At 42.0% G+C, this 69,058-nt stretch overlaps 8 protein-coding genes across 14 annotated transcripts in view; 3 read left to right on the top strand and 5 right to left on the bottom strand.

Annotated features, from left to right (window-relative positions):
* scarb2a (scavenger receptor class B, member 2a) overlaps nt 1-4,190 on the bottom strand; it is a 36,243-nt gene extending 32,053 nt beyond the window's left edge. The window contains exon 1 of the mRNA XM_078789529.1: nt 4,035-4,190. The gene's annotated coding sequence lies outside the window, so the exon portion shown is untranslated. The remainder of the gene's footprint in view (nt 1-4,034) is intronic.
* Nucleotides 2,774-13,569, bottom strand: LOC131128046 (coiled-coil domain-containing protein 158-like). The gene is given in 19 exon segments (XM_078789261.1): nt 2,774-2,818; nt 4,035-4,072; nt 4,363-4,412; nt 4,490-4,549; nt 5,910-6,016; nt 6,170-6,283; nt 7,307-7,399; nt 8,037-8,195; nt 8,294-8,406; nt 8,599-8,736; nt 9,949-10,360; nt 10,460-10,558; nt 10,607-10,646; nt 10,726-10,836; nt 10,961-11,004; nt 11,959-12,202; nt 12,281-12,445; nt 12,533-12,587; nt 12,680-13,569. Coding segments are annotated over 19 exon segments (2,121 nt in total). The 5' UTR covers nt 12,714-13,569.
* On the top strand, nt 12,873-18,314 carry LOC131128049 (cyclin-G2-like). 3 transcript variants are annotated; one of them, XM_058070558.2, is made up of 8 exons: nt 12,873-13,084; nt 13,785-13,902; nt 13,975-14,112; nt 15,399-15,652; nt 15,718-15,796; nt 15,885-15,983; nt 16,113-16,315; nt 17,823-18,314. In XM_058070558.2, exons 2-8 carry the CDS (start codon nt 13,786-13,788, stop codon nt 17,944-17,946), a joined length of 1,014 nt encoding a protein of 337 aa, XP_057926541.2. In that variant the 5' UTR covers nt 12,873-13,084; nt 13,785; the 3' UTR covers nt 17,947-18,314. The 3 variants fall into 3 exon arrangements, with proteins under 3 accessions (XP_057926541.2, XP_057926542.2, XP_078645653.1); XM_058070559.2 differs by lacking the exon at nt 12,873-13,084 and adding an exon at nt 13,269-13,433 and having other exon boundaries at nt 17,823-18,313; XM_078789527.1 differs by lacking the exon at nt 12,873-13,084 and having other exon boundaries at nt 13,771-13,902.
* Nucleotides 18,315-19,265: 951 nt separating this feature from the next.
* Nucleotides 19,266-29,295, top strand: LOC131127732 (alpha-N-acetylneuraminate alpha-2,8-sialyltransferase ST8SIA3-like). 2 transcript variants are annotated; one of them, XM_058069910.2, is made up of 4 exons: nt 19,266-19,740; nt 22,440-22,562; nt 23,971-24,528; nt 26,127-29,295. In XM_058069910.2, the coding sequence occupies exons 1-4, from the start codon at nt 19,586-19,588 to the stop codon at nt 26,407-26,409; spliced, it is 1,119 nt and encodes a 372-aa protein (XP_057925893.1). In that variant the 5' UTR covers nt 19,266-19,585; the 3' UTR covers nt 26,410-29,295. The 2 variants fall into 2 exon arrangements, with proteins under 2 accessions (XP_057925893.1, XP_078645652.1); XM_078789526.1 differs by lacking the exon at nt 19,266-19,740 and having other exon boundaries at nt 20,356-22,562.
* A 3,582-nt stretch (nt 29,296-32,877) lies between these two features.
* On the bottom strand, nt 32,878-40,677 carry LOC131127733 (ras-related protein Rab-27B-like). The gene is made up of 6 exons (XM_058069911.2): nt 40,546-40,677; nt 38,766-38,932; nt 38,612-38,697; nt 37,486-37,589; nt 37,121-37,244; nt 32,878-35,365 (listed from the first exon to the last, which is right to left on the bottom strand). The coding sequence occupies exons 2-6, from the start codon at nt 38,916-38,918 to the stop codon at nt 35,179-35,181; spliced, it is 654 nt and encodes a 217-aa protein (XP_057925894.2). The 5' UTR covers nt 38,919-38,932; nt 40,546-40,677; the 3' UTR covers nt 32,878-35,178.
* A 1,307-nt stretch (nt 40,678-41,984) lies between these two features.
* Nucleotides 41,985-50,953, bottom strand: poli (polymerase (DNA directed) iota). Of its 4 annotated transcripts, none has more exons than XM_058069906.2 (11): nt 50,532-50,596; nt 50,056-50,178; nt 49,597-49,761; nt 49,263-49,406; nt 48,938-49,180; nt 46,361-46,539; nt 46,209-46,300; nt 46,004-46,137; nt 43,863-44,056; nt 43,261-43,293; nt 41,985-43,136 (listed from the first exon to the last, which is right to left on the bottom strand). In XM_058069906.2, exons 1-11 carry the CDS (start codon nt 50,536-50,538, stop codon nt 42,432-42,434), a joined length of 2,019 nt encoding a protein of 672 aa, XP_057925889.2. In that variant the 5' UTR covers nt 50,539-50,596; the 3' UTR covers nt 41,985-42,431. The 4 variants fall into 4 exon arrangements, with proteins under 4 accessions (XP_057925889.2, XP_078645650.1, XP_078645651.1 ...); XM_058069905.2 differs by lacking the exon at nt 50,532-50,596 and adding an exon at nt 50,711-50,952 and having other exon boundaries at nt 41,986-43,136; XM_078789524.1 differs by lacking the exons at nt 43,261-43,293; nt 50,532-50,596 and adding an exon at nt 50,711-50,953.
* A 155-nt stretch (nt 50,954-51,108) lies between these two features.
* On the top strand, nt 51,109-60,741 carry LOC131127728 (uncharacterized). The gene is made up of 16 exons (XM_078789528.1): nt 51,109-51,472; nt 52,200-53,329; nt 53,391-53,489; nt 54,617-54,854; nt 55,091-55,425; nt 55,493-55,630; nt 55,693-55,825; nt 55,895-55,948; nt 56,468-56,605; nt 56,754-56,867; nt 56,932-57,005; nt 57,084-57,188; nt 58,090-58,205; nt 58,674-58,812; nt 59,868-59,988; nt 60,133-60,741. Exons 1-16 carry the CDS (start codon nt 51,328-51,330, stop codon nt 60,216-60,218), a joined length of 3,165 nt encoding a protein of 1,054 aa, XP_078645654.1. The 5' UTR covers nt 51,109-51,327; the 3' UTR covers nt 60,219-60,741.
* A 141-nt stretch (nt 60,742-60,882) lies between these two features.
* On the bottom strand, nt 60,883-66,634 carry LOC131127731 (UDP-glucuronosyltransferase 2A1-like). Its single transcript, XM_058069908.2, has 6 exons — nt 65,872-66,634; nt 65,662-65,810; nt 63,123-63,254; nt 62,923-63,010; nt 62,633-62,852; nt 60,883-62,042 (listed from the first exon to the last, which is right to left on the bottom strand). Exons 1-6 carry the CDS (start codon nt 66,596-66,598, stop codon nt 61,754-61,756), a joined length of 1,605 nt encoding a protein of 534 aa, XP_057925891.2. The 5' UTR covers nt 66,599-66,634; the 3' UTR covers nt 60,883-61,753.
* Nucleotides 66,635-69,058: the final 2,424 nt, after the last annotated feature.

Below are 69,058 nucleotides of genomic sequence, written 5' to 3'. Positions count from 1 at the left end.
GAAACACTTGAAGTCAATTTGTTACTATAAATTGTGTCAAGCAGAGGTTAAAGAGAAACCTCAGTGTCCCAACAGCGTTGCCCCCCCGGGGCTTACCAACGGTCCCGACCCAAAAGGGACCCACACCTGATTATAGAAGTAGAATCATTAATGTAGTCCAACTGTGACAGCAGTCAGGAAGAAGAAGTGAACATCAGTTTGGTGAATTTGGGAGCAATAAGTAAACAAGCTGAACGACATGACTGTTTGGCTGAGGTCAATAAATTATTTGAGGTGCTTTCACCCCAGTGGCGTACAAACAGACAATGTATTACCAGCATGCAGCATTTTTTTATGGGCGTCTCAATTATTCGTGGGTGGTCTCAGACCGTATTACTTTGTATGAAGAGATATATCCCTTTTTTCTACTTGATTATTTACAGCCGACGACTCCAAGGTGCCTCTCACAGGAAGACCGCTGGGTTAGGCTCCAGCATACCTACGACCATATTGAGGACATGCGCTATAGAAAACGGATGGATGGATTATTTACAGACATCAGCTACATGAGACTTAATACAAGAGGTTTACCTTCTATGAAAATAATGCAAAAAATGCAATTTAAAAAACATAATCCCCAGTTTGGATGGACACTGACGCATTTCTGGTAATTTAACACTACAGCAGAACCTTGGTTGGCATTATCAATTCATTCCACAGATCCCCAAATCATTTTTTTCCCATAAGAACTAATGTATATCCAATTCATCTGTTCCACAAAACATGATTTTATAGCTTGACATACGGTAAACATTTCAAATTGCATATGAGGTGAGAAACGCTATTGAATTCAAAATTCAAATAACTCATAGCAAAACAGGAAGGTGGTGCCCGTGTGGCATCTCGCTGCCACATTGTGTTTTGGAAAGTACCATCCAGATGCATTAAAAAAGCATATAAATGAAGAATGAAAGGGATAATTGAACATTTAAAGTTACTGTTACCTTCACTGAAAATGTGATTCTTGATTGAGACGCCACCTTCCTGTTTTTTTGCCATGAGTTATTGTATGAGTTCATTAGCGTTTCTCACCTCAATAACTCAAAACAAACATAGACAGTGTCATAGACAGTTTCAAGGAGCAGCATTTTTATAAAGAAGGGGAGAAACTCTATTGAATTCAGCAGATAACTCATGGCAAAACAGGAAGGTGGTGGTTGATCTTGCTGCCACATTGTGTCAGTAACAGTCATGTCTTCATTGAAGGTAAATGTAACTCGAAATGTTCATTTATCGTGTTCATTCCTCATTCATATGCTCTTTTTATGCATCTGGATGGGACTTTCCAAAACACAATGTGGCAGCGAGATGCCACACGAACGCCACCTTTCTGTTTTGCCATGAGTTATTTATTGAATTCAATAGCGTTTCTCACCTCTATAACTCAAAATAGACGTAGACAGAGTCATGGACAGTTTCAAGGAGCAGCATTTTGATTGTTTGTTTGAGAAACTCTATTGAATTCAGCAGATAACTCATGGCAAAACAGGAAGGTGGTGGTTGATCTTGCTGCCACATTGTGTCTTTGAGAACGTCATGTCTTCATTGAAGGTAAATGTAACTCTAAATGCATCTGAATTGGACTTGCCAAAACATAATGTGGCAGCGAGATGCCACACGGACACCACCTTCCTGTTTTGCCATGAGTTATTTCTTGAATTCAATAGCATTTCTCACCTCAATAACCCAAAATGAATCCATAGACCGTTTCAATTAGCTGGAATTAGCACTTATTTCACAACAAATTATTCGGAGGGGCTCCCAGTGCAGCTGAGCTGGAGTTGTTGCAAAATAAGGAGACTCCCAGGTCCTCTCGTGCTACCGTTAAGCACCACATGGTCAAACTGTAGCTCTTCTTTATGACTTCAATAGTTTTAATTAAATGTTCTTTACTTCAGGGAGCCGTTCTAAAATACTGTTGGTGGCAGTAAAAAAAACAAAACAAAAAACACTGCAGCACATCTTTACGGAGGCCGGTGGCTATAAATGGACCTCAGCCTAAGCGCATACTATACTATGTACTTAAAGCATTTATACAACATATACACTTGACTGAATGTGAAAGTGACATTGTTGTAGGTCTGAAAAAATTACTGAGAATAAAAAGAATTTGAAACAGAGAACACTTGCAGTTAACATTCACACAGGAGCTGCTGTCGGCCACTCTCTACACTGCTAACCTGCTGCTAGCACTCAGCTGACGTCACACACATCCCTTCCAAAGCCCCACTTCGCTTCTTAAAGGCACAGACAAGTCATAGATACCGCATTACACTTCATAGCATGTCTTTTCAATGCCGTATACGCCAACTAATTAACTTGATATTGAATTGAAACTAGAGGTGCTTGGGAGTCAATTGTTTGACATTTGAGGCTCCACTTGAATGTATTTTTATCAGAGACTAATAATCGACCCAGGCTCCAACGTCCAACTGGAAAAACATACAGATAAAAGCATCTATACAGTAGACAAAACATCTACAAGGCAGCCACTTCCTCTGCAAGGATGAAACAGAAATGCTCTTCCTGTTCCGAAAGGGCGACACGCTCAAATACGCCAACTCTTGAGCCACCCTCCAGCGGTTATACAAAATATGGTGGTCACATCCTATTCATGTAATTTCCTCCAGTTTTGTTCCTCAATAAACACATTAACACGGCGCTCCCTCTTTGTCACCATACTGTTTAAATATTTGCTCTTTCTGTCTGTATCTTATCATACGTGCTTCGCGTGTCAGGGCAGACAGAGAACTTCATGGGACTTGGCCTTGTGAGCAGCCTGCGGCGCCAAAGCAAACACTGAATTTAACATGAAATGAATATAGACTGACTAGACTAGAATGAATATAAATCTTTCCTTAAGACAGTACATGATATGTAGGAGGTGCTTGCTACAAACTGCAGTAATACCGTCAAGCTTTGTATCGTGGAAGATCATGGCCTCCAATGGGATTTCTTACACTCATCGACTCGCGCTAAGACAACAAAGACACCGCGTACAGTAGTAGCAGACGGTCAAAGCAATGCTGCAAGCAGAGATGATGTTGTTTTAATTCCCCAGTTGTGTGATGAGACTCTGGCTGTCGCAGATCCAGACATGTGCACAAACATGTCCATCCAAAATCCCTTGTGGAGGAGGACCACCCAGGGCCGAGGAATGGAAAAGGATACGGACGCGACCAAAACACAAAACATCTGCTGAAAGACGCCGGAGTTTACCAGCAATTTCACAAATGTCGTGAAACAGTTGTAATCCTGAATAAATACCTTTGACGTTACTGATATACGTATGTTCTGGTCCTTTATTTACTTTACGGATTGCTGGAAAAAAGTAAAGTGGTCCTTGGATAAACGCTTGACCACATTATCAGCCTGGTTTCGGTGGCACAAAAAATACAAATACATAGACAAATAAATAGTCAGTACTCAATACATCCAGTTAAAGAGGGCAGCGGTTCTCAACTGGTGGGTCGGGACCCAAAAGGGACCACAGACAGCAGGTGAAGAATGACATGAAAAAATGTCTTTAAAAATTATAATAAAAATATCTGATCAACCTCCATGTGCAATACTAGGGGCTCTAAATGCAATATACTAAGTCCTATTTGAAGTATTTCCATAATGCCTCATATTAACTCTCTAACAAGATCTCAGTGTATAGACTGGTCATATATCTCATCTCGTTTCATATTATCTACATACTGTATTGTATATAACTCTGGGAAAAACTGTTGATTTTGTTAATACTTGGGTTGTTTATATTGTTTATTTTTCTATATTGTGTATTTTGCACTGCTTAACTGACTCTGTACTCTTGCTGCTGTGCAATACAAATTTCCCCACTGAGGGATGAATAAAGGCATATCTTAATCTTAAAAAATAAAAATGGCTTAAATAAAATTGTATAAAATAATACAAATAAATAAATGAATAAAGGTGATTTGCATTGGAATGACCATTGCAAAAAAAATATTTTGTGCACTTTATTCACTTACTGTGCCATCTTCAGGACCGCTGCTGTTGTGTCTGCCAGCTGTGTGCAGGGTCAGAGGTCAGAAGAGCGTGCACAGGTGACCTGCGGCCCGATAAGAGTCGTCGCGTGGGGAAAAAAGCATTCTTTGCTGTCCTTGCCAAAGGTGACCGTACATGACCTCAGGAAGCCAGAAGGTGCAAATTAAATGGCTACATTTCCCCCCCTCCGGTTGTTGCATAACAGTAGGAATTATCCTTTTATTCAGGCTTGTTATTAATCAACATGTAGCTTTTTAGGAAACTGTTGTTGCCGTGACAAATGAATATGAAAATTACAGAATGAGTACTCACTGTCTCTTGCCGCGTCCAGCTCGGCCAACTTCTTAGGGAAATGAGGCTCGCTGCTCGCAAACACAGTCGTGTTAAACATGGCAGCCGGTTTAAAGGTGAGAAAATGACATGGGCGACGGGTTCTTACCTGCCGCACGTTTTCCATCTGCGAGCTGCTTTGACGGCTTCCACCTGCTCAATGCTGTTGCTGGAAAATAATAAAGCACGGCGGGTGAGAACAACAAATGTACACTGTACATTGTACACACAATACCACTGTCTCTACAGCTTGGGGCCCCGAGCCTAGGCGGCCCACAAATATTGCCATCATCAGACTTTAACTACAGCCATGGGCCCCAAATCCAGCTTGGGGCCCCCAGTGTCCAGCACCACTACTGCTCATGTGTCATCAGGCCTGAACAGATTAACTCGGTATGTGTTTTGCTTTTTCTTTGGCCTTTTTGTGGCACACAGGGTAAAATGTAACATGCGCTTTTGGAGGAATTTTGACAATCATCCCCAATCCTTACATGAGCCACGTCTTCCTCTTTTCTGTGCATTCTAGAAAAAACAACAGCCATTTCCATAATGTGACCTGCATATTAACTAAGCTACAACGACATGGTTGTTGTCATTGTTAGTAACACCTCGCCAAAATACACCAGTTAGCTACTTGCCAGCTCGCGACAAGCTTCACAACACACTCACAATGCCTCGGGCCACTATCAAAAGGTAACGCTACATATTTGAGTTTCGGAGTTTGGAAAAGTTAACGTGGGCGGGAAACCTAAGGAAACGCTGCAGGAAGAGGTGCAGAGTCTGCAAGATCTAGAAAGCTTTCTGTGCAGGTTATTGTGTGTAGCTGCTCTATAGGACTCCACAACCAAAAATGAGCATAATAGGTCCCTTTAAATGCAATTTTCTGTCCAGTACAGAACCAGATGACAAGAGAAGTAGTTTAAGGATTCCCCTCATGTAAACGGTCTCTATACATTGTTCATTTAGGAAACGTACTGAATAGACTTATCCTATTTACATGGCAGCATGTCATCTCTGTCTCTACATGTCGTGACCCCAAATGTGGATATCTTCACCCCCCCAAAAAAAATCTGTACACCAAGGGAAAACAAATCATTTTCAAAATTATTCAGATAGTTATTAACTTCTTTTTACGCTTTCCCGACAACAAAGAACGTAATCATGCAAACCTCCTTCACGTGACATTTCTAAGCTTTAACATTAACAGGGGTTAACTTTTGACACTGCTGGATAAGAATGAATTGCCGGTAATAAAGGTTTCATGAAGGCTACAGTTTGACCCCGGAACTGATTATTTCTATTTTCATAGTTTCCTATGGGAGAAGTTATCGGACCAGCTACTGTATTAAGTTAAATCTTAATAAATAAATAAATTGCAGCCATACACTGACATACCCCCCCCCACCACTGCTTTTCATACAATGACTTCCTCTTTCTTCTCTAGCGTCACATGTTTTTTTTTCTTCCTTTGCTAGCCTGAGAACAAAGCTAATCCTCCTAGTGTATGGGGGAGTGGAGGCCAAACGTACAATGCGGGCCTGTTCGCTCTGGCCGGTGCGGACCTCCTCCTGGGGGTGGCGGCGTTGTCGCTGGGTGGTCCTCCTTGCCGGCCCCGGGCGGGGCTCTCCTGCCGCTCCTTGTCGGAGGAGAAAGGAGAGACAAAGTCAAACAAAGTCAACGTATTGCAGAGGTCGTTTCGGCGTCTTTCAGGAATGTACAGTGAAGTAAAGGCCGGGCAGATGTGCTGAGTCAGCCAAAACAAACACTGATATATAAGAGAGATATGTACTGTTGCCTTCATCTGGCGGTTGCAGGCGTCCTGCATGGAGGGCTGAAGATCGCTGAGTGCAGGCAAGGTCAGGGAGTCCAGTCCAGGTGGAGTTACGTTTTGACCTTGGAACTCCTGAGGAAAACACCAATATTCCTAAATATGTCCATAGAGGAGAGGATTTATTTACCTATAGTGCTTATTTTACAGTACCCTGTGAGGGCGAGGTGGGTAATTCCATGAAATAAGAGCAGAAAGTACCTAAATGTATCAGAACTGGGTGTGACAACCAGTTGTTCTCCATGTCAACCTGCAGGTTGTCTGCAGATTGCCTTTGTGTGCCTTTCCTTGGGGCGTATTTATGATTCTGACTGTGACTTTCGGAGGATTCCAACTAGACTGCTAACAAATTAGATGCAATGGCGGTACAGCGGTCGAGTGGTTAGCACGGAGACCTCACAGCTAGGAGACTAGGGTTCAATTGCACCCTCGGCCATCTCTATGTGGAGTTTGCATTCGTGGGTTTTCTCCGGGTACTCCGGTTTCCTCCCTCATTCCAAAAACATGCTAGGTTAATTGGCCACTCCAAATTGTCCATAGGTATGAATGTGAGTGTGAATGGTTGTTTGTCTATATGTGCCCTGTGATTGGCTGGCCACCAGTCCTGGGTGTACCCCGCCTCTCGCCCCAAGACAGCTGGGATAGGCTCCAGGACCCCCCGCGAGGAAATAGCGGTAGAAAATGAATGAATGAATAATACACTACTATGCTAATGAAGAACATTCATTCATTCATTTTCTACATTCATTTTCACCCTGGACTGGTGGCCAGCCAATCACAGGGCACAAATAGACAAACAACCATTCACACTCACATTCATACCTATGGACAATTTGGAGTGGCCAATTAACCTAGCATGTTTTTGGAATGTGGAAATGAAGAATGAGGAAACCGGAGAACCCGGAGAAAACCCATGCATGCACGGGGAGAACATGCAAACTCCACACAGAGATGGCCGAGGGTGGGAATGAAGAACATATTAAATGTATTGTTTATCGCACAATCTAATCCAATTAAGGAGCTTCATCTAAAACCTAATGTACCTAATGTTGTGGCCAGTGCACGTTGGGCTTGTGTAGCTATGATGTGTATTTTTACCTTCAAGTCCAGGAGATGCTCGAGTTTCAGGCGGAAGAACTCCTGCTCCTTCAGCTGCATGAAGTCTTGACAGTTGGCAAAGCTCTCAGTCATCTTTGGTAAGAAAGACAAAGAATGTATAGATGAGGAAAAGCAAAAAATAAGCTTCCCCTCTCTACTATACACTGTATTCAACCAGCAGTGTTTTATTTGGTTCCTGTAAGAGAGGCAGATAACGGCGTATATCAGGGGTCTCAAACTCAATTTACCTGGGGGCCACTGGAGCTAGGGTCTGGGTGAGGCTGGGCCGCATCAGGTAAAAAAAAGAAATAAATAAATATATATATATAATAAAATTATTAATAAATATTAATTATATTAAATATTAGTAAATATATATAATGTAATAGTCTTCAATGCTTCTGCTATACCCTCCACTTTTCAGTGCTTTGGTTCTGCTAAAGCTCTGATAAAACATTAAATTATAATAAATTATTATAAATTAATTTATATATTTCTTATTAAATTATTAAATAAATGTTTAATGTTAATTTTTATTTTTCGACACAAAATAAGATGGAAAAATAAATAAGCAAATCAAAAAACAAATAAAACAAATTAAACTTTCATATCAAGGCGGGGGCCTCAAAGCGGGCCGTGAGTTTGAGACCCTTGGCGTATATAAAGTAACTTTATTTGGCGTCAAGCTGATCAGTAAATAAAATGCAGCGTGAACATGAACGAGTGCCACCTTGTGAAGGATGGCCTCCAGCTCGCAGATTCTCTCCCGTAAAAGTTTGTCTTTTGAGCGAATGGTGTCCAGCTCGTGGGCAAGTTGCCTCTTCTCCTCCTTGACGAATGCCAGCTCCCGGACCTGACGCTGGTTCCCCACATTTTGGTAGGATCTCTCCTAGGAATGGAGCCAGCGAGAGAAGCGTACATGTTGTTGCAGGACTCAAAATGAGAAATTATTGAATTATTGAGTGTCAGTCTGGGCGCATCTTTCACCTGGTCCAGTTTCTTCACCGTCTCCTCTCGATGTTGGACTCTGGCCGTCAGAGTGTCTGTCTGCGGTCTCCTGGCTGTGAAGCTCTTCTGCATGTCCATGGCTGCTCCATTGCCTGAGCGTGGTGAGAAAAGACAGACAACATAAAAACGCAGACATTCACAACATCAATTAACTTCTTTCTCTGCACTCTTTTAATGTACGCTTGACTTCAACACAAAAGACGCAAACTGGACAGATGTGTCTTTGTATATGAGACGATTTCACTACTAAACTAAAATTTGGATGTAACCACGGCCATCAGCACCTTCCAGGGTCCTCTGGGTGCTCCTGACCCGGTCCAGCTCAGTCTGGGCGCTCTTCAGCCGGCCCTGGAGCCTCAGCACGACTCCCCTGTGCTCCTCGTTGGTGCAGCTGTGGAGCTGTTGTAGCGCTCTGTGCTCCTCTGATGAGGCGCCCACAAAAACACACATAAATTATGTCCACAGGGTTCACACACAGAGTAAGAAAAAAAGGGGGCGGCTTTGTAAATCACAAGGTAAATAATATTTCTGAGTTTAATAAACACAGCAGGGACAGATTTGACGTTTTCTAGCAACATCATGATGGGGAACTGTAGTATTACAGACGTTAAAGCACACTTTGGACAAAAGTCACAGGAAGTACTTCCATTATACTTCCTGTTAGTGTTGTTACTTCCTGTTGGAGGAAAGTGTTGTTACTTCTTGTTAGAGGAAGGTGTTACTTTCATTTAGCGTAAAGTTCTACATCCTGTTAGAGGAAGGCGTTACTTCCTGTTAGTATTGTTACTTCCTGTTCGAGGAAGGCATTGCTTCCTGTTTGAGGAAAGTGTTGTTACTTCCTGTTAGAGGAAGGTGCTACTTCCTGTTAGTGTTGTTACTTCCTGTTAGAGTAATGTGTTACTTCCTGTTATAGTAAGGTTTTACATCCTGTTAGAGGAAGGCGTTACTTCCTGTTAGTGTTGTTACTTCTTGTTCGAGTAACGTGTTGTTACTTCCTGTTAGAGAAAGGTGTTACTTTCTGTTAGTGTTGTTACTTCCTGTTCGAGGAAAGTGTTGTTACTTCCTGTTAGTGTTGTTACTTCCTGTTCGAGGGACGTGTTGTTACTTCCTGTTAGAGGAAGGTGTTACTTTCTGTTAGTGTTGTTACTTCCTGTTCAAAGAAAGTGTTGTTACTTCCTGTTAGAGTTGTTACTTCCTGTTCGAGGAAAGTGTTGTTACTTCCTGTTAGAGGAAGATGTTACTTTCTGTTAGTGTTGTTACTTCCTGTTCGAGGAAAGTGTTGTTACTTCCTGTTAGAGGAAGGTGTTCTGTTAGTGTTTCTACTTCCTGTTAGAGCAGTGCCCCTCGGGGAGTAGGAACTGTCAGGGCGCGGGGGGGGGGGCAAGACCTACCAACGTGTACAAATGTATAGTAATCCACATGCAATTTGACTCCTGAATATGCTTGTATGCTCTCCATTTTGTTGCATTGTCCAGGTTTCATTTTAAGTTCCGCCTGCACAGTACAGATGAATGAATAAGTATTATCATTTTCTCTAGTATTTCACACCGATGTCAATCCAGGGAGTGAAAGTGAAGAAATGAATGTTGCTAACCACTGCTCCACAAAAACATTATAGGTGGTGAGAAACCTACCAGCCACGGCGATCAAACGCCTGTGCTGCACGTCCAGCTGGGTGATGAGCTGCTGCTTCTCCAGGTTCTCCGTCTCAACCTGCTGAGACTGTGCAGCAGTCAGGTGGGTCTAATGACAGTTTAGTGCGACAGTGGAGACAGTGACGATGATGAGCTTTGCTGGGTAGTGTGTTGTAGTGTGGAGGTCCCTGTATACCTTGAGCTGCTGCATCTCTTGCTTGTGCTGCTTCAGCTGTTCGCTCAGGAGGATGTTCTCCTGGTGGAGGCCCGCCATGGTGCAACTGTGCTGGGCGATGGTCTGGTTGCTGCGGTCCAGTTGAGACCTGAGAAGCTCCACCAGTTTCTCTATGTCGACTAGTTTTAGCCTTAGGGTCTCGTTTTCAACAAGGATGCTCCCACACTGTCTCTGATGCTGTATAATTCAAGTGGCAAAACAATAGGTACACCTACAACATACAATGGGCTGCCTCAACAAAGATAATAATGCCCTCTTTTGATTGACACTGTATACCTGCTTGGCTTCAGGAGACTTCTCCTGTTTTTTCTCCTCCTTGGTCACATCCTGCTCTCCTCCTGGGGTCTGCACCTCCTCCAGTGGCCCAAGTAGGACCTCAACCGATTGAAAAGATGATTGATTCTACTGTTTTAGTCACCTTACTTTGTCCACTTCACTGACCTCATGCTGCCGCAGCGATCTCCTGCATATAAAAGTGTAAAATGCAGACTTATACTAAACAACACAGATAATTATCATATGTACATTTGTTTTTACAGTACCTTAAAAGCTCCAGTTTGGTGCTGATGCGAGCGCCGCTGTCTTTGGAGGAGCTCAGTTTATGGTTCAACATCGCCGCCTCCTGGTAAACGCTGGCAATTAACTGCGCCATTCTCAAACAGCAAATGACAACAAATGGTTTGCCAACCTGATAATTCCGTTACAGCAAAAATAAAATAAAATATTTTTTTTTTTAAAAATGCATATTCGTCACTGCGTCGAATATGCAAACATTACCTTCTCTCAGTCTGCCTGCACTCGCTCTTTACATGTTCCACAGGCTGCTGCAACACAGACATATATATGATGGAGAGGAACCTCTGAAGTTGAACACCCCCTGAAGTTGTACAATTGGGAATTGGATCAACATTTTTTTCTGGAAAAATACAGATCGCACCAAACATCATGTCATTCATTCATGTTCTACCGCTTTTTCCTCACGAGGGTCGCGGGGGTGATGGAGCCTATCCCAGCTGTCTTCGGGCGAGAGGCGGGGTACACCCTGGACTGGTCGCCAGCCAATCACAGGGCACATATAGACAAACAACCATTCACACTCACATTCATATCTATGGACAATTTGGAGTGGCCAATTAACCTAGCATGTTTTTGGAATGTGGGAGGAAACCGGAGTACCCGGAGAAAACCCATGCATGCACGGGGAGAACATGCAAACTCCACACAGAGATGGCCATGGGTGGAATTGAACCCTGGTCTCCTAGCTGTGAGGTCTGCGCGCTAACCACTCAACCGCCGTGCCGCCCCAAACATCATGTGCTACTCGTAAAACAACAACATATATACCGTGAAACCTCAGGTGTGGGTATGGCAGTATAAAATATTAAAATCCAGTAAGACGACTCTATGTACCCAGTGGAATGCTGCCACGTGTTTGCCAACACCACAGCTAGAGGTGATAGCAAAGAGGAAAAGTGTGATGATAACCATAGCACCAAAAAACAAGCACGTGTTAGAGCAGTTACTCTAATACCAAGTATTTGTACTAATCCATTTTAAGTCAATGCTGACGTAAACATACACTTACCTCTCTAAAACACCGCTCCCAACTTATTTTTACGCTTGTATGACATTTAAGAATTTTTAGGCAACAGTTGATGGCAACAGTTTGACCTTGGAACAGATGATTTCCATTTTCATTATTCTAAAATCAACAAAGGTCCATTACACAGCTTAAGTAATATCGATGCCGCTCAATTGATCTGAGTCATACTCACCAAACCGTCATTAAGATAATCGTCAGTCACAGTTGGGACAGCCTCTTTGGGACCAGTAGCAATTATATTGCAGGATAAGAACTCCTGGCAGAACTCCTTTATGTTCACCTCCAGTGCCTCCACTTTCTTGTTCAGCTGCCCTTCCTGCAGCTTCTGGTCACCTGACCTTTTGATGACTTGGACCTCCTCCAGCAGGTGCAGCAGCTTTTCCATCTGATCGACGTACCTCCTCGAGTCAGTCACTCTGCAGACAATGAAATACATGGGGATTTTTTCTGTCTATGAACATTTTCAGCTGATTTGAGGGGAAATGGTCGATCACCTGAGGTTAGACATGACATCCCTGGTGGAGGTGGCATCTCTCTGCTGAGCAGTGATACAAGTGTGTCCTCCTGTGCTGCCAAACTTCTCCAAGGTAAATTTGGTTGCATTTTCCACTTCTTCCAGAAGAAGCTGGGTTTCCTTGGTGCGCCTCTCGAGCTCCTCACTGATACAGAAACAAAACATATACTAGTAGTCACTGTTTGTAGCAACACAATGTGACTAACAAAACACTTTACACAAGTAAACCTACCTCAATTCATCCAGTGTCAGGCTGTTGAATCTCAGGCCAGAAGTGTCCTGAGTGGCTAATCAATAAATACAATACAAATGACTACACAACATCCCAGGAAAGCAACATATTTAATGGACTAAAAAACAAACTAAGCTAACAACTTACAAGTTCGTGTCGTCGTTCGATGTTTTAAGTCCATGACGTTATGCTGTAGGTCGGCGTTTTCAAAAGCTCCAAAAGCATTCAATATTGTTGAATGGTAGGTTACAATTTGCCGCTTCTAAAACCTCTCTAAACAGGAAGCTATGGAGGCTAACATCGACAAAAGCTGCTGCCAAGTGCATTACCATGGGAACCACAATCATGGCGTCTTCTTCGCGCGCGCGTGTTTGAGTTTGTGCATGAATCAGGTTTAAGTGCCAACGCGAATATGAATAAGAAACAGGGCAATAAATAGTTGGTGCGGACTTTTTGAATAGTCTTCTTTGCGGGTTATGGATTATGTCGTCAGGATTCATTCACGGATTTACACCGCCATCATTGACAAAATGGAACTACATCGACCGCCAGGTCAGGTTGTTCAAGTAAATTCACAAGAAAATTATATTTCATATACCATCTTCTGGTAAATAAATAAAGAACAAACTATTTGTACTAATATGCGTTTTAATGAGTCGAATTTAAATATTAAATATTATATATTATGTCTCGAAAAATACAGTTCTCGATTTTTTTTCCACTTCCTGTTGTTGTACCGCTGTGCGTGCTGGGTATTGTAGTCGACTTGCGTGTGTGGTTGTTTTTCTCGTCTTTGGCACCCGGAAAGTAATGTCGACATGTCATTGATTGTTATTTAAGTTAAAAAAAAAGAATGCATCGTTTGCATGAATGTTCGTGCGTGTTGGAAGCCTTGACTGAGGTAAATAACATTTTAGGAGATGACCTAGATTATTTCTGTTGTAGAGTAACAGTAGCTTCTTACCTGAAACTTAGCAAACACATTACTTTCTGTTACCACTAACTGCAACTACAAACGAGTATTGTGTTTGCTTTAATTCAGTGATGAGCAGTGTGTTATACTATAATGTCAAATATGTGTTTTGATTGTGTTCGGGGGTGTGTCCAGTGATACGTGACACCCAGCAAGCAGGTGTGGCTTAGCTAGCAGACATCTAGGAGCTGCTCCACCGTTCCTACACATTTAAGTGTTTTGCATTGACTTCAGTGTAGGAATCCTAAAGAATGACATGTTAAAGATGTTTTTCTCCAGGATGAGGGACCATGGAGGACTGGAAAGGTCACTTGTGAGGGAGCTGAAGTGTTGCTGCGCCCTGGAGGACAACTTTCTCCCCAGGAAGTCTGGTCTGAATATGATGGAGTCCACTGAGGTAACACATTGACCCACTTTTTTTGTTGCACACTATTTTGATTTTGTCTGCTGATCCCTGAAAAATATTCAGAACGTGAGCGGCGTGTCGGCCAAATGCAGAGACGCCCGAGTGGAGGAGGTGTGGGGTCTGACCAGCTTTTTTGGCTACAGTAACCACACTTTTGTACAAGCCGTCAATCTGCTGGATCGATTTTTGACCATTGTGAAGGTAAGATGCTCACTCCGTCTAATATACAGCATCAAGGGCACCGGTCAAATAGAAATAATCCCTTCTGGGGTCAATCTGTTGCCACCTTGACACATTTGCCCATTTTTGCCCTATTTACACGAGAGACGTGTTGCTAAATGAGTAATTTTACAGTGATACTCAAAATAAAGTAATGGATGAGGTGTTCCTAATGAAAGGTCTGCTGAAAGTATACTTTAACGACATGGGACATTGTCAATTATTAAGTAAATGTGGATTTTTAATGACCTTCTGAAATTATGTGTTAGGGACACATATAATGCCTGTTTATGAGCATCATATATATATTTGAACGATTCCTTGTTTCGAACTGATTCCTTTTTAATTTTTAATTTTTAATTTTTAATTTTTAATTTTTAATTTTTAATTTTTAATTTTTAATTTTTAATTTTTAATTTTTAATTTTTAATTTTTAATTTTTAATTTTTAATTTTTTACAGCACCCCCCGCAACCCTCGTGAGGAAAAAGCGGTAGAAAATGAATGAATGAATGAATGTTTATTTATTTTTTATTTTTTATTTTTTATTTTTTATTTTTTATTTTTTATTTTTTATTTTTTATTTTTTATTTTTTATTCGAACTGATTCCTAACGATTCTCGATTCCACTGCTTCTAAAGCATCGTTCAAGTTTGCATGGTTTAAATGAGGGCGCGAACCAGAGTTGTCTGAACTGTTGCTAAACTTGCCTGGTCGTCACTCCCGTCCTTCATTTCAATCCGACTTCCACATTAGCTTGCTGAAACTCTCGATTACATCGGCGTAAGACAGACGTCGTTTATTGCTGGATGAGGAAGTCCGATGTAGCGCATCAAAGATGAGGTACTATGTTATTTCAACACCATGAATGCGTGAACATGAATCATGTTAATCATGCGTCCTCCTCTGCATGGTATGATTGTGTTGCGAATGTTGGTGCTCGCCGACTTCTTCTTCGTTGGTGTTGGCGGCCATTTCTTTCGATCGGCAAAGTGGGCATGGAAACTAGGAATTGGAATAAAAACATTTTGAACGATCCCAGGAGAATCGGAATGTTCGTCCTGGTTCCCATTGATGCTCGAGATGATGGCCAACCCAAACAACCACCACTTGTAAAAAAATACAAATAAAAACAGGCTTCACTGCACATCTTAAAATAACAATACACTGTTCCAAATCTGTCTCTTCGGCCGTTTGATGACATGAAAATGTCCTACTGACCTGGTTAAGCTTTCAGTCACGAGACGATGACTCACTTGTTGCTGTCAGGCTCAGCCCAAACACGTGCCCTGCATCGCCGTCTGCTGCCTCCACTTGGCGGCCACCGTGATGGAGGAGGAGAGCAATGTGGCACCTAGCCGCGAGCTCATTCGCATCAGCCAGAGCAAGTTCACCGTGTCAGACCTACACCGCATGGAGAAGATCATCTCGGAGAAGCTGAGCGGGGAGCCTGGCACGGCCGTGACGGCCTTCACCTTCCTGCACCTCTACCACTCGGCCTTGGCCTGCGTGTACGCTGAGGGGTAAGCGCTCGCTCCACTGGTTTGTGTGGGTGGATCACAGTGGGATTCCCTTTTTCTATTCCAAGAGTGGAGATCCCAAGCATCGGGAGGCTGGAAGCTCAGCTGAAAGCCTGCTTGTGTCGGCTTGTTTTCTCCAAAGCGAAAGTAAGGCGGCAGGTGGCAGCTTCATAATAGAGCGGCAATGACGTCACACGCTCTCGCCAACGTATGTATCGCCTCTTCTCCTCCGCAGTCATCTGTGCTGGCGCTCGCCCTCATTGCTCACGCGTTCGACACCCTGGAATCCTTCCACGCCACCAAGATTGTGCAGCAACTGCAAAGACACACAAAGGTGTTTTTTTCGATTTGGACTCTCTCATGTACAATGCAGTGCTGTTCTGCATTGTGGTAGACGACCACAAAGTAGCCCACTGGATAACCTTTCATACGTTACCCTATCCTGTACGCGTCTCCTTCACAGATCAGCGACAGCGAGCTGCTCTACTGGCAGCAGCTCGTGTCCAAGTGCGTGAACGAGTACAGCTCCAGTCGGTGCCTCAAGCCTGACAACAAAAAGCTGGTGTGGATTGTGTCCAGGAGGACGGCGCAGGGTCTCCACGCCAGTCATTCCAGCGTCCCCAGCCTGCCGACTATACTGGAGGGCAGCTGGGACGAGAGCGAAAGGTTAATATTACTTTTTACTTCTTGTCGGATGATATGGTAATGGTAATGGTAATGGTTTTATTTCATTTGAACATGCGATTGAGTGCATCACATAATCAGTTCACAGTTCCACATGTCCAAAAGGAGTAGGAAGAAGCAAAGCTTATTAAATCCTACCCCTCCATCTGGTACTTTTACAATCAGTAACATCAGTTACATTTGTTCACTTCCTGCTTTCCATAATACAATTTTATTTTATTCTATTTTCATTCATTCATTTTCTACCGCTTTTTCCTCACAAGGGTTGCGGAGGTGCTGGAGCCTATCCCAGTTGTCTTGGGGCGAGAGGCGGGGTACACCCTGGACTGGTCGCCAGCCAATCACAGGGCACATATAGACAAACAACCATTCACACTCACATTCATACCTATGGACAATTTGGAGTGGCCAATTAACCTAGCATGTTTTTGGAATGTGGGAGGAAACCGGAGTATCCGGAGAAAACCCACGCGTGCACGGGGAAAACATGCAAACTCCACACAGAGATGGCCGAGGGTGGAATTGAACCCTGGTCTCCTAGCTGTGAGGTCTGCGCGCTAACCACTCGACCGCCGTGCTGCCCTTTTTATTTTATTTTATTTTATTTTATTTTATTTTATTTTATTTTATTTTATTTTATTTTATTTTATTTTATTTTTTTATTTTATTTTATTTTATTTTATTTTAAATAATGCACCTCGTACCGAAGTACGAGGTGATATGAGCATCCAATGACATAATGTGTACCATAGTAACATAGCACATCATGACTGGTTCAAGACTCTTCATCCTTGTATTTAGCAAACATCAACTGCTTGTATTGTTTCTTGAATTGGCTCATCGTTGTGCATTGTTTGAGGGTCCTACTCAATCCATTCCATAGTTTGATTCCACATACTGAAATGCTATGGCTTTTTAACGTAGTCCTAGCACATAAGTGTTTCAAATGTAGTTCTTCCCTGAGATCATATTTCTCCTCTCTTGTAGAGAAGTATTGGATGACATTTTTAGCTAATTGGTTATTTTTAGCCTTATGCATTATTTTAGCTGTTTGAAGATGAACTATATCAGCAAGTTGAAGTATTTGTGATTTTAGAAATAAGGAGTTAGTATGTTCTCTGTAGACGGCATTATGAATTATCCTTACTGACCTTTTTTGCAGTACTTTTTGCGAGTTAAGATTGCTTTTATAGTTATTAGCCCATATTTCCACACAATAAGTAAGATATGGTAGAACCAGAGAGCAATAAAGAGTGTGGAGTGATTTCTGATTGAGAGCTAATTTTGCTTTGTTCAATACTGAAATATTTCTGGCCCCCTTATGTTGTATATTTGTAATATGAGGTTTCCAGCTCATATTTTCATCTATTGTGAGACGCAAATAGACAACATGGGGAGCATTTTTGCCTCATAGGAAATAATAAAAGTAGAAATAATCTGTTCTCCGGTCAAACTAGTTTTGTCGCTAATATGTTGGCGTTCATTGCAGTGAGGATTCCTGCGAGGACATGAACTGCGGAGAAGACAGCCCGTGCGGCTCGCTGGGAAGCAACGGGGAAGGATCCTTCTACCCGGTTTTGTTTCACCCGTCGCCGCACAAAGCGACTGGCTAAACCAGACGCGTCAACCTGGACTTGCGGTGAATTATGTAGCAAAGTCAGCCTGCGGGATGTGTGTGTGGTTACCTTACTTATAGGATATCATTGCTATGCAGCATGACGTTTTGGCAGCTCATGGGTCCACACACTCCAGCAGAAACAACAAAATCCTTGCTAACTCCTGCCATTGAAAAAGTCTGTATAATGGATGCCGAGTATTTACAGTATTATGCAAGCGTGCAGTATATGTACGTGTGTTATTCTAATGTGAAAATGAACCGGTGCAGTAATGTGATGTGTTGTTTTGTGTATGTTTGGATGTGGCTGTCACTCAAAGTCAATGTCACTCAAATATAGAAGAATATTTAAAAAATAAAAAAAACTTTTCATACAAATTTGTGGTTGGTTTTGAAGTTTCCAGCACGCGCTCAGCCATTTGGATGCATTTGACTCATTTTAACCCGGGAAAAAAAGACACAAAGAGGCTGTATTTGGACCGAGGTGAGTCATGTCCATGCATCAAAATATTCCGATATGATGTTGGTTTGTCGTTTTACCAGTCACGTGGTCACCGTGGTCACCCTTTCCGTAAAACAGCGCTTCGGTCGTCCATATACAGAAATGACAACTACTGTAACAGGCGTTTCCGTGTGGATAACAGACTGAAGCCATAAAATATACATCACCGTGTATTAAAACGGTAATATGTATTTTATTTTGAAGAAAATAAATCGATAATCAGTTTTCATGAGATGTTTGGGGGCCCCTGGAAATCACAGGCCCCCTGGCGATTGCCTGTGTTTGCCTAATGGTACATCTGCCCCTGGCAGATGGGTCAATTCAACATGTCTATTACTGATAAGTCCGGCTCTTATTAGTTATTAGTTATTGTATAAGTAGCAACATTTCAGCTGTGTATTTGTGCTCGATTGTCTCCCATTTTGTTTTTTTGATTTTACTTGTATTAACATGCAGACGGTCAATAAAAAAAGCCCACCTCCCTGCATGGCGTATTAAAGAAAAGGATAATACATATGAAGGGTAATATAATAAAAAATATTTTAAAAAAAATGTACAGCTTGTGCAGTTTTTTACCTCACAATATTTGCCCAATATATTTATTTTTTATGACATTTTGTGTCGTATTTATTGTGAAAAATAATCAATGTGGACAATTTATGTTGGAAGGGATGATTTACAGTGAGAGTGATTTGCAGACTCTTGTCTCCTTCCATTACAATATTGGATTCGATGTGTGTGTGTGTGTGTGTGTGTACGCGTGCGTGTGCGTGTGAGTGTGAGTGTGAGGGAGGGAGGGCTGGATGTATTGACGCGCACTCAGGCTCCATCTCCTTGATGAAGCCCGGAGGAGGCGGAGGAGAGCGCAGAGAGGAGCAACAGAAGCTTGCGGGAATGAGAGGCGTTCGAGCTCCATCACTATCACCACCACCACCACCACCATCATCATCATCGTACCCATCATGCCTCAGACCGCCAACACCACCACCGGGCGTCCACTTCACTCCGCGACCGCTCCCATGAATGAATGAGCCGATGAGCGGAAGAAGAGGCCGGAGACCAGCGCAGCCTCGGCCGGCGATGACAACGTTGAGGCGGACGACGACCACCGAGTGAAGCCGCTCCCCCCTGCAAGATGGTCCGCGTGGCCCGGGCCCTGGGTCTCATCATCCTGTGCGTGGCGGTGCTCATCCTGTCCCTCATCAGCTATGTGTCCCTGCGCAAGGACAGCCTCTTCGGCTCGTCCAAGTACATGGGAGGCCCCAGGATCATGTTCCACGCAGGCTTCCGGTGAGTAATGGTCTCGCTGCGGAGGAGAGCCTTCTTGTTTGGGGGGGGGGGCGGGGGTGTCATGGAGGGATGCTGAGCCAACACCAACAGAGGAGGAGGAGGGTGGGATGCTCCAGATTGTCTGGTGGTGATGCTGCACATATATCAGTGGGTAATAACATAGAGTATAAGACGTTTCCTACTCCAATGTGTATTTCAATACAAGTCAAACCAAACTGTAGCTGGGAATACTGCCCCCCCAACCCCAACTGGAAAGCTACCCTGCAGCATCACCGACCACAACATTAGCTACCACAGCATGAAGACTGATACTGACATTGATGAAGTTAGTAGTAAAACAATAATAGACATTTGAAATATATATGCATTCATATGTTATAATCATAAAAATAACAAATGTCTAAGTAACACAATATTTTTAGCATGTATTGTTATTACTATTTAATATAAACAAAACAGGGCTGCATAGTGGTTAGCACGCAGACCTCACAGCTTGGAGCCAGGGTTCAAATCCCACCCTCGGCCATCTCTGTGTGGAGTTTGCATGTTCTCCCCGTGCATGCGTGGGTTTTCTCCGGGTACTCCGGTTTCCTCCCACATTCCAAAAACATGCTAGGTTAATTGGCCACTCCAAATTGTCCATAAGTATGAATGCGAGTGTGAATGGTTGTTTGTCTATATGTGCCCTGTGATTGGCTGACGACCAGTCCAGGGTGTACCCCCGCCTCTCGCCTGAAGACAGCTGGGATAGGCTCCAGCACCCCGGCGACCCTTGTGAGGAAAAAGTGGTAGAAAATGAATGTTAATGTTAATATAAACAAAACATGCATAAAACATGAAGTTGTATTGTTTTTTTAAATATAGACTACATACACCCCTGATCAAAATGTTAAAAGCAGTTGGAAATAATGCAAGAATTTATATTTTGCATTGTTGGATCTTGAGGAGGATCTAGGTAGAGTTTGATTAAATGAGATAAAAGATGAAATGGCACACCAAAAATATTTTGGGTAAGCAAAAGAAGCAGGAGAGCACCAATCATGGGACATTGAAGAATAGAAGGAAGTTTTATTCTCCCTTGACGGTCCTGATGGGGGCGCTATCGTGATCCTTCAACGGAACAATGGAGCTTCCGGTTGTGCAGGGGCGTCAAACGGCAGCCGGCTATGTGGAGATGTTGCAGGGCATCCCACATGGCTGAAGGCCCTCGTCTGTGTGGTAATGACTGCTTTTTCAACACCACACTACATAAAGGACCTCTTCTAGAGGAATAAGATGATTCCTTTGGACCTTTCTGTATCTCCCCCTGATCTAAATCCAGTGGAGAATATTTTGGGATGGATGGCAAGGGAAGTTCACAACAATGGACATCAGTTCCAGACAGTGGATGCCCTCTGTGAAGCCATCTGCACCACTTGGAGCAACATTCCCACTAGCCTCAAAGCAATTTTTCAGCTGACTAATAAGACTGGCACAGCGACTTATTACTTCTTTGAAGATTAGTTTTATTTCAGGGGGCTTTCTATGTTTTTGTTGTTGGCTGTGGTCTTAAAGCTTTGATCAGCTGATGAACAGCCGATTTCACTTTAACGCTTCACTCAAAAATGCCTTTGTCTCACTCCCGTTTCTTCTTTTGACATTTTCAAGCTCTTATTAGAACCTCCTTAAAAAGCAACAGTAAAAATGTACATTCTCACAATGTTTTCAACTAGTCTTAGTATTTGTGCGTTTATCCTAAACCTCAAGTCAAATCCTTGATATTTAGTTGGATTTTTTTTCACATTTTATTTTGTGTTTTGTTGGTTTTGTGTGCTCCCCGCCCCAACAAAACTAGGTAAAAGTGATGTTAAATGTTCAGTCGTCCATTCATTTGTCAGTTGTAATTATCTTTGTATCATTTTCTGCATGTAAAACTACAATTATTGTCTATAAAACGTGTTTTATGTTAACATTTTTGGGTGTCTGGAACGGATTAATTAGATTTACATGACTGCCTACGGGAAAATTTGCTTTGGTTAGAGTCCGTTTTGCTTTGAGTCGGATCTTCTGGAAGGTATTAATGACGTTAACCAAGGCACCACTGTAAACATAACAGAACAATTTGTAATATAGACAATCAATCTATGGAAAGTGTATATATTGATACAGCTCTTATTAGCTAAACATAGACATAGACTTTCTTTGTCATTGCACAATAACACAGCAGTGAAATTGCCAACGAAATGTTGTTGCCTGGCTCCTGTGTAATAATAAATAATAAATAATAAATAATAAATAATAAATAATAAATAATAAATAATAAATAATAAATAATAAATAATAAATAATAAATAATAAATAATAAATAATAAATAATAAATAATAAATAATAAATAATAAATAATATTTATATAATGTGGAGAATAAATAGATTACATTAAATATGAACAATGTACAGCGTAAACTGTAATTTGTACAAAACACTAGCAAAACATGAGTATGATGTACTGTAAAAGACAACCCCAGTAGTAAACATATAGCTGAATTCTGAGGAATATGATCCTGGTGCAGGCAGTGTTTATGCTACAGATGGTGTACAGTCTGAGATGGTCATTTGAGTGCTTGGGAGCAGACAAGGACAGAACTAACACAATTCCAGACACACAAGCACAAGGAACACGACGGGCATTCATCCTGTTAATGACATTGCTCTCTGTCAGATCTCAGTTCGCCATGAATTTTCTGGACCCCTCGTTCATCCCGCTCACTACGGCCCTCAACGAGGAGCTCCAGGGAAAGCCGTCCAAATGGAAATTCAACAAGACTGCCTTTTTCCAGCAGAGGTAAGATAAAGATATGAAAGCTTAATGCTGAGGATTGAGGCGGCGTTGTTTGCTGAGGCGAAAGGAAATGAAAAAGAAAAGTCCCAGATAGCAAGCCTGGCAAGAGGGGGGGCATTCAAGCTGTATTCTTTCAGTGGGGGGAATTATTTTGATCCCCTGTTGATATTGTAATTTTACCCCCTTACAAAGACATGAACAGTCCTGAATATTTATTGCAGTTTCATTGTGAGGCCAGGCCACTCCAGTATGTTAATGTGCTTCATTCTGGGCTATTCCTTTCTTGTTTTGCCTTCCTGTATGTTTTGGAAGCATCATCCGTCATCCATATTTGCTGTTCTAGCAGAGGCTACAGAAGATTTCTCCAGCCCCAATGTAGAATGGTAATGCCAAAGAGCTCAATTTTGGTCTGATCTCACCAAATCGCATTCACCCAAGCTTCATTCATTCAATTCAGGCCTTGACAGCCACCCTTCAGACAGGTCAGTACCAAGGTTGTGAATGATAAACCGATGCCACCGACGATCCGATTTGACGAGCGCGATCCAAGGTGGCGGTGTAAACAAACCCTATGGCATTTTGGATGCTAAACAAGCGGGCTAATGTCTGCATGTAAAACTAGAATTATTGTCTATAAAATGTGTTTTATGTTAACATTTTTGGGTGTCTGGAATGGATTAATTAGATTTACATGACTGCCTACGGGAAAATTTGCTTTGGTTAGAGTCCGTTTTGCTTTGAGTCGGATGTTCTGGAAGGGATTAATGACGTTAACCAAGGCACCACTGTAAACATAACGGAACAATTTGTAATATAGACAATCAATCTATGGAAAGTGTATATATTGATACAGTTCTTATTAGCTAAACATAGACTTTCTTTATTGTCATTGCACAATAACACAGCAGTGAAATTGCCAACGAAATGTCGTTGCCTGGCTCCCGACGATCCAATTTGACGAGCGCGATCCAACGTGGCAGTGTAAACAAACCGCATGGCATTTTGGATGCTAAACAAGCGGGTTAATGCAAGCCAAAGCGAACTTTTAGCAAAAATTTTGGATGTTAACTGAAAAATGTGCTAACCAGGGCGGACGTTAACCGAGGTACCGTTGTATAATTTTTTAATTGCATCATAACCAGTGTATCTCGATGCTTATGGAGTCACAAAAAGACTTCTTGAGCAAGGGGACCTTGTAGGAACTATCGGATCTGTGCTCTCAACTCCCTTGATATCATTAAACAGCTCCTATACCTTATCATTCTGGGCTGGTTCCTTCACCTTTCCCACAATAACCTTTACCCCACCAGGCCCCAAAGTGAGAATGACGGACAATGATTGCGCCAAAAGTAGACAAGCCCATTCCGGTATTGTACAGAGTACAGCGTATTAATAAAGTCCCGTCTTCCAGGAAAGATATCTTCAACTTCATTGACATTCCCAAGAACTTCTCGCTGACCAAGAGCAGCGTGCGGGTGGGCCAGCTGATGCACTTTGACTACTCCAGCCACAAGTACGTCTTCTCCATCAGCAACAACTTCAAGTCCCTGCTGCCCGACGCCTCGCCTATCCTCAACAAGCACTATGGCACATGCGCCGTGGTTGGCAACAGCGGCATCCTGACGGGCAGCCACTGCGGCTCCGAGATCGACCAGGCTGACTTTGTGTTCCGCTGCAACTTCGCCCCCACCGAGGTCTACGCCAAGGACGTGGGCAGGAAGACGAACCTGACCACCTTCAACCCCAGCATCCTGGAGCGGTACTACAATAACCTGCTGACCATCCAGGACAGGAACAACTTCTTCCTGCACCTGAAGAAGCTGGAGGGGGCCATCCTGTGGATCCCGGCCTTCTTCCTGCATACCTCGGCCACGGTGACCCGGACGCTGGTGGACTTTTTCGTAGAGCACAAGGGTCAGCTGAAGGTGGAGCTGGCCTGGCCCGGAAACATCATGCATGATGTGAACAAGTAAGACAACACAACAAACTTAGCAATGCCAGAGAGCTGGAGTAGTTGCTATCTGAGGAGTCTGGGGCTGCATGAGTGCTGCTGGTTCATCGAGGGGAAACACAAATTCCAACTGTGACATTCTGAAGTGGTTTCATTTCAGTGTATCTTCTCATGGACAATACTATAAAAAGCAATACAATGCAGTACAGTCATCCCTCACCAAATTTGTCAGCTTCAGTCTATCACGTTGATTCGAAATATATTGATGAAGCAACCATTGCTGTTTCATGGATGACTGGTCAAAAATAGGCATTTTTAAGCAAATTGTTTGTATTTTTGGCCTAAATTCAGCATTTTAAAGCATAAAAATGATTAAATGAACTAAGACAAAAATATAAGACAAACAACACATTGATTTGTAGTATTCTACACTCGTCACTGGGTGTCAGTAATGTTCCAATAGCCACTGCAAGTCCCAGAAGTAAAGTAAAGAAAAAACGAGTTTTTTTCATAGTTATATCTATGCGGCATGCTAGTGGTTAGCGCGCAGACCTCACAGCTAGGAGACCAGGGTTCAATTCCACCCTCGGCCATCTCTGGGTGGAGTTTGCATGTTCTCCCCGTGCATGTTGTATGCATGTATGTGCCCTGTGATTGACTGGCGACCAGTCCAGGGTGTACCCCGCCTCACGCCCGAAGACAGCTGGGATAAGCTCCAGCACCCCCCGTGACCCTCGTGAGGAAAAAGCGGTAGAAAATGAATGAATGAGTTATATCTATGTTATGTCTACTATATTGGACAGCATGAATGCAAAGAGGCTGTAGGGGTGTTATATTATGTCTACGGGTATCTAATGGTGTAACCCATTACTAAAAAGTTTTCCATGCTCTAACTGCAAAAATAATACATTTCTAAATAATGAATTAACACGGTCGGGTCTGGAATAGTGTTGTGACGTTCACGAACGAACCAGTTCTTTTGAACGGCTCATTAACATGAACGATGGGAACCGAGTCGCAGCTGGGAACCGTTCTCTCCCTCCCCAGTTCCATGGGGAGGAGCACAGCCCAGCGGTGCGGTACTTATTAGATTTGCAAATAGCATCATGCCAAATGAGCCAGTTTTTTGAACGGCTCTTTGAAAGGAACGGCTCACCAAGATCCAGCTCCCCTCAAAGAGCCAAAAATCCCATCTCTCGTCTGGAACCAATTAACAGTGATAAACAAGGGGTCACTGAATAGATTTGCTATGTGGAAATATCTGGCAACACAAGTGAGTACGCCTCGCAGTGTCGGTATTTCCCTCAATGAACCACAGCTCCCCTTATGACGGTAGCACTTGTGCAGCCGCCAGACTGTTGCCACCTTGCTTGACTGCAGGCAAAACTCAGCTATTTAGCTATTTAGGCAACCATGGCTCCGTGTTGACTCATTCTCAGTGGATAGTAAACCTATACTGCTATACAAGATGTACACTGACTTCGGTAAAGTATAGCCATAAAGTACATCAAGTTTATCTTCAATTGTACTGTTGACAAACTATAACAAAATGATTCAAAGTAAATATATTAGGTCAGGCCTAATTTTGGACTGATGTGCTTTTCCCTGGCTGGCAGGTACTGGAAGACAAAGAACCTTTCTCCCAAACGTCTGAGCACGGGCATCCTCATGTACACGCTGGCGTCAGCCATGTGCGACGAGATCCACCTGTACGGCTTCTGGCCCTTCGGCTGGGACCCCAACACGGGCAAGGACCTGCCCTACCACTACTACGACAAGAAAGGGACCAAGTTCACCACAAAGTGGCAGGAGACCCACCAGCTTCCCAGCGAGTTCAAGCTGCTCTACAGGCTGCACCGCGACGGCGTCACCAAACTCAGCCTGACGCACTGCACGTAGACGTGAGCCCGCGATGCATGACGCGCGTTGAGGTTCACCACACTCACATTCCACACAACGGAATTTCACACCGCTTGGTTGTGAACGGCCCACGTCGCTCCGCATTGTTAAGCCTCCATTACTCTCCTTCGCATGGCTGCCGGCTTGGGCGGAACAAATGAAAAACACAAACAATGAAACCTCTCAAGTGGAACAAGATTTCATACAATTTTTTTCCATTAAGACTACTTGAAACAGAATTACAAACCTGTATTTACTGTTATAGTTACTGATCAAATTTAATGTTTCCCGAAACCAGGCGTGCTAACGGCAGGAATGCACCAAGATGCGGTAGCCAGACGGACGGGAGTCGCTCCCGGTACCATGAGCCGCCACTGGGGTGACACGTTACTGACCACGACCGTGCCAACTACATGTAACACTTACACAGGATGGCTATTTCCGGACCACAACGGTTCGCCGAAGACTCCAGGAGCATGGTACACGACCGTAGCGTGCACACGTACAGCACGTGTACTTTACGATGCGGCAATGACGCGTGACATGGAAACTTTGCACTCAAAACACACAAACTACTAATTTAAAAAAATGGTTCTAGAAAACTGCCACATCAAAAAATTACTTCAGAGTAAATACCATATTTTCCGGACTATAAGTTGCACTTTTTTTCATAGGTTGGCTGTTCCTGCGACTTATACTCCAGAGCGACTTATAAATGAAAAAAGTGTTTATGTTCCATAAAAACTGGACACCTTTTCTGTTCATGTTTATTTTTGGTGTAGCTGAATAAGCATTGTGTTAGCATATCTTACACCTATTCAGCCTGTTCTCTATTCTTTTATTGTTAGAACTTGCCTTCCAAAAGGACGTAATGTCTGTTTTGGTCAAGTAGTTTGGAAAATAATTCACCCGCAAAAAATGCTACTTATACTCCAGTACGACTTATGGATGTTTTTTTCTACCTAATGATGCATTTTTGGCCTTGTGTGACTTATACTCCGGAGCCACTTATAGTCCAGAAAATACGGTAATACACGTCCAACACTGTACTCAAGATAAACGATGTCATGAGGGGTCAGATAGCACTTTTTAACATGATTGACAGCCATACAAGTGTAAAAATAAGTTAACTCCTGATTAACTTAAATAAATAAGTTAACCTAATTAACCCCTGAAACGTTAAAAACTATCTTTTTCTCCCAACATAGTGACATATTACCGCTCGGAAGGTTCTAATAGAGCTGAGATGGTCTGCGGTTCCACTTTAGAGGTTCCCAAAGTCTGGTGTTGACTGAAATCACTGCCTAATCTCAGGGAAGGGAGTTAGTTCAGTGTTTTTTGGGATTCCCCGCGTTCTCTCTCGGCCCCACGACACAAGTTGTCAGACAATCTGCACTACTCTTTGATATTTGTTTACAAGACTTTACACGCGCGTTTGTCAAGCGTAACACCTCCAAAGCTTTGTGGAAACCCGGCAAAATGTTTTGGGATAAATGAAGCAACATTCCAATGATAAGCCATAAATTGACAGAGAAAAGCATATATAGAGATATCTTGTATTATCGAGGAAAAAAAGGGGTGGTCTCGGACTACTTGTAGTTTATAAAATATCCTCAACAAGTCTTTAGCCACGCTAGCTCAGGACTTTAAAGATGACAGTATTGCCAATTTCAGCAAAAGCAACAGCATGGGCAGAAAATAATGACGTCACGGCATCACCAGAAGAGGAAAACCATTCCTAAGCGTCCAGTCGGATGACTCTGATGTCATTCATGTACACTTCACAGCCACTAGGGGGCATATTTTCATGGTTTCTGTAACCCTTACGACTTTATTTACTTATCTTTCCGACTTAATTCCCGTAACTTGATGGCCTTTTTGGTTGAACTTCTACGAGTTTACTCTTGTAACAACTTTATTCTTGCAACATTATGACCTTTTCATCCTAACTTTTCCTTTCCCTTTTTTTTCCGAATTTTCGACTTTGTTCCCGTAACACTACAACTTAAGTCACTTTAATTTTCTGACTATTCTCGCAATGTTGACTTTACTGTTGCAACTCTATGACTTTTATTCTTGTAACAATGCTTTCTTAATTTTTCAACTGTCCGACTTTAGTCTCGTAACTTTATGATTTTATTGTTGCAACATGTTTCTTGTAAAATTACAACTTTATCGCCTACTTTTTTGGTCTAACTTTTTTTCCCCTCTATTAACTTTCTTGCCACTTTTTGCTGGGACTTTTTCGCTAAGATTAAGTGAATTAAATTAAATTAAGATTTTATTCTATAATACTGTTATATTTTCATCCCTTTCCGACTTTATTTCCAAAAATTTGACCATTTTTGTTGAAAGTCGACGACGTTTATTTTCTAAACAACCTTATTTTCTAAACTTTCCCACTTCATTCTCGTAATAAAGTCGTACAATTACGACTTCATTGTTGTAGCACTTCTACCTTATTTTCTTAATGTCTGACTTTATTCTCACAACTTTTCTTTGTAAAATTGTGATTTTATTCTTTAATCCGGCTTCCTTATTTTCTCAACAACGTTCCGTAACTTTGACTTTCTTTGTTGAAACTCGATGTAGTGCGACAACCTGATTTTCTTAACTTTCCTGCTTTGTTCTCCTCGTTTTGATTTTTTTTTTTTTGCAACTCTATGACTTTGTTCTTGTGAAGTTATGACTATATTCTTGTAACACGACTTCTTGATTTTTTTCAGCTTTCCAACTCTAGTCTCGTAACTTTTCGGATAATTTTGTAGGTTTAGCTAGCGTGGCTACAAAAATTGAGCAACATTTTGAATATACTTCCAACTTAACCGCAGTTTGAGTTTTAATCACAGCACTCTTTAAATATGTATATATATATATATATATATATATATACAGTGAAGAAAATAAGTATTTGAACACCCTGCTATTTTGCTATTTCTCCCACTTAGAAATCATGGAGGGGTCTGAAATTTTCATCGTAGGTGCATGTCCACTGTGAGAGAGATAAACTAAAAAGAAAAATCCAGAAATCACAATGCATGATTTTTTAACAATTTATTTGTGTGATACAGCTGCTAATAAGTATTTGAACACCTGAGAAAATGAATGTTAATATTTGGTACAGTAGCCTTTGTTTGCTATTACAGAGGTCAAACGTTTCCTGTAGTTTTTCACCAGGTTTGCACACACTGCAGGAGGGATCTTGGCCCACTCCTCCACACAGATCTTCTCTAGATCAGTCAGGTTTCTGGGCTGTCGCTGAGAAACACGGAGTTTGAGCTCCCTCCAAAGATTTTCGATTGGGTTCAGGTCTGGAGACTGGCTGGGCCATGCTAGAACCTTGATATGCTTCTTACGGAGCCACTCCTTGGTTTTCCTGGCTGTGTGCTTCGGGTCGTTGTCGTGTTGGAAGACCCAGCCACGACCCATCTTCAATGCTCTGACAGAGGGAAGGAGGTTGTTCCCCAAAATCTCACAATACACGGCCCCAGTCATCCTCTCTTTAATGCAGTGCACTCGTCCTGTCCCATGTGCAGAAAAACACCCCCAAAGCATGATGCTACCACCCCCATGCTTCACAGTAGGGATGGTGTTCTTCGGATTGTACTCTTCATTCTTCTTCCTCCAAACACGCTTATTGGAATTATGACCAAAAAGTTCTATTTTGGTCTCATCTGACCATAAAACTTTCTCCCATGACTCCTCTGTATCATCCAAATGGTCATATGCAAACTTAAGACGGGCCTTGACATGTGCTGGTTTAAGCAGGGGAACCTTTCGTGCCATGCATGATTTCACATCATGACGTCTTAGTGTATTACCTACAGTAACCTTGGAAACGGTGGTCCCAGCTCTTTTCAGGTCATTGACCAAGTCCTGTCGTGTAGTTCTGGGCTGATTCCTCACCTTTCTTAGAATCATTGAGACCCCACGAGGTGATATCTTGCATGGGGCTCCACTCCGATTGAGATTGACCGTCATGTTTAGCTTCTTCCATTTTCTAATGATAGCTCCAACAGTGGACCTTTTTTCACCAAGCTGCTTGGTAATTGCTCCGTAGCCCTTTCCAGCCTTGTGGAGGTGTACAATTTTGTCTCTGGTGTCTTTGGACAGCTCTTTGGTCTTCGCCATGTTACAAGTTAAAGTCTTACTGATTGTATGGGGTGGACAGGTGTCTTTATGCAGCTAACGACCTCAAACAGGTGCATCTGATTCAGGATGATACATGGAGTGCAGGTGGACTTCTAATGGGCAGACTAACAGGTCTTTCAGGGTCAGAATTCTAGATGATACACAGGTGTTCAAATACTTATTTGCAGCTGTATCACACAAATAAATTGTTAAAAAATCATGCATTGTGATTTCTGGATTTTTCTTTTTAGTTTATCTCTCTCACAGTGGACATGCACCTACGATGAAAATTTCAGACCCCTCCATGATTTCTAAGTGGGAGAAATAGCAAAATAGCAGGGTGTTCAAATACTTATTTTCTTCACTGTATATATATATATATATATATAGTATATAAACATGAACACAACATAGGTAAATATTTTGTTATTTGAAATTAGCGACAGTGGAAAAAAAAGCATCTTGTTCTAAGAGCATGACCATTAAAACCACTAAAAAGACAACATAGCATGTGAGAGGCACTAACATATCTTTTATAGAAAACCTTTTATGATGGGGGGGGGGGGGTTACCTTTTGTTCCTGAATATGTGGATGACATCTTCCTTCCTTACCAGTGACTTTCTATTGGGGTGAATAAGACCCTGGTACATTTCAAAGGGGACCAAACGTAATGCAAATGCGCTTTTTGTTGTTGTTGTGCGCCGCTAATGGCTAATGGCTTTGTCATGAAAAAGGATGACCACCCAGCCGGTCATCACGGGTGGAATGAAGCAGAAAGGACTGGAGTGGGGAAGCTGAAGGCGCATGAGCACCTCATGACTTCATGCAACATGTGACCGGATGGCATTTGAGATGCTTTGGAAGTTTTGGATGCTTTTGGGGACTTTTTTTTCCCCTCCCCACTCAAACAAAAACACTTTTTGTCCGTCTTCTCAGGCAAGATTCATTCATTGACTATGGTCTGTAAACAAACAAAAAAAAATCACTATTGACTTTTAGTTGATATCATGAGAAGCCGAGTGACAATGTAGTCACCACTTTAGGAATGTACGCCACAGAATGACCATTTCATGCCACCATAACCACCAACTTGAAATGTCCTTTGGCACAATCAGGGCTGGAATGACCTCCGCCAAACCCAAAAACGGTGTTGCTTTAACGTTCGCTGCTAGCGCAATCATTTTCCGTGAGGCGGCCATTTTATATTTCAGTATGGCATTTCCTCAAATAGCACGAATGAACAAAACAACAAAAAAGAACAAAACAAAGGACAAACAAAACACACACATCGGCATGGTAACACGGCCGTCACAGCGCGTCTAGCTCCACCTTGACCGAAACTCTGAACTAGACGTCAAATAAAAGCCCAGTTAATTGAAATTACAACTTTCATTTTTGTAACTTTCTGTCTTTTTACATGAAAAAACTCAGACTTTATTCTCTCGTTTTTTTTAAATAATTACATTATTCTCATTATACGACTACACCTTAAAAAAAAGACAAATTTTCCAACTTTTTTTGCTCACATTACGTGATTATTATTCATTATGGTAACACTAGGACTGATTTTTCCTTTCGAAACAATACTGTATGACTTCATCACAGAATATTACACAATCAATTTTAAAAATGCACCTTCTTTTGGTAGCAAATCTACTTTATTCTTGCAACATTATGATTTTATGACACCTTTATTGTTTTTTATTTATTTCTTTAACACTTTCATTTTGTAACTTTATGACTCTTTTCATACTTTTCTTTTAAAATAATGGATAATAATGAGTATTAGTGCCACATAAAAAAACCCAAAAGATTTTGAGAATAAAGTCATAAATAGTCATTCTCATAATACTACAAAAAAGACTATATTTTGGTAACATTACAACATTATTCTTGAATATTTACAACTTTTTTCAGCCAAATATGAGCTTTATCCTTGTAAGTCTATGACTTTTTTTTTTATCTTTATTCTCTTTTCAAAACAATATTGTATGACTTTAACACACAATATTACATCTTTAAAAAATAAAACCTGAAAAACAAATTCAATTAAAAAAAAAGCCCTTTAATTTGGTAACATTATTTTAATCATAACCATTTTCTTAACACTTGATTTGTGTAAATCTACAACTTTACAAATGGTGATATTACAACTTTATTGTAAAACTACCATGGTTTTATCCTAAAATGTAGGACTTCTAACTTAAATGACACTTTTGTCCAAAAAAGTTACATATTTCTACTAATAGACCTTTTTTCAACACTATAGTAGTATTCATTTAATACCATGTAAGTTTTAAAAAATCATCAGTTTTATTTTTTGTAGCATTCCAACACTACTGTCATAATTTTACAACTTTCACCTCCACCAAGCCCAGCACATGAAAAACCTCCCTCTGAACGAGTATTTTCACTTTTTGGGGGGGTTACAGTCCGCTTGCACCGAGACCAATCGGTGCAGTTACAAACCAGGTCCAACAGAGGGAGCTGCGTCAGCATGTTTGGCCTTGGCGGAAGCACATTTCTTCATTTTTCTGAATGTTTGTAGCAGATATTGCCGCTAATAGATTGTAGTCCTGACCAAAATGAGCGTACAGTAGGTTGCTTTGATAATTGAGAATTAAGCAAATGAAAGTAAAGCAAAAAGAAAGTTAAGACATGTTGACGTTTTGTTGAGTAGATTTACATCAAAGCAGCCTCTATGTACAAATGTATTTCTGCATTCTCCACCCGTCTGTACATAAGTTACACATAGAAATAACTTTATTGACAACACCGCGCTTCCACAAGTTGCCATTCTTGTACTTTGCCTGGTCTGCATGGCGAATCTGTTACATCATAATACTAAATGCTGTTAACGTGGCTGCTAATGTGCGTGTACACATGTCATAATATAAAAAGTCAGAAATGTCTGGGTTGTTTTGACAAAAAAAAAGTCTCTGTATATTAACTTCCATGACTTTTGAATTATACTCTATGATAAATATGTGCCTGCATATTCATTTGATGTCGAATAAAAACGGCATTTTTTTCCTTCTAATTTACCAATCAAAGGGGAACTGCTTTTATTTATTGGGATTCATTTTTACAATGCTGTGGAACCGTGGTCAACCGCGTCATGAATTCATTCCACAACTCTAACTGAAACAGATGCTAACCAAAACAACCAAATGTTCCCATAAGAAATCATGCATATACAATTAATCTTTTTCAGAAACCCAAACATGTTAAAACAAAATATCTTTCTGTCGTTTTACAATCATAGTTTGACAAGAAGAAAACAATTCGAAATGCATATAAATACATCCCAAAACGTCTTTCCATGTCAGTGTCTTACTAGCTAGCAAACAAATGGCAACCGAAACAGGAAGTTACGTCAGTCGTAGACGTGATTGACTCAAAACACAAAACGCGTTTTTATAGTTTTACAATTATAGTTTTACATGGATTCTAAATACACATAAATGACGAATGAAATGTTACTTTTTACCTTCACTGAAGACGATATTCTTGAAGCTCTGTCAACAAAGACACAATGTGGCAGAGCGAGATCAACTACCACCAATATTTTCCTGTTTTGAGACATCAATGTTGCCACCCAAAATGGAGCCAAAGAAAGTTGCAAGTGCCAGCGCAACCTATACTTTTGAGTCAACCTGATGACGTTGAAGACGTGCGACGGAACTTCCGGTTGTCAATTAATCAGATGCAAACAGGGAAGGACGTTTTCTGATGTAAATAATATATATTGAGGATACAGGTGAACTCATACAGTATATTAATAAGGGAAATTTGCCATTCTAGCCTTACAATTGTTTTGTACCTGTAGCTATTATACTAACCAGCGCAACGAAGATAATTTAATTGCTCAGTGCAGTAGTCTCAAATTAGGCTAGAAGCTAGTTAGCTTACAGCTAATATACAGTATGAGTTGACACGCTTTAGTGTTTACTTCAAGAAAATCCCTTTAAATGACTCATTTCATCTGCATCAGAAAGAAACGTTTCTAAAGAAGATACAACAGAAAGCAGTGACTCAAAAGTGATGAAACTTACCTTATTAATACACAAAGGTTGAAAATTAGCCAGTAAGTATGTATTGACGGACTCAAACAAATGTATATATATTTTTTAACCTGCTAACTGCATTAGTCACTATGCTAACTAGCACTGGTGTCCACGGATGCTATAAGCTAAAGCTAGCTAATGGCTAAATGCAGAAAGAGGTTGGAAGGAGTCACTCCAGTGGAAGAAAAAGTGCTAATATTAGGCACTAGGACTCAGAAGTTGTATTACAATGTAAAAAAAAACTGCCATCTAATTAATTTAATACTTATCTGATTAACATTAATGTCCAAAAAGTCACAGGAAGCCAAGAGTCTTTTGATTGATTGATAGGTCGTAACTGTAAAGCAAATGTACACTCATCGGTCAGAACATTAGGTACACCTGCACAACGTAATGAGATCCAACAGGAGATGCATCACATGTTCTGCATTCACAGTAATAATAATAATGACATTACCTTTATTATAAAGAGCATTATTATTTCTGCAAAGGCAAGAATGCAATGATGCAGGTCTGAGGACATGGTGCAGGTGTATCTAATAGAAGGATGGTGGGCGAGGTCAGACGAGGTCAGCAGGCACACCTCCTCCACACAGTGGCCTCCTGCACCTGGTGGGCTGCAGTGCTGCCATTGTGCTGGGAGTTGTGACCTCCGTACATGCTCTGCTCCATCCTCATCATCACCATGTCCAGCAAGATCCTCACCGCCTTGTCCACGTCCGTGCCAGTCGCCGCGCTCGTCTCGAAGTAGGGGATGCTGGGAGACAAGGGAGTTCAAAGACAATATAGAGAAGTCACATGATGCTAAATTTTGGAGATAGTTGTTGACGATCCGCATTCAACCTCTAGAATTCAGGAAACACCAATGTGAATGGCAGCATCATTATATGCAGGTTTATTATTTATATTAATTTTATAAAATATATTAACATAATAGACCTCACAGCTAGGAGACCAGGGTTCAATTCCACCCTCGGCCATCTCTGTGTGGAGTTTGCATGTTCTCCCCGTGCATGCGTGGGTTTTCTCCGGGTATTCCGGTTTCCTCCCACATTCCAAAAACATGCTAGGTTAATTGGCCACTCCAAATTGTCAATAGGTATGAATGTGAGTGTGAATGGTTGTTTGTCTATATGTGCCCTGTGATTGGCTGGCCACCAGTCCAGGGTGTACCCCGCCTCTCGCCCAAAGACAGCTGGGATAGGCTCCAGCACCCCCACAACCCTTGTGAGGAAAAAGCGATAGAAAATGAATGAATATTAATATATATAAATATATAAAATTTTATATAATATATTTTATATATATATTAATTTATATTAATTATTATTTATGTTTATTTAGTGATTTAGTGATGTTATGTTTTTGCTGGGAATTACACAAGAAAGTGCTATTTTCATGAGGATTTTTCACGTCAAAAATTATTTAAGCCCTTTCTCGGTCAAAGTCATCCCTTGTTTATCGCAGTTAATTGGTTCCACACCCAACCGCAGTATGTGAATTTTCACAAAGTAGGATTCAAAATGAATAAATGGAATATTTTCGTATATAGCGCATATGGTATGTTTAAACATACCACTTCCACACTGAATAGGAGGAGAACTTCTCGTCACTCTGTGACAGTAATGTGATGTAGTGTCATGTCTCACAAGCACTGTGACACCTCGAAAGCAAGGTGAACGAAACTTTTTCAAAAAGTTAAATCGGTGAAAAATAATTAATGTAAATGATGAGTTCTGTCAAGCCTGTTTCCACCATAGAAAGGAAAAAAAAACATCCCAATGTTAAATCGTAATTATGAGATAAAAAGTCAATTATGAGATAAGAAAGCAATAACTGTGAGATAAAAAGTGGAAATTAGTCATAATTGTAAGATAATACATTGAAATGATGAGATAAAAAACAATTGAAAATATACCAAAATTAGTCCTAATATAAGATTAAACATTGAAATGATGAGATAAAAAACAAAAGATAGGAATGTCATAACTGAGGTAAAACGTTGAAATTCTAAGATAGGAAAATCATAATTACGAGAAAAAAGTCAATTATATAGACATATAAACTTGAAATTATGAGATAAAAAGTCAACATTACAAGATAAAGTCAATCATAATTTTGAGATAAAAAGTTGAAATTATGACAATTTCATAGATTGGACTTTTTCTCTCATAATTTTGACTTTTAATTTCATTATGTTCACTTTTTATCTCAAAATGATGACTTTTTTATCTCATAATTATGACTTTTTATCTCAAAATTGACCTTTGTCTCAGAATTCTGAGGTTTCCTCCTAATTTGGGGATTTTACTTTAGGTCTTCCACACCAAAGAGGCACAAATCCACCCTGAAGAGTCTTTGTTTTAGTAACCATCAGATAGAAAAAGCAACACTGGTTCACACAAAATACTCTCCTCCTGTGACCGTCACCAAAATGACATGTGACACATTCTGTCATTCCATGTCCTCATCGCAGTGTCACAAACAAAACAAAAAGAAAAAGTCAACACACCCGTATCTGTCAGCCAAATCCTGGGCCTGCCTGGTCTGGACGCTCCTCGTGTTCCTGAGGTCGGCCTTGGTGCCCACCAGGACGATGTCCGGGCTGTCGCAGTACGCGTTGGCCTGCAGCTGACCTGCGGAGACACGGAAGACGTCAGTGTGGCGCCATTTCTCCCAGGAGAATATCATTTTGTAGACATTAAAGGCCCTGTATTATATTTATTATTGTTTAAAAGCTTTTAGTGTGGGTCTCCAAGAAGCACTATATCTTCTTCCATATGTGAGATATATGATACATATGAGAGATTTTTCTCATGTTTGGTGCTGATAAACAGGCTTTAGGGACACATACAACATCATTAAAAAGTCACATACTCATCCAGTTCCTGACATTGAGGAAGCTCTGCTGATTGGTCAGGTCGAACATGAGCAGGAAGCCCATGGCGTCCCGGAAGAAGGCCGTGGTGAGGCTGCGGAACCTGACAACACACGCGGGAAGGGTTTGGCTGGTTACCTGCAAGCTGTTATTTTTGATTGAGCGGCCGCACATTCTCGTGAGATACAAACCAAAAGTTCAAGTCAAAGTAACGGTCATGCTCGACTGACGCCGTTCATGTAACATTACAGTGAAACCTCCAGTGTCCAAACACCCCGCAAGTCACACAATGTGGACTTCAAGCACGACTCTCCAGAAAAATATGCCTCAGAAAAAGGATTAGTATTTATCTTTTTTTTTGTAAAGGGAATCATGCAAAAATGTAATGCTAACCATAGAGGACAGAAAGTGACGTCGACTTTTTACCGTTGACTTTTAGCTTGTGGTGGGTTGTGGCCCCAACGGTAGCTCGTGCTATTATTATTATTATTATGGTTGTGGTGAAATCATTTATACCTGCAATAAATGCCTGATAGACCAGGGTTCAATTCCACCCTCGGCCATCTCTGTGTAGAGTTTGCATGTTCTCCCCGTGCATGCGTGGGTTTTCTCCGGGTACTCCGGTTTCCTCCCACATTCCAAAAACATGCTAGGTTAATTGGCGACTCCAAATTGTCCATAGGTATGAATGTGAGTGTGAATGGTTGTTTGTCTATATGTGCCCTGTGATTGGCTGGCCACCAGTCCAAGGTGTACCCCGCCTCTCGCCCAAAGACAGCTGGGATAGGCTCCAGCACCCCATTTTCTACCGCTTTTTCCTCACGAGGGTCGCGGGGGTGCTGGAGCCTATCCCAGCTGTCATCGGGCGAGAGGCGGGGTACACCCTGGACTGGTCGCCAGCCAATCACAGTTCTCTGTATCTTTGTATCTTAGCCCATGAAGTTCATTTATCGTGCAGGTGTCCCCAATCGCGTGTCAAACAAGGCCTGTCGTCGTTCTGCTCTTTAAATGGTTTGATGTTAAATCCTTTTCATTCCGGCTGAACTTTGGTGCAGGAACGCGATCGGTGTGGTTCCTCCACGGCTTCCAAAGACAGTTACACGTGACACAGCAGCTCCAAAGTACCTCTCTTGTCCGGCCGTGTCCCAAAGCTGAAGGTGGACTTTGAAGTTCTTCTCACTGACCCCGTCAGCATTGGTGCCGGTGTACATCTGAGGTCAAAAAGTCAGCCGTCAAACGCTTCCAGTCAGGCGCCACCTGAGGAGATGCAAACACTCACCAGCCTTTTTTCCCTGAAGTCGATGCCCACGGTGGTGGTGAACTTGCGGTTGAACTTGTTGTCGGTGTACCTGTACAGGAAGGTGGTCTTGCCCACGCCCGAGTCCCCGAGGGCCAGCAGCTTGATCAGGTAGTCGTAGTCCGAGTCGGCCATGGTTGGCGCTCAACCTGCCAGGGCAGGGGGGGGAAAGAAAGTGCTGTGTTGAGAAGACTTAGCTCTACGCCGTGATCGGAGAGGGACGAGCACATGACTCGGCCTGAGCTCCACATGAGCGGTCGGAGCTGAAAAACACAACGTTTGGCACACACAACCCTTTTTATTGGCTTATGGGGCTACAAGCAGACCAGTCACTGCTCACCACGCTCTTTAGTGGCAATTCAAGCTGGGCCTGCGAACACGGCGTGGAAAATCTAATTTGGCTGAGAGGCCCGAGAGGCAGACAGACAAAACAAGGTGTTGTTGTTTTATTTCCTTTAAAGAGCAAGGAGGAGATCAAAGTTACTATAGCAAACCACTCCAATGTATGTACTTACAAATGGGAAAAAGACACATTATTATTATGTAGTTTGGATTTTTCGCATTGTATTATTTACATATTATAGACACAGAAAATACATTATTAGATTTGTAAAATCTATTCAGTATTTATTTTTAAATATTGGTTTATTTATTATTATTTACAGAAGGCCATTTCCGACACTGAAAGAAAGGAAATATCCCAAAGATAAGTCAGAATTATGAGATAAAAACTCAAAATAAATGTATGAGATAAAGTCAAAAGTAGGAGCCAGAAAGTCAAAAATTAGGAAATAAAAAGTCTAAATTGGGAGATTCAAACTGCCGTGTAAAGGAAGGTGAAGACTTTTTATTTCCTAGTTATGACTTAGTATGTTTTTCTTTCAGTAGCGAAAACTAATTTATTTAGCATTTTTTCTGTTATTAGTTTGTTTTGTATTTTCAGTAATAGTATTCACTCAGTATTTCTATTATTACTTCATTTATAAAGTTTTTTTTAATAATATTGGCTTATTTATTACTATTATTTATCATATTATTATTGTGAATATTTATTTTTTTTACTATTGGTTTACATGTGATATGGTTTATAAAGTGTGGCCAACCATTTCTATTATTAGTTTGTTTTGTATTTTCAGTAGTAGTATTCTCTCAGTATTTCTATTATTACTTCATTTATAAAGTTTTTTAAATAATATTGGCTTATTTATTACTATTATTTATCATATTATTATTGTGAATATTTAATTTTTTTTTACTATTGGTTTACATGTGATATGGTTTATATAGTGTGACCAATCACTGCAAAGTGGGCGTGCCTGGGGGTGGAATCCATTAAAACAGACCGTTTTCGCGGGAACCACAAACTCCAAAGAAATACAGCTGAATAGGTGCAGATTCTGGAAGAACTAGAAAGCTTTATGTGCTGGTTATCATGGGTCCCCTTTAAGTGGGACCCATTTAAAGGGCTGTAATCACATTTACACAATTGCTGATTAACCACTTGTTGCTGGGCAGAATTCAGAAATGACATTCATGTTCCAATTAAATCACTGCTCTGTATTACATATGAATTATTGGGAAGGTAGTAAAACAGCACCATCTGCTGGCCTCTGTGGCAAACATGCTACTTGTAATTCTGTGACATTTGCACCAATTTAAAGACAACATCACGTCATCCTTTAAAATTTATCAAGCAATTACAATAATAATATTAATAATAATAATGATAATAATAAAGGGGCAAGAAAGATAATTGTCCTACCATGGAGTCCGAAACGACTACCTCACTTGTCCCGCTCATTCCACAAAATATCCTTCAACCTTCTTCTGACATGTGATGCTGGGAGGAGCTTCCATTCCAGCCTTGAAGGAGCAAGCGGGGCATGAACTTGTGTTTTCTTCTGGAAGGAAATGGGAAAAAAAGGGGGGGGAGGGGGGTTCTTTGACAAATGGACCGTTCTCTGATCGGATTTGATTGGAAGTGGTCCAGCTTGGTCTGGAAGCTCAACCAAGTAAATCCAGCTTGTGAAAACTCGACGTCACGTCATCACATCAGGTGAAGAAACATTACAAAGCAATATCATGACAGTATTAGCCCGGAAGAGGTACAATTTGTATTTCAACCAAACAAAACTACTCGGTGACCCTTTGTTTTGCTTTGTAGTGATGCCCCCCACAGAAAGGGTACCATGTGGTAACCATAGAAATGTAAACAGAACTCATAGTGACATAGCAAAGAATATAAATACTATTTATTTAACAGATGCTACTGTAAATATGTCTATTATACACGACTACACGACGCTGAATAATTCCAAATACCTGTTGTGCAGGGGCGTCAAACGACACCAGGTATGTGGAGCTGTTGCAGGACAACGCTGCACTTCAAAGGACATCTTCCACACTCTAAAAAGTAATTCAGAGTATCTGTTGACACCACTTGATTTTATACATAAATGCAATGTAAAAAATGGAATTAATTGATTTAGATAAACTTTCTAAGTTGCTAACTTTATTTTTTAAGTTATGTTCAAATAATAATGTTGGCTATTACCTGAACTTAATTTAGAATGTCATATACACTCAAATTTTATTGTTGGTAAGCTTAAAACAAAATTCAGGTTGCCATGACTTAATAAAATTAGCTTGGTAACATAACACACACACATATATAGTATATATATTAAGTTACTGCTACTTAAAAAGTTGTGTGCATTGTTATTATAATTAAGTAAACAACAAATTAAACTACTTTGAATAAAATGATTAAGTCAGTTGACTTAACATATTTCTTTGAGTTACGAACTTAAAAACTTGTCCCTATGACAACAATTATTCAGTAAGCATTACTTAAAATAAGCTTTGAGTAAAGAGGAAAAGCTAATTTGTGCAATGCAATATTGTTTGTTGGTTCAAAGCAATTTCAAATTAAGTTGTCGTAACTAAGAAAGACTAATGGAAACTGTTGCGTTGATTTTTTTTGTTGAGGTTAAATGTTTATTTTTTGAGTGCAGCGGATTAAGCTGACTTTTTTGGACCATCTTGCGTATTCCGCTGATCTAGATCCAATGGAGGACACATGGGGAAGGATGGCAAGGGAAGTTTATCAGCTCCAGTGGCCTCCAGTGGAGGCCCTCCGTGAAGCCATCTTCCCACTAGCCTCCTGGAAACACTGCATCAAGCACGCCCAAAGCCATTTTTCAGGTGATTGACAATAATGGCGCAGCTACTCGTTACCGACTCCTTCATTGTTGAGGGCTATGGTCTTATTGGTTTGATCAGCTGATGAACAGACTATTTCACTTTTATGCTTGTTCACAATAAACTGCTTCAAACAAAAAAATCTTACAGTTCCGCACTCAGCATTAACATCCATTAACACCATATTGCTTGTTTGTATTCATGTAACTTTAGATTTTTTTATTATTCTGCTTTATTAGTCGCGAACATGACATAAACAAAACAATAAATAAGGTCCCATTTACTGTATGAAAAACAGGTCATTCTAAAGGGCATCTTGTTACAGTTGACCAATGAATCAGTGGATTTGCTTGAAGTTGTAAGCAACCAGAAGAAGAGTTTCAACTGAAACCTCTTCCTTTGGGACATCACTTTTATCCAGATTCTCACCAAAATGCTGTATGATTCCTACGTGTGCTTAAAATACTTCAACAAACTGTTTGCCTGGCTTTTCCTTCCTCCACCTTTGGTCTCTCTGGCAGCTTTCTTGGCCGCAGGGACCTTCAGAAGCGGCTTCTGCCGCTTCCATTCAGTCATCAGCTCCATCTGAAGGTCAGCTGGCAGCTCGGAGAACACTTTGGGGTCCACGTTCACTGGCAGCTCGCAGTCAGATGATAGCCTCTTTTCTTCCATGATGGTTTCTCTTGGAAGGGTGCTGCCGCCCGGAGGCAGCTGCTGATGCGGCGTGGCGCCTCCGTCACACCTTCCAATTGCTTCCTCTGTATTGTTTGTATTTCGGGAAGTTGGGAGTGGCGTTAAGCGAGGCTCGGGAGGAAGAAGGCGCGGCTGATAGGTGCTCTGGGGTGACTCGGATAAAATCTCCTTTTGGATTTCCACAGGGAGGAGGCCAAAGACGTCTGGGTCAACATTGGGAGGCAACGGATATGTCACAGTGATAGCGGTGTCGTCGCGGTCCTGACATGTGGTGCTGCTGGGTGACGTGACAGGATGGGACGCTTCCGACGGGACAGAAGTGCTCTGTTTAGTTTTGGCCCCGAGCGTTGCTGTGTGGCAGCGTGGTGGGCTCCTTGTGGTCTTCTCTGGAGTCGTTACGCTGGGTGTGCCGAGACGATGAGCTGCACCCAGTTCTCTCCCACCAGACGAGGAGTTGTCCTATTGGGAATCAAAGATGTAGTAAAGATTGTAGTAAAGAAAAGATGAGTCAGTGGACCTAAGCAGGTTGAACTCTACGGATCTCCATAGATCCTCTATAGCAGGGGTCTCAAACTCAATTTACCTGGGGGCCACTGGAGCTAGGGTCTGGGTGAGACTGGGCCGCATCAGGTTTTTTCCAAAAAAACAACAAAAAACGGAACAATTAATAAACTTTGCTTTGGTTCCGATTTTCAACAAGAAAAGCTCTGATAAAACATTCCGTTGTTGTCAAATATCTTATTTTTCTACACAAAATAAGATGATAAATAAATAAACAAATCAAGAATAAATAAAATCAGTCAATCAGTAATAAGTAAATATAATAATAATAATAATAAAACGGCAAATAATAAAAACTTAAGAAACCATATATAGTTGGTGGGTAGACAAATTATTTTTTTCAAATTAAAATTAACAGTAACCTTAATCAAAATCACCATTAATCACCATTAATCAAACGTAATAATTTTTTCTGGGTACATGATACTATACAGCATCCATATCAAACTTGCGTGGGCCGCACTAACATGAAACTTTCATATCAAGTCGGGGGCCTCAAACTGTGTCCTGCAGGCCACATTTGGCCTGCGGGCTGCATGTTTGAAACCCCTGCTCTATAGATACTGTACGTATGTTAAAGGACAGCATGAGCATTTACCAAAAACAAAAGCCTGTTTTACACACCGAGACACTTATCTGTGTTTTGGGTGAGGAGTCGTGTCCAAAGAAAGACGTGATGGAGCCCCGCCCGCTGGTCTGCAGGTTGCTGAAGCACACGTTGATGAGGGTCAGGTGGAAGGCCGCTTTGGTGTCCACCATTTTGGAGAGGAGCTTCATGGCTAAGGAGACCAGCTGGACCACCGCGTCGTCGCTGCTGGCTGATGGATATTTCAGGAAGCATATAAGCTAATCCAACTCATCATTTGGGGTTTCAAATCTGTAGGCGGTCTAGTGGTTAGCACGCAGACCTCACAGCTAGGAGACCAGGGTTCAATTCCACCCTCGGCCATCTCTGTGTGGAGTTTGCATGTTTTCCCCATGCATGCGTGGGTTTTTCCGGGTACTCCGGGGTTTCCTCCCACATTCCAAAAACATGCTAGGTTAATTGGCGACTCCAAATTGTCTATAGGTATGAATGTGAGTGTGAATGGTTGTTTGTCTATATGTGCACTGTGATTGGCTGGCCACCAGTCCAGGGTGTACCCCGCCTCTCGCCCAAAGACAGCTGGTAGGCTCCAGCACCCCTCGCGACCCTCGTGAGGAAAAAGCGGTAGAAAATGAATGAATAAGATATTTCCATAAGATATTTGGATGAGTGGTTGTTGTTTGGGTACAGGAAAAAAGGGCTCATTTCCAACCTTTACACTGCCTACTACAGGGGTGTCCAAAATGGATGAAATACAATTAAACAAGACATTTTTCACAAACAAAAATAGGGAAAAAGGGCAAAGACACCAGAAAAAGTCGAAATGTACTATAATACTAATAATGACTGGCTGCCATGTATGGCAACCAAGTGACAATGTCAATGAGGATGGATGACAGACTAACATCGATCTTGCGATCAACCCACATTATGTTCAAGATACAACTATAACTGGCTTTCCCAATGCTAACGTGTGGGTTATTAGGTCTTATTATAGTCTACCACTATCTACTATTAGGTAATACAGGTGCAAAGGTGACTATAGGGGTGTTATTACATGTCTAGAGGGCTTTAATAAAGGTCATACAGGTTTTCTATGCTCCAAATGCAAACAAAGTCTATTTATTAGTATCACATACGACAGTATTAATTGGCCCTGTACCCTAGAAACCGCCCATGAATGATACGGGAAAAGGACGAAATGATACTGTGTCAAAGCCCAGGGCAGTGATACTGATAAAATATAGAGTTTAACCATGTCCAGTATCAGCCCCCGTAGCTGTCCACTCAGAGCGCGCTGCTCTGGTATCGTGCCCGTGAAACAACCAATCAGAGAACAGCGCACGAGCGTGAACACACAGCGTTTGTTTTGCTGCCCAAACTTGATTAATGGAACTTTAATTGTCAGACATTGATAAGATAAGACTGTTGATAAAAATATTATTGTTGAAATATTTTTGCAATTATTGTGTTTACACTGTTTAGATATAATACATGTAATAAACTGAACATTTTCTGGAAACAAAATGGTCTTTTGATTAAATAGTACATGATAATAAGCTCATGATTAAATCCTCATTCATTCATTCATTTTCTACCGCTTTTTCCTCACGAGGGTCGCGGTGCTGGAGCCTATCCCAGCTGTCTTCGGGCGAGAGGCGGGGTACACCCTGGACTGGTGGCCAGCCAATCACAGGGCACATATAGACAAACAACCATTCACACTCACATTCATACCTATGGACAATTTGGAGTGGCCAATTAACCTAGCATGTTTTTGGAATGTGGGAGGAAATCGGAGTACCCGGAGAAAACCCACACATGCACGGGGAGAACATGCAAACTCCGCACAGAGATGGCCAAGGGTGGGAAATGAACCCTGGTCTCCTAGCTGTGAGGTCTGCGCGCTAACCACTAGACCGCCGTGCCGCCCCTCATGATTAAATAGTATGTGATAATAAGATCATCACATGGTTTGTCTGGTATCAGGCCCAGTATCGGTCTCGGGCTTATACTGACACTCGGGGGCATGATACCTGGCCTGATACCAGACAAACCATGTGATAACCTATAAGTATCGAATCCTACTTGGCAGGAAGTCACGTATCACGGTGGGGTCTTTTGGGTGAAGAACAACCTCAAAAATGTTTGGACAAATATCCGTCAGGCATGTTCCTACCATTGGTGATCTTCTGTCCGATATGGAGGGGGATGGGACACTGACGGCTCTCCCGGCTGTACCACTTGTTGGTTGCCGAGTATTTACGGATGGTGAGCCGGAAGGTGTGAGGCCGCCTGCCATCTTTGCGCATCCTGAAATTACAGACGTCTGGCAGCGCAAAAGATTTGGCAGCCAAAGAGATTTTATTGAAAATGCGTCTGACCTCTCCACCAGGCTGCTCAGGAGCTGCTCGGACTTCTCCATCACTTCTTTAGCAGATGATATTTTCTTGAAGGAATCTTCATCGCTGAGAGACTAAAAGACCAGGACACCAATGATGTGGGGGTGCACACCTCATAACATGTTGCACCGTACCTGGGGGGGTCCGGTGCGAGTGACGGGAGAATCATCCACGCCGAGCGATAGATTCTTCAGACGTGTTGCAGTCGGAGCTCCGAATTCTCGCACCAGGTCAGTCGGAGGGAAGAGCTGTAAGTCTCGGACGTTGACCAAGCCCAGGGATTGAAGCATCTTGGCGGTTTGGCGACCAACCCCTGAGGAGATGCCAGGATGCTGAGTTCAAACTTCTAAAGCAACTTCAAAAACAACTTGTGGTTGTTTTATTATTATTATTATTTGGTATCGAAACTGAGCAATAATAAATGCAACTTTGACATTTAACTTGAATTCATGCATTACTTGTAATGGTAATGGTTTCGTTTCATTTGAACATGCATAGATTACAATTGAATGCATCCCATAATCAGTTCCCAGTTCCACATGTCCAAAAGGAGTAGGAAGAAGCAAAGCTTATTAAATCCTACCCCTCCATCTAGTACTTTTACAACCAGTAACTGTAACATTTGTTCACTTCCTGCTTTCCTAATATAGTTTAAGTTTTTTTTGTCACGTACCGAAGTACGAGGTGATATGAGCATCCAATGACATAATGGGTACCATAGTAAGTGTCAATATAGTGATATATATAGCACATCATGACTGGTTCAAGACTCTTCATCCTTGTATTTAGCAAACATCAACTGCTTGTATTGTTTCTTGAATTGGCTCATCGTTGTGCATTGTTTGAGGGTCTTACTCAATCCATTCCATAGTTTGATTCCACATACTGAAATGCTATGGCTTTTTAACGTAGTCCTAGCATATAAGTGTTTCACATTTAGTTCTTCCCTGAGATCATATTTCTCCTCTCTTGTAGAGAAGTATTGGATGACATTTTTAGGTAATTGGTTATTTTTAGCCTTATGCATTATTTTAGCTGTTTGAAGATGATCTATATCAGCAAGTTGAAGTATTTGTGATTTTAGAAGTAAGGAGTTAGTATGTTCTCTGTAGGCGGCATTATGAATTATCCTTACTACCCCTTTTTGCAGTACTTTTAGCGAGTGAAGATTGCTTTTATAGTTATTAGCCCATATTTCCACATAATAAGTAAGATATGGTAGAACCAGAGAGCAATAAAGAGTGTGGAGTGATTTCTGATTGAGAACAAATTTTGCTTTGTTCAATATTGAAATATTTCTGGCCACCTTATGTTGTATATTTGTCATATGAGGTTTCCAGCTCATATTTTCATCTATTGTGATCCCCAGAAATGTATTTTCCTTCACCCTTTCAATGTCTACACCGTCTATTTGTCTTTGCTGGTGCGTGTCCTCTCTGCTGTTACCAAACAGCATGATTTTAGTTTTACTTAGTTCAAGGACAATCTATTATTATCAAACCATCTTTTTAGTGTGCGTAGTTATCATTGTCTTCTCCATTCCTTTGATAGTATCAGCACAGGGCAGCTAACAATCCACGTACCGTAATGGGAAGCACCTATTCAGCCTATGATGCCCTCTAAAAAACACCAACAATGTTACATTTACATAATGTGACCCGTATCTTAACTAATAATAAAATAAAATATGCCTTAATTAGTCCCACAAGGGAAAATTCCAAGAGCACACAGGAGAAGAGACAAGGCAAAATCAAGTAATACAAATCAAGACGTTATATATAGTATATATATATATACATATATATATATATTATAGTTATTGTGGAGCAGTGTGTAGAGTTGTTATGGAGTCTGAGAGCTGCAGGAAGGAAAGACCTGCGAGACCTCTCTTTTGCACACTTTTGACATATCCTGTCGAACACTATTTACAGCCGTGTTTATTGCACAGTTTATGCAATTTACTATTTACCATGAGCGGGCAGCTTTGTCTACCTCAGCACGCGCTATAAAATGTTGCTTAGCTGTTGGCAAGTAAGGCCCACTAAGGCATTACCTCTATTACACCATTGGTTGTATTGCTGCTGTTTTGTGCAATATACTTATTAATAAACGGCCATGCGGTCAAAGAGCTACGATTTCCTTTTCTTCTTTCTCATGCACTCTACATTATTATTCAAGTTTTAAAAACCAATTGAAGAATCCTTGCATTTGTCCAACATCAAGACGTTATATATATATATATATATATATATATATATATATATATATATATATATATATATATATATATATATATATATATATATATATATATATATATATATATATATATATACACACTATTTACAGCTGTGTTTATTGCACGGTTTATTGCACAGTTGTTGTGGAGCAGTTTGTGGAGTTGTTATGGAGTCTGAGAGCTGCAGGAAGGAAAGACCTGCGAGACCTCTCTTTTGCACACTTTGGACATATCATCCTGTCAAATGTGGAACCCCTGATTTAAAGTATCATGAGTGGTCAACATCCAGCAGCTTTATGTACCTCTGCATGCCCTTTCAAATGTTGCTACTCAGCCATTGATGTGTTACACTCGCCGTACTGTTCTTTTGACACTTGGGTGCCAGTTAATACTAAAATACAACTCACTGTAAAACAGTGCGTGTATAGTTAATAGCTTGACAGATTATTCCCTATGCTCTGATGCTTCATACCTGGTAGATTCCGGAGGCCGTTCAGGGCGCCCATGATGTCATCAACGCTCTCCGGCAGCAGTGTGGTTTGCTGGTTGGGTTTGAACGTGCCCGACACCAGTTTGGCCAACAGCTTGTTGGCGGCGATGCCGGCACAACCGGTTAGGCCCAGTCGGCTGTGAATGGCCTCTCTCAGCTCGGCGGCGATGTGCGACCCCAGAGCCAACTCTGGATGACTGCTAGCTTTAGCATCTGCAGCTGCACCTGTGTGGGAAAGACATCATGGGTTGTTTACTTATTGTTCGACAGTAACGTTTTAGAAACACTCAAGTCAAACGCGACTCACCTGAGGCGTTGTATACGTGACCTTTAAATGAAAAGCTGGACAGCGGCGCGTGTGCCAGCCTCCTCTGTATCATCTCAGTAATGTCCACGTAGTTCTCGTCCAAGCCGAGCCTCTCCACCAATGGACTGAACGACAGCAGCAGATCTATTTGGAGGGAAAACAGGAAACGGCAAGCACGCGCTTTGTTTTGTGCAATATACATATTAATAAACGGCCATGCGGTCAAAGAGCTACAATTTCCTTTTCCACTTTCTCATGCACTCTACATTATTATTCAAGTTTTAAAAACCAATTGAAAAATCCTTGCATGTGTCCAACATGAACTTAGGCCTACCTGTTACTTGATAGGACATTTCTCTGTAGTGGGTCAGGTCTTCTCCTTTCACCAGCACCAGCTGAGGACACTTCTCCTTCGCATCAGTGACAGACATGAGTTTGGTGACGCCCTGCTGCCTCGCCACGTAGTTGCAGGTGACGATGATGTACTTCTGCTGAACGCCTAATGGTATACAGTAAGAAACAACTACGTGCTATATTTGTGGTCATGCCTTTTAATATCTTTAGTTAGTTTTTTTGTCCTCTGTAGGGATGTTTGTGTTGGTTTTATTCTTCTTTTTAATCCTGTTCCTTTCATTAAAACAGTAGAAACAATGATGGATGAAACAATTGCCCACAGCAAAGGACACTGGCATAAAAAATACAGCTTTTCTGACAACACAAATATTGTAGCATAACCCTTTTTTAATTTAATGTACAATTATTCTGGTTATATGAGAAAAACAATCGTTTATACCTAGAGGGACTTCTCTCAATGCTGGGTTTCTTAACATCTCCACCTGAGCATAGAAGCAATCCAGGTCAAAATGCAAAATGACTCTATGTGCAGGCGTCGTGGTCTTCAGGAGGTTTAAGGTGCCTGGAATTGCCAAGAAAGAAAATCGGAACAAATGCTTAAGACTGGAGAGAAAATTACCAGCAATGTGATTTTGCACTGGTTGTACAACAGAATGGATGCTGTCTTGTGCTTGTTGGGCTGTCAGTTAGCATCAGTAAGGGACTGTCTGACTTTTTTCTCCCTAAGGATCTTTTAAAATATCTTACATCGTCAATCTTAAGGAGCAATGGTGTTGCTTGAGCAGATGAACAATACTGATTTCAATAATGATTTCAGCACAGACTGTGATATTTTTAGGCCACGGTCATGAACCTTTGATCATTAGATGATCAGCCTGTTTTGCGTTGAAATGTAGTTTGCCATACATTACATACTTTGCATTTTGCTCTTTTTCCCAGAGTTTTCATTTTTGGCGCTCCGCTTACACTCTGGTTACCACCGGCCACGGCGACATCTGAAGAATTACGTTTTAAGATCTTAAGATTGCGTGGGTTTTGTGCACCTGTGTACGTCTAAATTTATCCAAACTTCGAATAGTTGTTGTTTACGTTACCAGAAACAGCAACTGGCGAATCCTTTAAATCTTGTTTCCACTCGTTTTCATCCTCCACCTCATCGTCACTGTTTTCCATTGCAAGCATGACAGAAATGTGAGTTATATAGGCGTAAAACGTAAACTAATACAGTAAGGAAGTCATGCTAGCTGTACAGGGGGCAGTAAGTAAGAGTAAAGCGATGATGTTGCGTCCAAAACAGCACCATCTGCCGACCAGGAGGACTTACTGCAAGGCAATTAACATCGTGAATACAGTAAATACAGTAACGATATTATGCTGGCTGTAGCAGGGGGCAGTAAGTAAGAGTAAGGAAGGCGATGTTGCGTCCAAAACAGCACCACCTGGTGACCAGAAGGACTTACTGCAAGGAAATTTACATTATTACAGAAAATACTTGGTGGGTCGTTAAGGTTTTCCTTTGTGCATTAAATGTTTACGATGAAGCGAAATCACGCTTAATAATGAGACTGCTAAAATGTTCTTATTATTTGTCATAAGCGTTTGCAACGGGTGCCCTGGAGGCTATATAAGTGAGACTGACCACGCAGCTTAGGTCCGTCAGACCCGCTCGTCGTTGTCGTCGGTCCAAAACCCGGCCAGGGTTCGTGGAGTGATGTTCCCGTCGTTCGGCCGTTTCTCCCGACTCACCTGCCCTTCCACCGGGCGCTGCGAGCGGCCTCATTGCTGGTACAAACATGCCAAAGAAGAGCGACTTTTGTTTGGGGCCTCATCATCTTTATCTCTAAGCGACCTAACAGGTGAGGGCCAGCAGGTGTGCTTTAAAGTTGGTTAACATGTGGCTCCCCTTTATTTTATTAAAACTAGTCGAATGCCTTTTTAAAAATGTTGTGTTTAAATTCTTTTTATTTGTATATTTGTGTATTTTCCTGGGGTACAACTGAAGTTAATTGACCTGAAAAGATAGCGGTTGCTTGCTAGCTTTGTTTGGCAGGTCCAGAAACGACGTAAAAATAAGTAGTCCAACTCCAAACTGCGTGAAAATAATTACTCCACCTCCTGTTGTATAGCTTCCATAATTCATTGTTGGTGTAGGAACGCCGTCAACTTTGTTACAAAGTAAAAGGAATCATTTTGTCAAACTTAAGGGGTTTATTTGAAGCTAAATGGCGAATCTGCGGATAGCTAACAAGTGATTATTTCCCAGCGGTGGGAGGTTGAAGATATCTGTGTACTGGCGAACCACTATTGATACCGTTACTTTTCACTTGATCTTTGAGTGATTATCAATTTTTCAGCAAAATAAATATATTTTTCTTCTATTAAATTTAAAATAAAAGTGGACATATAAATGAAATAAAAGTCAACTGTGCAAAAAACAATAGCAAAAAATAGTAATTGCTGTTCTTTTAAACCAAAGCCCTCCTGTGTGCCAGTGATTTATTCTGAGTTTGTAAACAATATATTAAGTCTCAGACTGTGATTATCGCACAGTTAGAGCCTGCCATTTATTTTCCTTCTGTGCAGATGGCCACAGTAGCAATCTCCCTGCCGTATGTCAATCACACGTCGTCGACCAGCCCAAAGACGAGTCCTTCCAGGAACTTGAGCGTCTCAACAAGCAGATTGAAACGATAAAGTACGAAGTGGAGCAGGAGCAGAAGCGACTGTCATGCTATCACAGCGCCAAGGCCACATCCAAACCAGTCTTATCAAATGGTGAAAATGCAAACAAGGAATCATCTGGACGTCCGTCGTGTTCTGATGGTTTCAAAACGCTCTCCCGATCCAGGAAGTATGTGCTTGACAATTCCAAGCCAAGAACGGATTTGGAATACGACCCAATGTCCAACTATTCGGCTGATTTTGGATCTTACAAGTCATTGGCGCAAAAAAGCAAAAGCGCACCCCAAAAAACGGTCAGCAATCTGGTCCCGCTATGCTGCACCGCCCCCACTGGGGCACAGGACAACTGCGATGATGAAAGTGTCCTTGTCACTGACATGCCACGCTCACCACCTCCAGCTCCCAAACATGCCAGCTGTGGCGCTGGCAATGAAGAATACGAATCATCTGCTGGAAGTGTGATTGACTTGACCGGATGTGTGGAGCACCTTGACGGAGAGCATCCTCAAGCAACATGTCTCCGGTCTTCTGAAGATGAATCTTGCAGCACCTTGCAAGTGCCTGATCAAAATGTAAATGGTATTTTGATGGAGGACAATGCCGTTTGTGTTGAGTTGTTCGAGCAATTAGGGGCCACAAATGCTGCACAGAAGAGCTCCCTTCTTGCAGACACCAGCCCATGCCTCCCTGCAAATGGTGTTGTCAAGCCCACCCAGAAAGACCAGCAGACCACAGAGTGCAACTCTTCTCCAACCATTACACAATGGACTGCAGCTGACGGCCACCAGGGGCCAGCAGAGGCTTCTCCAGGCAACAGCGAGCCTCACACTGAAGCCGAATCTTCTCCCCTCGTCTCCAGTGAGCATGTTTTGTCAAAAGCTAACAGAGAGGTTATCGTGATAGCCTCGAGCTCCGAGGAGGAAGAGCAGGACTACCCTGAGGTGGATCTGTCAGACAGCGACCCTGAGGAGGAGTGCTACCGCATCTTCATGGAGGCCAATGAGGAGAGCGCCAACCAAGAGCAACCCAAGGTGTCTTAAGTTTGTTTGTACTATCAAGCGTTTTTAAAAGAATTAACATTGTTGTTGTTAGATCATACCCATGGATGTGGACAAACCTGACATTTCGACCATCCCACCCCAAGAACTACCAGCAAAGAGGAGGATTGCGCATGAGGCCAAAGATCCAAAGGTCCGTATGTGACATGGCTACGCTACGATGCTGTACAGGCAACACTGTATGGACAAAAGTCTTGTTAAACGTATTCCTTTATGGCCCGGGGGGGGGGGGTTACTGCCAAGCAAGTTCAGTGGGTCAACAAGGTTCTTTTACACACTGCCGTCTATTGGTCATCACAAGGTCCAGCATGTGAAATGTAGAGCCTAAAACAGGGGTCTCAAACTCAATTTACCTGGGGGGCCACTGGAGCTAGGGTTTGGACAAGGCTGGGCCGCATCAGGTTTTCCAAAAAAAAAAAACGCATTTATTAAAAACTGAAAAATATACAAACTTTTTCAGTGCTTTGGTTCCGATTTTCTACAATAAAAGCTCTGATAAAACATTCCACTGTTCTCAAATATTTTACTTTTTATTTTTCTGCACAAAATAAGATGAAAAATGAACAAATCAAGAATAAAGAAAATCAATCAGTAATGCATAAATATAATAATAATAATAATAATAATAAGAAACCACATATAGTTGGTGGGTAGACAAATAATTTTTTCCAGATTAAAATGAATAAAGCATTATTAGAGCCCTGTAGACATTACAAAACATGACTATAGTCACATTTATACTCTTTTTATTTACAACATATTGCGCAACTACAGGGTCTTGAGACACATGCTAACTCGCAAACTAGAGAGCTAGCGACCTAAACGGTAGCCTTCAAGTTATTTCCTTTAAACTTAAATTGCCAAAAACTTACCACTTCCACACGGATAGGGAGGATAACTATTAACAGTTATTTAACCTTTAACATGAACATTAATCAAATGTAATAATTTTTTTTCTGGGTACATGATACCATACAGCATCCATATCAAACTTGCGCGGGCTGCACTGACATTAAACTTTCATAACAAGGCGGGGGCCTCAAACTAGTGTCCTGCGGCCCACATTTGGCCCGCGGGACGCATGTTTGAGACCCCTGGCCTAAAATATGGAAACAATATTTACAGTTGTCCATTGCAGTTTGAATGTTGCTCTCTCTCTGCTTTTTGAAAATGAGTAAGATTAAAAATAAAGTTGGTGGTTTGATTAGCGGGGCGACTTATTACTATATTAAGATTTCTCAATGGTCACCCCCTCTCCAGGTTCCAGTGGCTAAAAGGAGACCACAGCCACAAGTCCTCATTCCACTTCGAGAGCCGGAGACAACGCCCACGGCCTCCCGGCTCACCCCAAAGATTCAGCAGATTCAGCAGAAGGCATCCATGGTGACCGCTTCTGTGAAAGGAGGCCAAGCGTTCCTCTCGTCCTTCGGCCAGAGAAGGCAAGAGAGCCAACCGGCAACTTCAACTCCGGCCTCTGGCAACGCCCCGCCTGCTGCAAGTTTGTTAACTTTGCATTCTGCTGTTCCTTGTAGTCCTTTTTAGAGGGCAAAAGTGTAACCTTGTTGCTGGAATGTAGACCTGTGGAACCCTGCTGGGAATATACCATCTTGTGGCATATTCAGGGTGGGTTCATCTAGGGACGCATTACTGCTAGAGCCACCAATGAAAAGACGGGAGCTTAATACTATACAGAGAAATGATTTGATCCCTGTATTGTCTTTCCTGTCCTCCCAGCGTGCGTCAACTATGTTCCTCTGGGCTCGACAGTGCTCAGCGTGGGCAGTAACTTGCGCCTGATCCTCCCTCAGGGCGCCATCCCGCTGCCCCTCGCCTCCGCTTCCGGTGCGGTCACCTCCATTCTTACCCCCCTCACTCGAGTGCACACAACCCCCATCAACGTCAGACCGCCCACGTGCACGGCGCCCGCTGTCGTGACCACACAGAGGTATCGCATGAGCGCGCCTCTGCTTATCTCACCCACCGCACGTAGGCCCTCGCAGCCCTCTGCATCTTTCACATCCTTGCTTTCAACCACCGCCATGACTACACCCGGCCTAGTCGCTGCTAAGGTACCAAAATGTCTGACATTTTTTGAAATGTTTGAACACTGTACATGACGGTTATTTTATTTAAAAGCCGGGGGCCACCAAGCGAAAGGCGAAGGTTGAGGCAAACAAAGACAAAGTGCCTCATGATGTCAGACAGCGCTATGTTACCATGTTCGTGGAGGCCTTCCTCGCCACCACCGCCAATGTCAACGAGGCCTTCGAAAAGGTGAGCTGATGCGCTCACCCCCCCTCCTTCAGTTTGCCCATGCCCAGTCATTTGATTGACAGGCCCTGGTGGAGGAGAAGGCGGTCTACAATCGCAGCAGCAACAAAATGAAGTACCTCAGCATTGCCGTGAACGCGCTCAAGAGGCTGAAAAAGCAAAACTCTGCCACCCCCAAAGGTGAGGAACTCCTGTCTGGTTAAAAAAATCAGCATTTTGCCGACTTTGGATTCTTCTTTTTGGCTGATGCAGATAAGAAAGTGGAAGGCAAAACCCCCAAAGGAAATATTCCACTCAACCGGAAGAAGCTCAAAGGAAATGGTGAGTTTGGCTTATTGCGATACTGGGTTCCTAAGAACAAGACTAGACCATCTTTGAATATTACTTTTTAAGAAACCGGTATTGAGACAATATAGGACTAGACAGACTTTTAAGGGGTCACATAACAATGCAGGAACATTTTGAAAATGTTTTAAAAATAGATTAGTTCTAGGTTCACGCTGAAAATAGAACTACATTTCCCATGACGCAAACAGTGCTGAACCAGGAAGTAGTGAAAGAGTCCCAAATAGTCCGAACTGGGCACTAGTGTCAAATGGTTTATTTTTTGGCGGGGTGGAGTGGATCACCTGTGGAGTGATATTAGTACCACCAAGGTAGGTTGGAGTGCAGGGTGCATGTAATGTGCGGTTCCAGTCCCGCCTGCACGTCCATATTACGTGTATCATCATTGACGGTAGCATTGCTGTAGTTCAGTCTGGTTGGCTTCTGTTCTTGCAAGACCGCTTTTCTCTCAATGGGAAATATCATCAATGATTCTGATGTGTTCTTCTGCGACAGACGACACGCCCTTGTATGAGATTTTGAGGGATTACATTCTGACTGAGGAGCAGCTGATTGAGAGCAACTACCCCATGCAGCACCCAGAGAAGGCCGACTGTGCCGTCCTTTTTGCAGACAAGAAGGTCAACAGCGACCGTAAGAGGCCCAAGTATTGAAGTATTGAGACTGATTGCAGTAATACTACTCTATCACCAGAGGGCGACGTTGACTTGCATGCCGTTGGTACTATATGCGGATGTTTGTGTTCGGCCTTTTCATGATGGCTTGTTGTGCCTCTGCGCAGCCCTCAAGAGGATTTGCTGTCGATGCGGGGCGACGTACTCTGTCAGCCAGACGGGCAAACACACCCGCACCGAGGAGTGCAACTATCACTATGGCAAAGGAGTGGAGAATAGAGGTTCATAAATCAACACACAAGACACCGCGCCACATGCTCTACTGACTACGCCCTCATGCCACAGTGCCAGGTGGGGTGGAGACCCGCTACAGCTGCTGCCAGGGAGTCATGGGAGCACCTGGATGCCAACTCTTCAAGGTGCGTTGGGGAACCGCCGGCATGAGGCTGACCTACGACACTTTTGTCTTTTGTGTGTATGTGTTGTCTTTTCTACAGTTGCATGTACACGATTCCTTCAGCCTGGATGGATTTGTGGTGACCGCTCCAAGAAGTCCCACAGACACCAGCTGCCCCGGAATCTACTCACTCGATTGTGAAATGGTAACTTTGTTTTTTTCCCCGTATTGTATAATTTTAAGGCCCCATATTCTATGTACAATGTTTCTAATTGAGGTACTATAATAGTGTATTGGTGTGGGGGCCTTTTCTGTTGGCCCTGTGACGCATTCTAAAAGTATAATTTAACAAGAAAAAACAAACAACAAAACTCTGCAGTCATTTTACATGAAGAAAAAAGTAACATGAGAAACACAATGTTTTGTTTTTTTTTGTCGTGCAAAAGTTATGTGAAAGTCAAAATATTGTAGGAACAAAGTCATACCAGAAAATGTAGGATTATGATTCAAGAAGAAAGTTTGAAATATTTGGAAATTAAAAAAAAAAGGGGGGGTGTGAACAGCTGTATGACTAAAGTCAAGATAAAAAAATTGTATTCTAACAGGAAAAAAGTGGCAATTTTAGGAAAGCAAATTCTTGTCACAGTAGTAGCAGAGTTGAAAAATGAAGAATATGTATTTTTAATGCTGTTATATGAGAACCAAAGGTTTTACTCTTCGAAAATTGGTTTGGAGGAAAGTTATGGAAATATATTGATATTATGGGAGTAAAGCATCATACAAAAAATTAGCAAAGATACATTTTAACTGCAACATTAGCCTCGTCGAAGTCAAACCAAATCAAACTGAGCGACGCCTAGCTGTCTTTATGGTATTATAAGATATGCAGTGAAGCCTGCTTTTGTCCTTGAATGCACTGTGGGGGTCAGAGCTTTCCCTTGTCACGAAAAGCCGCAACGTCAAAAGTAGAGGTTCTCAGGAGACCATTACCGTTGGAACATCATTTAAAAAGTCACTTTTCAGGACGGGCCATTTTAAAAGGTGTTACTGTGCTAATGCTTTTCTAATGAGTGAAGCGCATTCTACCTGTCCTGTCCCTCTGTCAGTGCTACACCGTTCACGGTCTGGAGCTGTCAAGGGTGACCGTGGTCAACTCCAGCCTCCAAGTGGTTTACGACACCTTTGTCAAACCACGCCATGAGGTCATCGACTATAACACCAGGTAACGCCACATCAAAGGTGACATGTTAGATGTACAAATGGAAAAAGGAAAGTGCCGTATTTGTAGTATTTTGTCTTTATAGTCATGAAAGGACTCACAAATAAGCAAAACATTTATATGTGGCACAAACGCTGGACTAATGGCTTCACTAATCAGTGACATTATAAACTGGGCTCTTCGGCTGGGCGTGTCTTATTCTGCTACACAAACGCTGCCTCCGGGTGCGCTTGCTCGTCCGCCATATTTTTCCGTGGAAAATACGGGCCAGACTTGTTGAGCTAGCAAGCTCTGTGGAGCACCACACTGATTAGGTCATTATCTGCAGCAAAAGAAACATCCATATGAGCCACTGTCATTTATTAATTTTTTTTCCATGTCCATATCAGCTGATGATATAGGTCGCCATCCTGAGGTGAAACGTGTTTGGTTTGGGGTTTTTTTTGTGCTTGTGGTGTTGCCCCCGTGCAGGTTCTCTGGGATTAGCGAGGCGGACGTGATGGGCAACCACACCTTTCTGTCAGAGGTGCAGCAGACCTTGTTGAGCTTCATCAGCGCCAATACCATCATAATCGGGCACGGTCTGGAGACTGGCCTCTGTGCCCTGAAGGTGACCACTGGAAGCTTTTATGTCTGCTTTTAGTTGTCCTGGATCTACATCACATCACATGGCAGCCAGTAAACCATGAAGAGCCAGCCACTTTCCACTCGGCACAGGGGTGTCCAAAATATTGGTCCTTGCATATTGTAAAAATGACATTAATTCGTTATTAATCAGATGTACACACAACATAATATTTAAGAAAGGCCTTTGACTAGAAAATTTGGCATCAAACAAATTAGATATTGCACTAATTCGCCACAAAGCCAAGATGTGGATGTTTAGCTTACCGTATATTTACTTGGTGTTGGCATCTTTTCATTTTTCTGTGAACATCCTTTAGAGGAAAACACTTAGACACCCCTGACTTAGTGGTACAGTCTTGTCACAGTATTGTATGCAACTGTTTAGCATGGTGACAGGAGGGCAATTGCGTCCCGTATCGTACCGCTTGGAAGAAACAAGGCCACTGTCCCCAAGTACAGTCAAACCTGTTTTTGTACACTCCTGACTTCATCATATTATTATTTTTATATTGCACGTAACTGGTATATTGCCGTGAAATCAAGTAACAAAACACCCTATGTGTTGCAAATTCACGGTCCGTGCATTTTTTTGTATCGCATGACTAAATGCAATTTGATAACTGTTGATAAACCTTTTTGAATTTGATGGGTCCAGGAATCACAGTAAGTCTGCATAAACAGGAAGCATTATTTTAAACTTGAATTATTCCCTATAGTCTAGACAATACGGTACATTCTATAAATCGCACAAGGCCAAAAATGCATAATTAGGTAGAAAAAAAACAGCCATAAGTCTTCCTGGAGTACATCGCATATTTTGCCGGTAATTTATTTTACAAACTACTTGACCAAAACAGACATTACGTCATCTTGAAAGTTCTAAAGTAATTACTAATGAAAACCGAGGATCCAACATAACCCTTTCCTCGCAACAGGCTAAGCTAAACATTGAACTCCCGCTACCATGACCCCCAGCGAGGCAGCTAGGGCCTCGTTTTCATAACGGCGCTCCAGTCTGTATGTTCCTCTCCACTGTAGTTGCTCCACGGCACGGTGGTGGACACATCCGTGGTCTTCCCCCACCGCCTGGGCCCCCCGCACAGGCTGACCCTCAACAGCCTGACTGCAGAGTACCTGAGGAGGATCATCCAAGAGAGCGGTGGGTCATCCTGGATAAACCGCAGCTACCTTACTGCTCTTATTCAAAATAAAAGGACTTCTATGCACACAATGCCTTTTAGGAGACAAAAAAAAGGAAAAAACAAGATTTTTTTTTTCCTTATTCTATGAATGTCTCTCCCAGTGTGTGGCCATGACACCGCAGAGGATGCTGCCGCCTGCATGGAGCTCATGTTATTGAAGAGCAAAGACGGAAAACTGAAAAAATGATGGGGGGGAATATAATAAATGCACCCCCAGGCCCCCCCTCCTCCATTGTACATCGTCAAAAGGAACTAAAACCTAATTGCATGTTGCTTTATTGACTGAAGCCGATAAACTTTCTTTTGCTAGAGTTCATTTTTCTCTTATGATTTTGTTCCGAACACTTTGGAATTTCACTTGACTATGTATTAGGGAATGGCTGATGTGGGAGGGGCTTGGTGTGATACAAGTAAACCTACAGAATGATGTGTGGTCATTTTCTTTTTTTGAACGAGCCAATGGCGACTCAACAAAAATGCAAATAGTTCCACCTGTTGGCACTTGATGTTGATTGGTCAACATGCTTTCCACTCGGGTGGCGTTTGTGCTTTGTCATTAAAATGTTTATGTTGCAAGCTGCAGGTGAAGCTCATGGACCGACTGGTGTATTGGGTGATTGATGATTGACAGCTAAGTCCAGAATTTCCAAAGTACCTTTGTTCACTTACATCATTCGTGTTATAACGCATCAATTTAAACATTGCGCTTTTCATCCACCTAAATGTTTGGATCTTGTCATTAATTATTTCAACAGAATTGTCTACAAAATGAAGTTAGAAGTGAAAGGATTGTCAGCCAGTTTGACTGTATTTTATTGAAAGAACAATAAATGATCAGGCAGCATTTTATTTATAGCTGTATGTACCATATTTTCCGGACTATAAGTTGCACTTTTTTTCATAGGTTGGCTGTTCCTGCGACTTATACTCCAAAACTGTTTATGTTCCATAAATCCTGGACACCTTTTCTGTTCATGTTTATTTTGGGTGTAGCCAAATTAGCATATCTTACACCTATTCAGCCTGTTCTATTCTTTTGTTAGAACTTCCAAGAGGACGTAATGTCTGTTTTTATCAAGTAGTTTGGAAAATAAATTACCCGCAAAAAATGCCACTTATACTCCAGTGCGACTTATGGATGTTTTTTTCTACCTAATGATGCATTTTTGGCCTTGTGCGACTTATAGTCCAGAAAATACGGTAATCAAGCTAAAGCGGATGTATGAAAATCTGTGTACCTAATGCTAGTTTCTTTCAAAGTAGCACATTTTAATCACACTTTATCATTAGAAGTTGTGTTCAAAGACACATCATTTAAGTTCAGTGTATTTTCTGGGAGTGTACTTACTGCATTGTTACTGTATTTCCGCGTTACATGTGACGTGTTTGTGAGTTTGAGATACATAATGTATATGGTGCTGGAATTGCTCTGCTGTTGATGTGTTGAGGTTATAAAAGAGAATCAGTTACTGCTGTTAACATAGCCATAGTAATGTTTAAATATTTTTATTACTGGAGTTGATTACAATGGTGTACAAATGTACTGCATTGTTCAAGAACTGTTTCTAATATTTGTTTTTTTTTGACAGAGCTCTCGTATCGGATTGCTTCAGAATGGCCATGCAGACCTAATATAGAGCTAATATGTCTGGTGAGTATAATATTCACACAAACGCAAGTCAGTCATCACCCAGTGTTTATGTGTCTTTGGCTTGACCCTGACTACTCAGCTTTTCTTTTTTTTATCGGCTTCTTCCGACGGCAGCATCTTCTGACACAAAACTTGCAAGTCTTGACGAAGAGGAGTGCGACGAGGAGGACGACCACGAGTAAGAATCCCACCACATCCAGGCTGTGGTACTGGTACCAGGTGAGCTCGTGGGCCTGGACCCTTAAGTGCTTGGCGCCTTTGTGTCTCATGGTGAACTCGATCCAGAAGACTGCCTCGTCCAGGGGACTCATGGGTCTGTCGTGGTGGATCCTGGACAGCCGCATGGCGTTCTCCTTGTACCTGTCCATGTGAATCAGTATCAAGTCAGATACATTTGTCTTAGTAGTGCAGGCGGGAATTAGTCGGAAGCACACGATAATCAAATTGGAATTATATTCAGGGAGCAAATTTTTCACTTTAGGAATGATTTGGATTACATGAGAAAATGAGAAGGAAAAAATAGCTTTCTTCGACCACATGGTCATTCATTCATTTTCTAGCGCTTATCCTCACGAGGGTCGCGGGGGTGCTGGAGCCTATCCCAGCTGTCTTTGGGCGAGAGGCGGGGTCCACCCTGGACTGGTGGCCAGCCAATCACAGGGCACATATAGACAAACAACCATTCACACTCACATTCATACCTATGGACAATTTGGAGTCGCTAATTAACCTAGCATGTTTTTGGAATGTGGGAGGAAACCGGAGTACCCGGAGAAAAACCACGCATGCACGGCACGCATCCTAGCTATGAGGTCTGCGCGCTAACCACACGATCGCCGTGCAGCCCCATGGTCGTTTATTGAAAGGTATATTCCACAATAATAGCAATATTATATTGTACTTATATAGGGGTGCAATTAATAGAATAGAGAAAACAAGCAAAAACCTACGACTTGTCGTTGATGACAGTCCCGATGGCGTTGCTGAGGTCTTCAGACGTCATGAAGTTCAGTGCCACGACGACGGCGGCGCCCTTTGCCTTCATGTGCACCATGTTGTCCGGCTGGTCGGCAAACAAGGGTATGCCCACCATGGGGACCCCGTGGTAGATGGCCTCATAGATGCCGTTGGTTCCCCCGTGGGTGACGAACGCCCGAGTCTTGGGGTGACCTGGTTGATGTAGAACTTTAATCATTTGCCCGATCAGACACATCAACGACGGCCCCTTCCCCGGACTGACCCAGCAGGTCGTTCTGAGGGATCCAGTCGTATAGTCTTGTGTTGGGGGCCAAAGTGGCTGGCTTTTCTCCGCTGTACCGCCAAAGCACCTACAAATGTTTCATGTTAGGTGCTTCAACATGACAAACGGGAATGTAACCATAATAAACATGTTACAACTGAGCGTTATCATAGAGTATATGTAGTATATGATCCTCAAACCTTCTGGGGAATCCGAGCAAGGCCAGCGGCGATCATGTTGGCCTTCTCTGTGGTGATGTTCTGGATGAAGGATCCCAAAGTGAAGACCACGATGCCGTCTTCGCCTGAACTCTGCACAAACTCTTCCATATCCTGAAAGAAGGAAGGCCGCATCTCCTTGAACTGCTGGTGGACATTCCAGTTGCTTTCATGGAGTGAAACTAATCATTTTCAGGGGAATATTGAGTACACCCGACACCCTGGACCCCCCCCCACTATGAAGAGTGAATAATTCTGGTGTATAATGTATTGTATATATGCATGCACAGGTCTGTGAGGACCAGGCAGCTCTTTATTTGACAGGAGTCAATCACAAGCTATGAGAAAACTCACGACGAGCTGGTCGACCCTTAAACTCATCACACAGTAACTTAACACTGAAAAGGTACCAAGGAAATATACATTACTCGTACCAATACGAGTTTGAAGTAACAAACAGAAGCTATTTTAGCATCTACCCATAATGCATTACTGCCTCTGTTCACTAGAGGAGCTTGGAGCACAGAGCCCAGAGGGAGGCTGATGTCATCGTAGCACCCCAATGAATGGGAAAACTTTAAAATGTTGTTTTTTTCCTTTTAAACTGTTACACTGATCATGTTTGCATATTTCTGAGGCATGCTTTTGGATTGTTAGGTTGCTGTGTGATGAATTTAGTGTTGGTCTCGGTAAGATGACACCGTAAGTGTTATGTTGTTATACTGTTGTATGTAATGATCTTATGTTCTGAGTGATGTATGCTCGTAATTGGCTCCTGTCAAAGAGAGAGCTACCAATTCCTCGCTGACAGTATTTAACAATTAGTAGTAGTCAGGGGCATCACTAGGTTCTGAGGACGGGGGGGGGGGGGGGGTAGTAGACATTCAAAAAAAAAGAAAAATCCAAATAAGGAACAAGAATCGGGATATAACTTTGCCACTTTTGGACAGATTTAGTAGAGATACTCAATAGTTTTAGGCCACCATTACATTTACACAAGTACACACAATCTACACTGTAAAACCAGTGGACAGTGATCAATGATATAATAATCATTATTATATTATTAATTAGCCTATTATTATTACTATCATCATTATTCTTCTGATTATTACTACTATTACTACCAGTAGTAGTAGTAGGGTAGTATTAGACTGCTTAAATTTAAATTTGTCAGATATTTATTTTTGTAAAAAAAAAAAAAATCAATAAAAAATATCACATTTTTTAGGGGGGCTTCTTAAGACTTCTTAAAATGTGATTTTTTTTTTAATACAAAAAAAATATCTAAATACACCTAATGATGCCACTGGTAGTAGTTATGAAGTAAAGGAGATTAGACAAGATTCCATATCCATAGTTATCCATAGATATCCATAGTTTAGCTGCACCGCTGTATAAAACCGCCGGGTTGAAGAAGAAAGAAGCGGTATATGCACCGGAGTAATGAATGAATTCGATGAATGGGGGAGAAAATGGGGGAGAAATCGGGCTCCAGCAGAAAGGGCGCTTTCCTCATGCAGGGTGTAAAAGGCGGGCGTTTGAGCACCACTAGGGCTCCATCTACAGTGCATCCGGAAAGTATTCACAGCGCTTCACTTTTTCTACATTTTGTCATGTTACAGCCTCATTCCAAATTGTATTAAATTAATCTCTTACCTCAAAATTCTACACAAAATACTCCATTATGACAATGTGAAAAAGTTTTTTTTTGACTTTTTTTGAATTTATTAAAAATAGAAACCAAAAAAATCACATTTACATAAGTATTCACAGCCTTTGCCATGAAGCTCAAAATTGAGCTCAGGTGCATCTTTTTTCCACTGATCATCCTTGAGATCTTTCTACAGCTTAATTGGAGTCCACCTGCAGTAAATTCAGTTGATTGGACATGATTTGGAAATATAATAACTGTCTATATAAGGTCCCACAGTTGACTGTGCATGTCAGAGCACAAACACCAAGCATGAAGTCAAAAGAACTGTCTGTAGACCTGCGAGACAGGATTGTCTTGAGGCACAAATCTGGGGAAGGATACAGAAACATTTCTGCTGCTTTGAAGGTCCCAATGAGCACAGTGGCCTCCATTATTGGTAAATGGAAGACGTTTGGAACCACCAGGACTCTTCCTAGAGCTCAGTGGAAAAAAGATGCACCTGAGCTCAATTTTGAGCTTCATGGCAAAGGCTGTGAATACTTATGTAAATGTGATTTTTTTGTTTTCTATTTTTAATAAATTCAAAACATGTCAAAAAAAACTTTTTTCACATTGTCATAATGGAGTATTTTGTGTAGAATTTTGAGGTAAGAGATTAATTTAATTCAGTTTGGAATGAGGCTGTGACATGACAAAATGTAGAAAAAGTGAAGCGCTGTGAATACTTTCCGGATGCACTGTATGCACATGCGTGGGGGCCTTCGAGCGCAACCAGTGGAGTGGAGTGGGCAGGACTCAAACATGTGTTCCATTCCTTTCCTTGCGCTCCATTTCCATTTGCGGTTGACCACCCCGGCAGCCTACCTCAGGTAAGGCCTTCGCCGGTCGGCAGTGGATCCCGCCAACAAACTTGAAGTTGGGTAGGAAAGGACGAGGATAGTCAAAATCCCAGTACGTCCTCATCAGCCAGATGTCCGCCCTGCTTGCTGACTCGCAGGCACTCGTGGGCTTGCCTGCCACGGCACAAAGGACAAAGTTAAGTAAGAGGAGTCAGTTGGAAAGCTCAACACTCACCTTTGAACTCTGTGTAGTATCGATCCAGTTCTTTCCACAGCGCTAGGTTTACCACCATGTCGTTGATGGCGTAGAAGCCAAAGTTCCACATCCTCTCGAAGAAGTCCATCTTGTCAGTTAGCTTGCTCATGGCGCCCGGCACGAAAGAAGGCGGGGCGGGCATCTGACCGCAGTGCCGCTCCATGTTATGAACTATGGAGAAGCGCAGGGAGTAGATGAGGGGGACGTCCAGAATCTCAGCCACCAGGTCACTTCCCGGGTAGATGGGGTCAGACAGGAGAAGGTCATAGTTGCCCTCCTTCAGCTTTCCCATGATGACGTCTGATTTCAACACGCCGTCCAGATACTGCAAAGTATACTCCATGTCCACTTTCATCAAGGCCAAGAACTTCATGTAAATCTGAAAGACGTTCATGTGGTCCATCTCGTAAATGGAGAAAGCCAGGAATTCCTCCATGAACGTCTTCATGGCGTCCAGCTCGAAGGTGACATTGAATGGTTCGTAGTGGAAGCGGGACTCGTCGCTGGCGTTCATGAAGAGCGAAGCACTCGGGACCAAGACGGTAACGTGGTGTCCCCGGTCCACCAGCGTCTCCAGTACGGGTTTCATGTTAATCCAGTGGCTGCCCTCGGTGTACCACACCAAAATTCGCCCTCCTTCGACGCCCGCCGCCGCCGCGGAGAGCAGCAGCAGGGCACCGAGCAAGACACGCAAACCCGGCGTCATGGCGGCTGTGTGTTTCCAAGTTGGCGTGACCCTTTTTTACTTGAAAGAGGCTGCTCAGAAAAAATGAATCATTAACCGAACAAAGCTGAACTCTGCCTTAGTCCAACATCATAACAAGTGCTTACAGGTAAAAGGTGCTGGCTGTAAAAGTTCACCTGAGCTGCACAACAGGGGTCCCCAACCACCGGGCCGCGGCCCAGTCAGCCCCGTCCATGGACCAGAAACGTGCTGCACGGGAAACAAAAAAAACATTTGAACATATGAACATAAATGACCATGTGGTCTTAGAGGGCTATGCTTTTCTTTCCAGTTTCTCATGCACTCCAAATTATTATGAAAGTTGAAAAAATAAGTACCACTACTACGACTACTATATAGTTTTTAGTGCAATTTCATTTATTTTCATTCATTCATTCATTTTCTACCGAGGATCGCGGGGGGTGCTGGAGCCTATCCCAGCCGTCTTAGGACGAGAGGCGGGGTACACCCTGGACTGGTGGCCAGCCAATCACAGAGCACATATAGACAAACAACCATTCACACTCACATTCATACCTATGGACAATTTGGAGTGGCCAATTAACCTAGCATGTTTTTGGAATGTGGGAGGAAACCGGAGTACCCGGAGAAAACCCACGCATGCACGGGGAGAACATGCAAACTCCACACAGAGATGGCCGAGGGGTGGAATTGAACCCTGGTCTCCTAGCTGTGAGGTCTGCGCGCTAACCACTAGAGCGCCGTGCCAATTTATTTTCATATTTAGGAAATAACAGCCTCTCTTCTCTCTTTGTGCTTTAGGTAGGTCAGGGGGGGTCCAAGGTGCCTTTTTTGGTATTGGACCACTGAACTGTTGAAAAATATAAATGGACGAAACAAAAAAACAGCAGTAAAAATGAAAAGATCTGTCATAATTTTTCAACAATAAAGTCAAAATATTAAGCGAAAAAAGTTGTAATTTAACGAGTGTGAAAATGTGTGAAATATTTAGAAAGGTTTTATTTTTTTAAGTTGTAATAAAATGAATTTTTGGAAAATTAATTTGGAAAATACGTATGTTACAAGAATAAAATCAAAATATAATGCGGATTTTAAAAAGCTGTAATTTTATAAGAAGGAAGTCAAAATATTTAGAGCAAAATGTTGTATCCTTACTAGCAAAAAGTTGCAATTTTACATCATTTTTCTGAATGAACTAGGAACCAGAAATATGTACGCGTCGTCGTGAGGAATCGTGCCGCAGCATTTTGTACTTTCTGGTCTTTAAGCAGCACCTTAATCAAGTAATCAAGGCGAGACGTGACAAATGCATGGACTAGGGCAGGGGTCAGCAACCTTTACTATCAAAAGAGCCATTTTACCCCCTTCCCTCAAAAGCCGCAAAACCTCATTTAAAAACATCTTATAAATGTATCTAGATAAAAATATCTTATAATCTTTCGAATGTTTTAATCTTTTCTTAATTTTAACAAGATTTAACAGCAGAATCCAATAAATAGAAGCGCAGTGTTCATGTGTGATGGATGCCAACTGGTAGGATAATGATAGCATCAATTTGGTTAAACCTGAACACCTGACGCCTGAAGAAATGTGCGGCGAATTACGAGTCTCCAAAGATTTTGACTGACTTCCAGATTTGGCGGGAATTTTGCGGAGTCGAAGAAGTTCAGAGTAGAAAAAGCAGAGTTGATCAAGTATAGGCTCTCGCAGAAAGTCTTTCTGAGTTTTTCAAAACTCATTACTAAGATGCGCGGCACGGTGGTCTAGTGGTTAGCGCGCAGACCTCACAGCAAGGAGACCAGTGAGAAAACCCACGCATGCACGGGGAGAACATGCAAACTCCACACAGAGATGGAGTTTGCATGTTCTCCCCGTGCATGCGTGGGTTTTCTCCAGGTACTCCGGTTTCCTCCCACATTCCAAAAACATGCTAGGTTAATTGGTGACTCCAAATTGTCCATAGGTATGAATGTGAGTGTGAATGGTTGTTTGTCTATATGTGCCCTGTGATTGGCTGGCCACCAGTCCAGGGTGTACCCCGCCTCTCGCCCGAAGACAGCTGGGATAGGCTCCAGCACCCCCACGACCCTCGTGAGGAAAAAGCGGTAGAAAATGAATGAAATTAAATAGCACTAAAAACTATATAGTAGTAGTAGTAGTGGTACTTATTTTTTCAACTTCCATAATAATTTGGAGTGCATGAGAAACTGGAAAGAAAAGCATAGCCCTCTAAGACCACATGGTCATATGTTCAAATGTTTGTTTTGTTTCCTGTGCAGCCCGTTTCTGGTCCATGGGCGGGGCCGACTGGGCCGCGGCCCGGTGGTTGGGGACCCCTGTTGCAAAGTGCAGCTCAGGTGAACTTTTACTGCCAGCACCTTTTACCTGTAAGCACTTGTTATGATGTTGCCCTGTGATTGGCTGGCGGCCAGTCCAGGGTGTACCCCACCTCTCGCCCGA

The sequence above is a fragment of the Doryrhamphus excisus genome, linkage group LG3, assembly GCF_037039965.1.
Source record: "Doryrhamphus excisus strain RoL-2023G ecotype Guam linkage group LG3, RoL_Dexc_Guam_v1.1, whole genome shotgun sequence".
Taxonomy (NCBI): domain Eukaryota; kingdom Metazoa; phylum Chordata; class Actinopteri; order Syngnathiformes; family Syngnathidae; genus Doryrhamphus; species Doryrhamphus excisus.
The sequence above is the reverse complement of the archived record's forward strand: the minus strand, read 5'-3'. Positions and strand labels throughout refer to the sequence as shown.

Coding starts and splice junctions, on each gene's coding strand:
- LOC131127732 (XM_078789526.1), top strand. CDS start 22,276: ATGATCCTGGTGCAGGCAGTGTTTATGCTACAGATGGTGTACAGTCTG. Junction 22,563..23,970: donor ACTGCCTTTTTCCAGCAGAG/GTAAGATAAAGA, acceptor CCCGTCTTCCAG/GAAAGATATCTTCAACTTCA. Junction 24,529..26,126: donor ATCATGCATGATGTGAACAA/GTAAGACAACAC, acceptor CCTGGCTGGCAG/GTACTGGAAGACAAAGAACC.
- LOC131127728 (XM_078789528.1), top strand. CDS start 51,328: ATGTTCCCGTCGTTCGGCCGTTTCTCCCGACTCACCTGCCCTTCCACC. Junction 56,606..56,753: donor CAAGAAGGTCAACAGCGACC/GTAAGAGGCCCA, acceptor GCCTCTGCGCAG/CCCTCAAGAGGATTTGCTGT. Junction 59,989..60,132: donor GAGGATCATCCAAGAGAGCG/GTGGGTCATCCT, acceptor TGTCTCTCCCAG/TGTGTGGCCATGACACCGCA.
- LOC131127733 (XM_058069911.2), bottom strand. CDS start 38,918: ATGGCCGACTCGGACTACGACTACCTGATCAAGCTGCTGGCCCTCGGG. Junction 38,698..38,765: donor ACTTCAGGGAAAAAAGGCTG/GTGAGTGTTTGC, acceptor TTTTGACCTCAG/ATGTACACCGGCACCAATGC. Junction 37,590..38,611: donor GACACGGCCGGACAAGAGAG/GTACTTTGGAGC, acceptor GTGTGTTGTCAG/GTTCCGCAGCCTCACCACGG.
- LOC131127731 (XM_058069908.2), bottom strand. CDS start 66,598: ATGACGCCGGGTTTGCGTGTCTTGCTCGGTGCCCTGCTGCTGCTCTCC. Junction 63,011..63,122: donor TTGCTCGGATTCCCCAGAAG/GTTTGAGGATCA, acceptor AAACATTTGTAG/GTGCTTTGGCGGTACAGCGG. Junction 62,043..62,632: donor ACTGTCATCAACGACAAGTC/GTAGGTTTTTGC, acceptor TCACATGGACAG/GTACAAGGAGAACGCCATGC.
- poli (XM_058069905.2), bottom strand. CDS start 50,798: ATGCTTGCAATGGAAAACAGTGACGATGAGGTGGAGGATGAAAACGAG. Junction 50,179..50,710: donor TTCGCCAGTTGCTGTTTCTG/GTAACGTAAACA, acceptor TGGCAATTCCAG/GCACCTTAAACCTCCTGAAG. Junction 46,540..48,937: donor CGGCCTCCGGAATCTACCAG/GTATGAAGCATC, acceptor GCATCTCCTCAG/GGGTTGGTCGCCAAACCGCC.
- LOC131128049 (XM_078789527.1), top strand. CDS start 13,771: ATGTTTTTCTCCAGGATGAGGGACCATGGAGGACTGGAAAGGTCACTT. Junction 13,903..13,974: donor ATATGATGGAGTCCACTGAG/GTAACACATTGA, acceptor AAAAATATTCAG/AACGTGAGCGGCGTGTCGGC. Junction 15,653..15,717: donor GCCTGCGTGTACGCTGAGGG/GTAAGCGCTCGC, acceptor TTCTATTCCAAG/AGTGGAGATCCCAAGCATCG.